The 60,948-nt window shown below is 37.2% G+C and overlaps 1 protein-coding gene across 17 annotated transcripts; it reads right to left on the bottom strand.

Annotated features, from left to right (window-relative positions):
• Positions 1 to 7,816: 7,816 nt before the first annotated feature.
• On the bottom strand, positions 7,817 to 19,030 carry LOC114267687 (uncharacterized). 17 transcript variants are annotated; one of them, XR_014362022.1, is made up of 5 exons: positions 18,591 to 19,030; positions 17,267 to 17,770; positions 17,088 to 17,166; positions 9,395 to 15,746; positions 7,817 to 8,352 (listed from the first exon to the last, which is right to left on the bottom strand). XR_014362022.1 is itself a non-coding variant. In XM_082916110.1 (5 exons), exons 1-4 carry the CDS (start codon positions 18,624 to 18,626, stop codon positions 17,104 to 17,106), a joined length of 306 nt encoding a protein of 101 aa, XP_082772236.1. In that variant the 5' UTR covers positions 18,627 to 19,028; the 3' UTR covers positions 15,176 to 15,746; positions 17,088 to 17,103. The 17 variants fall into 17 exon arrangements, 6 of the variants coding, with proteins under 6 accessions (XP_082772236.1, XP_082772238.1, XP_082772239.1 ...); XR_014362021.1 differs by lacking the exon at positions 17,088 to 17,166 and adding an exon at positions 16,024 to 16,106; XR_014362015.1 differs by lacking the exons at positions 7,817 to 8,352; positions 17,088 to 17,166 and adding an exon at positions 16,024 to 16,118 and having other exon boundaries at positions 15,176 to 15,746; positions 17,267 to 17,309; positions 17,607 to 17,770; positions 18,591 to 19,027.
• Between the last annotated feature and the right edge of the window lie 41,918 nt (positions 19,031 to 60,948).

Below are 60,948 nucleotides of genomic sequence, written 5' to 3'. Positions count from 1 at the left end.
TTTGAGCATGCGGTTGGTTGAAATGTATAATTTAATTAATTCTCTTCTCATATTTGTATAAAAATTTACATTTATGACTACATCATTATAAGTCTGATTATGAAAAAAAATTTGAGATGTCAAATATTTTCTATTTGTAAATATCTTACATATTAAAAAAGAAAAAGAAAAAAGAAAAAGAAAAAAATGTGTAGCTTTTAGATATGTTTATCAGTTTTGTTTTATGGACATAAACAATTGATATTTCAATTTAAAAAATTAAAAGTAAAAAAAAAATAGATTGGGTTTTTTTAGAGATAAAAAAGCCATCTAATTCTTATATATAATATTTAAGATGGACTATTTAATCACGGTAAAAAAATAAAAATTATATTTAGAAATTATCCTTATGGCCCTGTTTGTTTGGGTTTGTTTGGGATTATAGAGAGGGAATTGGGATTGATAGTGAGGTGGGTCTCTCTATCTTTATGTTTGTTTTGGAAGATGGAGAGGAGATTAATCCCCTTGGGGAGGGAATTTGGATGGGCCTCTAGCACTTGGTATTAGAAATAGTCCGTCATACTATTTTTTAAATTTTTTACATGTTGGGCATTTTTTTGAGCATTAATGTTTAATTTTTTTGTTAAGTAAAGATCATTGTTTTATTTTTTTTAAATTTTTTTCTCAAATTTTTATTTATTGTATGTTGAGTATTTTTTTTTGAACATTAATGTTTAATGTTTTTGTATTTTTTTATTTGTTTTTATTATTTTATATTTATTTTATATAAAAATAATTTAACAATCCCTACACCAACAACTATTATTAAAACAAACACAATTTTACTCAATCTCTTTACTATTAATCCCTTCACTTTAAATCCCCTCAATTCTATCTCTGAAAACAAACGGGGCCTATATATTATGCTATTATATACAACTATAATTGTAATAAATTAACTATAATATATATAAGGGAAAATTAGTCTAAAGTCCCTCTCCCATTTTTAGTAATGGAAGAGATCAACAATATTATTTTTTAATGTCTAAAGTCCCTCAACCCACACCTATCTATCACAGAGAAATTTGATATATCTCACTCCATATGAAATTGATTGCTCTCCAAATCTTTCTTTAGAGCAAAATCTCTCTCCATCCTCAGAAAATTGGATCTAGTAGTAAAGCTGTAGAGTTCTTGATCTCATGTTTCTGACGACGATCTCATGTTTCCGGCGATCTCATGTTTCCGGCACTGGAATCCGATGCAACAGGAACACTTACAGATCTCGATCTCATCATCATCACCCAGTGTACGTAATTCTCCTCCGCCTCGATCTCGATCTTTGATTTTCCATCTCTCTCTTCTTTGCATTCCTTGCTCTTTTGCATCCTGAACACCGACCAGAACGACGATTTCCTCCGATTAACCAGTAGCAAAGCTTTGGCGAATTGAGAGTGTCACAATCTGAGCCGAAGTTGCTGGACTTCGTTATGCTCTTGAAGTTGCAAATCACCACAGCTTGGTATGAAAAGCTAGCACGCAACACAAACAATTCATGAATTGAAGACCAAAATAGTTCAAAAGCAAAGAAAACAACCCATTTCTTAATATTTAACCATGTCTTCTTTGTTGCAGAGATTTGAGGTGCAATCTATAAGTATGATATGACTTTCTTAAAAACAGTTTATGAAAACGTCCAGCAACCAAAAACATGCCAAGAAAGTAGGGATAATTGACTTTTATTCTCCCAAGTCACGCATCCTCTCTCGACCTTGCTTTCTGGTAACACCAACAAAAAATCACACAATGATTCTCTCCAACAATTCAAAGCACCCAATCACTGTGTTACAGTGATTACCAAGGCTATGCATCCAAAGTAAATTTCTCTGGTTAGAGGGAGATTTTCTCTAGGTTTGAGTAAATTTCTCTGGGGTGAAGAAGGGAATTTCTCTGGTTTTGAAGAATTTCTCTGAGTTAAATCCAGAGAAATTCTTTGAATCTAGAGAAAATAGCCGAATTTTATTTCATGGTTGTACTCAGTGTAATTATTTTGTATATGATCTGTTTGGTATGCACATTTCTTTTTGTATCACTGCTAGTGTTGCTATTGTTGTTGTTTTGCTTCCTTTTTTTTTTTTTTTTTTTTTGAGTTAAAAACCATAGCTGTTAGTTCTTCACATAATTTGGAAATTTCTCTGGTACAGGATTTTGAATTTTCTCTGGTAAAGGATCTGAATTTTCTCTGGTTTCATAGAGAAAGGATTCTACAGACGTAAACAAATAATCACAGAGAAATTCTTGTGAATTTCTCTGGGCAATTCCCAGAATTTCTCTAGGCAAAAAAAAATTTCAAAACATAAAAAATCAAAAAAATTGAAAAAACCAGAGAAATTTCAAATTTCTCTGGACTGAAATTTCTCTGGGTTGAAATTTCTCTGAATCGAATTTTCTCTGGTTGAATTTTCTCTGGATTGAATTTTCTCTGGATTGATGTTGAGGGACCTTAGACATTATAAAAATATTGAGTGTCCTTTATGCTATAAAATCATAATACCAGAGACCTTAAAAAAAAACCCCCCTATATATAAAAAGTTACATAAGCATTCATTTTCAATTAATTGAATTATAATTAACAAACTAACAAATAACAGTAATAGTATAATGGGATAGAAAAAGGATAAAAATAAAGAACACAATGATATTTAAAATTTTAAAATTTATCTAGTTACACAAAAATCTAATATTTTAATAAAATCTTGAATTCTCAATAAATTTTCACATTTTCTATAAGATAAAATGATAATAAAAAATAAAAAATTTGATACCTATTTTTTTAACTTCAATTTTATGGTATTCATTGAAGAAAACAAAATTCGATCAAAATCTTTGACACTGAACGGACATAGATATTTCGATTGCAACCATAATCACCAATAATTATTTTCCACCATGCAAACCTGTAAACAAACATATAAACCTCACTAAAACTGAAACCAAAACCAAACCAACAGCAAAGAAAGAAAATTACACATAAAAAAAGGATTAAAAAATAAATAAATTTATGGAGAGAGAGAATGTTATCTCTAACAATTTAGTTCTCACCTAACTCAATCCATTAGCTCATCCGCCAATACCCGTGAAGTTTAGGAGTTGGGATGACTAATAAGATTATTCTTTAAATAAGACTTGAAAATTGATTAATTTGTCTCATGAAGTGATTTAAAATCTTAATAGATATACATCAAAAAATAGATAATTATATTATTAAATCATAATTCAAATTTAGATATTATTATATTTTTTTGAGATCCATATCTAAATTCTTATCTTTTTTTTTTTTTAATTTTTGTGTGGTTTCTATTTTTTTTTCATCAATTTATTTAAGATGGAGTTGTGGGTTTTTATTTTTTTTAAAATTTAATTTATTTGTGGTTTTTATTTGTTTTTAATTATTATTATTTAGATACGTTATGATGCGAGTTAAATATGTGATAAATATGTGAGTTTTATTGATTTAAAGTATAATATTGAGAGATATCTTTAAATTAGATTTGTTTAGATAGACTTTGTAGATTTTTAAAATTTAAAATTGGATATTGAGAGGCAAAAGAAATATTTTAACTGAATAAATAAAAATCAAATTTATTAATTTTATCTGTTTATATATTTGATTTTTAATTCTTTTTTGTTACATTATAATATAATATATAAGATATAGATAGATACTCATAACTTTCATGAAAAATATTATATGATTTTTTGGAGGAAAGAAAATGAATGCAAGTTTTAATATTTTTTTTTTTGAAAATTGGTGAGAGAGATTATGATGGAGAGTTTATGAAATATTTTTGTTATCTTCCTATTTGAAATCCATAAATTAATGAATAATTATTATTTATAAAATAATTAAATAAATAAAACAGCCAATAATTTTTTTAATCTATTTTATAAATTAAAAAATCAATAATTTTAGAATGAGAGTTTGGAACTCTCAAGAGGTTTCTCATTAGAAACCCTATTTTTCTTTATATAATATATATATATATATATATATTTGTTTTAGATATTTTTTTAATATACAAATTATTTTTTTTAGATTTTTTATAAAAATAATTTAACAATCTCATCACTAACCATAGTGTATGGAAAAAGTTGAAACGGGTGCTGCCATAATTATAAGAGAAGTCAAAAAAACTTGTGAGTTGGGAGAAGTTAATAAATACTGACGTTATTTTTTTTTAAATCAAAATATTAAAAAATTAATATTGAAATATTAAAATTTTCACAAGACTTGTATATTAAAAATCCCTTTTTTTCTTCTATAATATATAAGTTAGGTATGAAAGTCCGTGCCTTGCACGGCGAGTTGCACATTTCATAAGTTTTTTTTTTTTATTAAAAGTTTGATTTTTTAATTTTAAAATAGTATTTTAAAATAGTCACCAATATTGACAAATTCAAATGGATTAAAAAAAAAAATACTGCTATTTTAAAATTAAAAAAATCAAACTTTTAATAAAAAAACTTATATATATATATATATATATATTGTCTCCATTTGAATTTTGTCAACATTGGTGACTGCAAAAATCAAACCACCAATATATTTATATATATATAAACTGTTTAATTGTTTGACATTCATCTTTTTAAAGTTATTTTATTTTATCTTTTTATTTTGAATAATTTATTAATTCTGACCTATACTTTGAATGAAAGTTTTTTTTATATAATTACATAAATATTTTTAATCAATTATAAAATAGATTTTTTCCGTAATTACGTAAATATTTTTTTATCAATAATGAAACATAATTTTTTGTAATTATACAAATATTTTTAGTCAATTATAAAACATAAATATTTTATTTTTTAACAAATTACAAATACACCTATAAAATTTGTTTAAATATGAATTGGTCTTATAATACTAGAAATTACAATTATAGTTTGTTATAAATTTTAATTTAATACAATACTTAAAAAAAAAAAAATTCTCCTATGCAATAATAAATTATTAAAATTTTTTATTGAAAAAATATTTCTCATATCATTAAAAATTGTTAATTAACTTAATAATTTATTTATTAACAAAATAGTTAACTGAAAAATATTTTTCATATCATTAAAAATTATTAATTTACCTAATGATTTACTTATAAATGAAACTGTTCATTTGTTATGCAAGTATAATTTATGTATTAATAAAATTAATCATTTGCATATATATGTATTTTCTTCTGCTTCTTTATTAGTTTAGTGAATTATCTTAGTGGTTTTTGTTAGATAGAAGAATTATCTTAGTATTTGTTTCATATTTATCTGTTGAAAAAAAGTACACGCCATAATTTTTTTTTTTATAAATTCAGAAAAAATATTAAAGAATTATAAATTCATCCAAAATTGAAAAATCTAGAAATCCCCTAGATGTTGATTTGTGATTATGTATCAATTTTAAGCAGAATATAACAATCCAAATCAAACAATCAAGACAAAGAGACACAACGATTTTACGTGGAAAAAATCACAATTGGACACCTCCAACTGTGATAAAAAAACCACGGGCAACAGCCACAAAACAATCCACTAAGAAGATTTAAAGGAATTACACAGGTATACTTTCAATTACCTAGCGAATCCACGCCTAATTGAACCAACCTCTATGTGCCTCTTCCAACCCGTCTTCACCTCGGAATTGTCTTTACGATGAGCCACCCTGGAATCCACCAAAGCTTCAGGCTCGAATTCTTCAGAATCCACCGAAGAACAACTCTCTCTTTTGTAGAACACACAAAACCTTTGATGTATACTCTTTAAAACATGAGTTGAATACTCAATCAAAACATTAAAGAAAACTCACAAAGTATCCCCAGATATAAACCCTAGAACCCAAAAAGAAGATCTGGAGTAGTAATCCTAAAATCTGACCCAATACGCGAATTTATAGAATCTGTCCCGCGATCTCCGCTCGAGCGCCCAACAGCCCGCTCGAGCGACTTCAGCAAAATATGCGCGTGATATAACAGAGGTCCGCTCGAGCGCTAGAGAACCCGCTCGAGCGCGAAATCACACGTCTCAGTATTTTTACAGGCGACCAAAACTGCTGGAACCAGGGAATGTCCGCTCGAGCGGACAGGCAACTTGGAATGCATTTTTGCATTTTGCTTCGGGGGCGCTGCCCCTCGACCCCGCCGTGGCGCTGCCCCGAACCCGCCAAGGGGCGCTGCCCCCTCGACCCCCACGAGCTGACCGGGCAGCTCGATCCTCGTCATAATCAGCGAAGTGGCAATCTTGAAAGCATTAGCATCACAAACTTCTCTGAAAGGCACAATTCGGATTGGATTCGCATCTAAACACTCATAGCCTCACTGAAATAAAAAGTGCGAAAATAAATACATCTGAAAGGAGTTTTGTCAAACGGGATTGTCAAGAATAAAACCTAACAAAAATGATATGGTAATGGAATTGGAGTTTACATCATTAAAGGCATGATAAATTAAAAAATGATATATATCATATCACATAATTTTATATCATATATCTAATGAAGTATTATATTCAATTTCATAAAATAATATTCTAATTTTTAAAATATTATTAAAATATAAAACTTAAATATATTGTAATATTAGACCGTGCCTTGCATGGGTTTTGTAAACTAGTATTGATATATATTTGACAATGTTGGCAACGTTAGCATTGTTGGTTTGATTTTTCCAGCCACCAATTTGACAAATTCAAACGTAGACAATTTGTATATATTTTAATTTTTATATTAAAATTTAATTTTAAAATTTTAAAATAGTATTTGTTTGATGGAAGAAATATATATCGGAATAGACTTTATATATTTATATATCATTTTATTTTATTTATAATATTTTTTTATGAACTCTTATATTATATTTGGTTAGAAAGAGATAGAATGAAATGATTATATGTCTTTATTATGACTTTAATTATTGAAGATATTTCATTTTGACCGGCCTTACTATTTAAGCGGTTTTTTTTAAACACTCGATGATGAAAATTAGAATATTCTATTTTATAAATTTGTCAACAGAAAAATTAGATTTAAACTTTAATCCCAACTTTCATCTGTTTTGGCCAAATTGGTTTAGACTGCTATAATATATTTTATTAGTTTATTAATTTGTAAAATTTTATAATTCTATATGATTTTATGTGTTCGTACATATTTTGAGGGTTTTTATATAAACTAGTTGGCCCCCACGCGCTTCGCGCGTGGAGTCGCATCACTGTTACATCATAAACTAAAACAAAAAGTAAATACAAAAGTGGTTGGTAGAGGAAAGATGACAACAAAGCATCAACAATTAAAACTATTTAAATTGAGCAAAATGGTAAGAAGAAACATGTGACTGAGCAAAAATTTTGAAAAGAATTCATGTGTTACCCAAGAAAAGAAAATCAGAGAACTATTCCACAACTTGGCACCTTCAGAATTATGTTGGTTGCTTTCAGCTGCATATGGGTTTTAAGTAAATATATTTGTATTCATATTTTCAACAAGTCTAATGGTTATACTTTGGTTTACAAATACCATTGGGAAGATTTCATTAATTACCTGTGCTTGAACTCACTTCACATTGTGAACTTTCACAAGTATCAACTTTGTCATGATCGATATAAACCTTGAAACCTGCCAAGAGAAACTTGGCATGATGGAAACCATATGAAACCACAGCAAAAATAACCATTCAAAGTCCTATATGACAAGAACTGGCAAGTTAATTCGTTTGGGATGTTTTGATATGAAGGAATAAAATAAAATAAACCAATTTCATTGGCAATAAATGTCATAAGCACATGAACATAATAAGTTTTCTCTTATAGGCATATTGTCAAACACAATGTGTGCAAGGTATATATATTAACAAACACGGATTTAACACACAAACGTACAAATCTAATACCAACATCTGCAAACAAAAGAAATTGAAAATCATGATGTGTAATCATCTAATGTATAAACAAAACAAAAGGTTTGTAATAATGTATTACCAGGTGGTGCAATTTGGGAGTCTTCTGTTTGGGAGCTTATCTATGTACACGGTGAATAAAAAATCCTAGACGTTGAATATATAGGATTGATGATTTTGTACAATTGATTCACCGCCCCAGAATATTGGACATTGTATGTAGATGTATTCGATTAGGTCCTCATCCGTTGCAGCGGCGGAATGTCGTCCCAACTATTTCTCTACAAATGATGCACCGACTGAATGAACTTTCTAGGAGGAAGACTGGGAGGGTGTGGGATGGCCCTCACTCGATGTAGTTGAGGGAATAGACAAATTGAAACCACATGGCAGCACATTTTGGAAGACAAATAAGCATGGAAGCTGCTAACTACATACCAAATAAAAATCACCTACTCATCAAAATGGTGTCATTAGTATGAATAATTAAAAAAATATATGTTCAGATTATATGTAGAGGAAAAGGCAAACATATAGTTTTAATTTTAACAAGAAACACCATCCCTTCTCTTTTGACTCAGATAGATTCATCTCTAAAAGAGATTGTAGGAATTGGCTTCAAACTTTCCCCAACCACTTCTCATAAAAATTCTCCCAAAATATACAAAAAGGGGTGTGTGTGATTTGTTTAACTCTCTCATTACCAGTTGGTTCTCAAACCTATCCCTTTGTGCCATCAGGTAATCCTAATCTTATTCTTCAATCTTGTTCATCATATTGAGGGAACTAATATTTTTATAGATTCTTCTAATTTATATGTATACTAAAACAACATAGTATATCTCTCCATGGGTCAAAAAATGCAAGATACCTCAAATATTTTTCTATTTATTTTTAGCTATTGCGAAAAGGGATGATTTTCTATTTGTTCATTAAATTCAATAAGCTATTAGATAAATTGAAAAAAGGAAATTGAAAATGAAATCCTCTTTCTCACATATCGATGGGTAATCAATAATTGCCGCTCCTAATGTCGTAGTTTTGGCTTCTATAGAATTTTAGTTTCAAAATGCATGCCTTTGCAACTATTATGAGTTGTAGATCACCTTAAATACAATTTTCAGCATTTAAATATTAATTCCATCATTCCAGCATCAAGTGTTTATTTAAAAAAATTTAGATTAGCAGATTTGTACTTAACTTATTCAAGTAATGCAACATTGGTTATTACAACACTTGGCATATATTTGCACACACCTACATGGAATCAAACTTTTCTCAGTACCAATACGTGAACCCTTCCTCAACCTGAAATAGCCCAAGACACAACCAACATGGATGAACTGTATTTAATGTTAAAATTTAAAAGTAGTTAAGTGAATAGATTGTGATAGCATAATTACAAACATTCACATAAGACTACACGAAACAACTCTATGGCAATAGCAGAATTTTTATGTCTCGTCACCTACCAGGAATAATACCATCCATAAAACTGATAACTTGACTTGCCAATGTGTCACACACCGGCAATGCGGAAGCCTTGACAAAGGTATGCAAGTGTGTGTGGCGCTAGTTAACTCCCTTCACTAGCCCGCCAAAAAAGCTCGAAAGGTTTGCAAAGACAAGCAAACACAATATTAGTTATGTTGATGAGCCACAAGATTGGAGACAAGCCACAAAATAGCAATCAACAAACTAAAAGTGAAGTAGCAACAATTGAAAGGCTTTGCACTATGTAAAAGCGAAATGAACTTTTCATTACTCAAAAGAAGGCATTACAATAGTTGAACAATGCACTAAAAGTGCTACAAAAGTTGCCTTACCATAACCTAGGTTGGGGTACATTAAAGGCACAAGCGGTCTGGTTCAACACTTGGGTACCCCCTCCATATATATAGGTTGTTAAGCCATTTCCTATCTGGCAGGAGGAAACATCCACTATGTTTGAGGAGTCATAATGGATTTTTAATAATTCTACAAAAATAGAAAAATTACAACTCTTGGTCCCAAAACATCTTTAGTACTAAGGTATTTACATAAAAATTTACAAGGCAAAAAGATTACATTTGACCCTCTAAAAGTTGGCCTAAAGTTGTTACTTGGTGGCTAGCTTGCGTCATGTCATGTCTTGGACTATCTTGCACTATGCCTTGGGCCATAGCTTGCACTTGCACTAACAACTACTTAGGCATGTCTTTGGCTCTCCTAAAGGACACAAATGTGTGTGGCATCAAGGTGTTGACCCTTGGATGGGTGCACCTTGACAATCTCCCCCACTTGAATGGTCGACGCCCTCGACGACTTGGCCCAATAAGCATCAATCTCGTCTTGAAAAGCCGACAAGTCTGCCTCTCGTTCCCAGCTGATTTCTTCATCTCCAAGGCCTTTCCATTTCACCAAGTATTGCCTTTGTTTCTTCTTGGAAACCATTTTCACCTGATCGGCCAAGATAGATTCAATAGACCTTTTCCCTGCTTTAGCTGTGATGGTTTGGCGTTTCTGCTCATTTCGGGTTGGATCTTCCTTGTCTAGATAGTAAGGCTTCAAATAACTCACATGGAAAACCGGATGCACTTTCATCCAAGATGGAGCATATATCTTGTAAGTACACTTGCCAATTCTCTTTAGAATGGTTACCGGTCCCTCATACTTGCGCACTAGCCTTCTATCTCTTCCCCTCATAAACTTGCGTTGCTCAGGGTTGAGTTTGTGACAAGAACTTGATCCCCAGCTCTAAACTCAAGTGGCCTCCTCTTTTCATCAGTCCATTTCTTCATTTTACTTGCTGCTTTCTCAAGATAGGCACGAGTAATGTCATGGTTTCTCTTCCATTCTTTAGGAAATTGGTAAGCCCTGGGAGACTTTCCTTCATAAGGTCCATCCATTGTATGGGGCAACAGTGGCTGCTGGCCATTCACTATCTCAAAAGCACTCTTGCCCATGGAGCTACTCTTTTGAGAGTTGAGGCATAACTGTGCTACATCAACAAGTTGCACCCAATTTCGTTGATTGGCATTGACAAAGTGGCACAAATACTCATCGAGCATACAGTTGAAACGTTCCGTTTGCCAATCCATCTCCGGATGGTAGCTTAATGAAGTATTAAGTTGCGACCCAAGAAGCTTGAATAACTCCGTCCAGAAGTTGCCAACAAAGCGTGTATCTCGGTCACTAACAATACTTTTAGGCACACCCTAATACTTAACAATGTGTTTGAAGAAGAGTTGGGCAGTCTCCTCCGCTGAAACATACTTTAGGGCAGCAACAAAGGTGGCATATTTGGAGAACCGGTCCACAATAGTCAAGATAGTCCCAATATCTCCCACTTTGGGCAATCCAGTGATGAAGTCAAGTGATACACTTTCCCACGGACGCTTAGGCATGGGCAAAGGTTCAAGCAAGCCTGCTTTCTTCTTATACTCAACCTTGTCTTGCTGGCAAGTGAGACAAGTGCGGACAAAGTCTTCCACATCATCACGCATTTGGGGCCAATAATATCCTTGTTTCACCAAGGCCAATGTTCGTTCCCAACCTGGATGTCCTGCCCAAAGTGTATCATGGCACTCCCTAAGAAGTGTCTTCCTCAAATCACCAGCCCTGGGTACAAATATGCGGTTGCCTGTTGTTATTAGAAGTCTATCTTGCACCCAAAATTGGCGAGTCTTGTCTATTTTGACAAGGTTCATAAGATTCTCTGCCATAGCATTCTTGTCTAGATGAGCCTTGATTTTCTCCTTGAGGCTGGTTGAAATGGAAGTTAAAGAACATACATGATGGCACACGGCAAGCTCTGCCTTCCTGCTTAGTGCATCAGCAACATGGTTGGTGGCACCGACCTTGTATTCTAAGGCAAAATCAAACTCTGCCAACTTCTCTTGCCACCGTGCTTGTCGTGCGCTTAGCTTGGGCTATGTTAAGAAATGGCTAATTGCCGTGTTGTTAGTCTTCACAACAAATCAGGAGCCCATGATGTAGTGCCTCCAAGTCCTCAAACAATGCACTACTACAAGCAACTCTTTCTCATGAGCTAGATATCTCCGTTCAGCATCATTGAGCTTCCTACTCTCATAGGCAATTGGTTGACCATCCTGCAAAAGAACACCACCCAAAGCAAAATTAGATGCATCGGTTTGTACCTCAAATGCTTTACCTAAGTCTGGTAGAGCGAGAACAGGATCTCTTGACATAGCTTATTTCAAGGCTTGAAAGGCTTGTTGGCACTCCTCTACCCAAACATATGGCTTGCCCTTCTTTAACAACTCTGTTAATGGGGAAGCTAGTCTTGAGTAGCCTTCAATGAACTTGCGATAATAATTAGCCAATCCAAGGAATGACCGCAACTCTGAGACATTTGTAGGTGGCTGCCACTCTTGAATAGCCTTGACCTTCTCTTGGTCCATTTTGATGCATCTATGCTCAACAATGTGCCCTAGGAACTTAATCCTCTTGGGCAAAAGAACACTTCTCTAGCTTGACAAAAAGCTTGTGCTCTCTCAACTTGGTAAGGGCTTTCTGAAGATGCTCCACATGCTCTTCTAAAGTGGAGCTATAAATTACAATGTCATCCAAATATACTACCACGAACTGGTCTAGATACTCTTGAAAAACTTCATTCATCATGGTGCAGAATGTTGCTAGGGCATTGGTCAAGCCAAATGGCATGACAAGAAACTCATAAGAGCCATAACGAGTAACATAAGTAGTTTTAGGCTCGTCTCCCTCGGCAATTCTTACTTGATAGTACCCCGATCGAAGATCTAGCTTTGTGAAATACCTCACTTTGCTCAATTGATCAAATGAATCTGCAATGAGAGGAAGAGGATACTTGTTCTTGATGGTTAGCTTGTTGAGTGCCCGATAATCCACACATAAGCGAAGACTACCATCATGCTTCTTTTGAAATAAGACAGGTGCATCGAATGGGGCCTTAGATGGCCTGATGAAGCCTGCTTCCAATAACTCTGTAAGCTGCTTCTTTAACTCATTCAACTCAGGAATAGCCATTCTATATGGTGCACGAGCTGGTGGCTTTGCCCCTGGCAGCAACTCGATAGCATGATCCACACCTCGGCGTGGAGGCAACTCCTTAGGCAACTATTCAGGCATAACATCTGCAAATTGTCTTAAGACCTTCTTGATTGCGGCTGGGACAGGAGTAGGTTCAAGAGCTTCATTCAACTTCAATACAGCAACCCAAGTTTGCTCACCATGCCTAACACCCCTCTTGAGTTACATAGCTGAGACAAACTAGTCACTGTTGTTAGTGGCCATAGTAGGAATGAGACATGGCTTATCCCCCATGACACACATACTATTAGAATAAGGCATGACTGCCGTCTTTGTGCCTCTCAAGAAATCCAACCTAAGGATGGCTTGAAATTCATCCATGGGCATTGCGGTGAAATCTACTCTTCCTTCCTAAGTGCTGACCTTCAAATGAACAGATTTTGCAACCCCATAGATAGGCTGTGCTGCCGAGTTAACCACCTTGATGCGGCTGTCATCCTTCTCTAAAGATAGCCCAAGTCTTTCAAGTTCAATCCCCTCAACAAAGTTATGGGTGGCCTCGGTGTCAATCAACGCACGAAGGGGTTTCCTATTGAGTTTTACAACCACAAACATCAAACCTTTGTTGGATGACTTGTTCTTGTTCAACTTGCCTGATGATTCCCCACTATGCATGGGTTTCTTCCCTTTGCCTTCATTTCTAGACTCCACAAGTTGTTTGGGATCTGAATACTTGCCCACTTTGCCACTCTTGGCATTCTTCTTAGGCCTCCCTGTAGAAGCCTTCTTCTCCATGGCATTCATCATATGAAAGGCTCACACTCTAGAGCCAGCTGCCTTAGAACCCTTGCCACTTCGCTTAGACCGTACGTCTTCTTCCTCGCTATCATCATCACTTCGTTGAGAGACATGGTCAGACACAATTGCTAGAGCATTCAAGGCACACTTTTGTGGACATTCAGATAACCGGTGTGGCCCATTGCATAAGAAACAAGAGATAGGGCCTTTTGTTTTGCTTGTAGAGAATTGTTGAGGGGCTTTTGCCTTGTCACCATAGCTCTTCTGTTGCCATTGTCCTCCACCCGAATGGGTTTTGGACGTAGAAGTGTTAGCTCCCCCACTCTTAGGTTTGCCATAGCCTTGGGACTTTCCACCTCCCCTACTCTTGTGCGGGGAACTACTATCCCGTTGCTTAGGTTCGGCGTAGTCCGTAAGGTATTCAGCTGTTGCTTGTGCGTGGGCTAAATCTTGCACTCTTTGCCTTTGAAGTTCAACTCTGGCCCATGGCTTCAATCCCTCAAGAAAGAAGAAGAGCTTGTCTTTCTCTGACATATCTTTGATGTCTAGCATAAGCCCAGAGAATTCTTTCACATAATCTCTTATAGTGCCGGTGTGCTTGAGATCCCGCAAAGCACGCCGGGCATTATACTTAACATTTTCAAGGAAGAATTGGAGCTTAAGTTCATGCTTAAGTTGCTCCCAAGTCTCAATTGTGCATAAGCCGCGTTGCATCTCATCATGTTTAGTCCGCCACCATAACTTGGCATCACCGGACAAATACATTGTGGCCATAGAAATCCTTGTCTCCTCAGCATTGGCTTTCACAGCTTTGAAATATTGCTGCATATCAAAAAGAAAGTTGTCTAACTCCTTGGCATCTCGGGCGCCATCGTAGGCAGGGGGCTCGGGCACACGCGCCTAGTTAATTCTACGCCACCACTAGATGCATTGCCAAAGGCACGGGTAAGAACAACAACCTGGCCACTGAGGTCTTCAATCTCCAGCCTGAGTTCAGTGACAACATCCTCAAAATCATGCCCTTGAGTAGGGCCCTGAGTTTTCTCAATATCATAAACCCGTTGCTCAAGGGTGGCTAATGAAGCTGACATGGCCTCCATGTTGTCCATATGCTGCTCCAAGAGCTCAATTCTCCCCCTTTGCGTGGGTTGACGGTTGCCAGTACCCTCCATTTAGAAAGCCAATAATAAAGAAAACCAAATAGACTGGGCTCTGATACCAACTGTCACACACCGGCAATGCGGAAGCCTTGACAAAGGTATGCAAGTGTGTGTGGCGCTAGTTAACTCCCTTCACTAGCCCGCCAATAAAGCTCGAAAGGTTTGCAAAGACAAGCAAACACAATATTAGTTATGTTGATAAGCCACAAGATTGGAGACAAGCCACAAAATAGCAATTAACAAACTAAAAGTGAAGTAGCAACAATTGAAAGGCTTTGCATAATGTAAAAGCGAAATGAACTTTTCATTACTCAAAAGAAGGCATTACAATAGTTGAACAATGCACTAAAGTGCTACAAAAGTTGCCTTACCATAACCTAGGTTGGGCTACATTAAAGGCACAAGTGGTCTGGTTCAACACTTGGGTACCCCCTCCTTATATATTGGTTGTTAAGCCATTTCCTATCTAGCAGGAGAAAACATCCACTATGTTTGAGGAGTCATAATGGATTTTTAATAATTCTACAAAAATAGAAAAATTACAACTCTTGGTCCCAAAACACGTTTAATACTAAGGTATTTACATAAAAGTTTACAAGGCAAAAAGATTACATTTGACCCTCTAAAAGTTGGCCTAAAGTTGTTACTTGGTGGCTAGCTTGCTTCATGGCATGTCTTGGACTATCTTGCACTATGCCTTGGGCCATAGCTTGCACTGGCACCAACAACTACTTAGGCATGTCTTTGGCTCTCCCAAAGGGCACAAATGTGTGTGGCATCAAGGTGTTGACCCTTGGATGGGCGCACCTTGACACAATGCCAAGTGCTTAGAAGTAATGGATTTCAAACCGGCCACCTACAGTTTCATGCAGACAACACATGACTAACATACTCATTCATAATTTTTGCTTTAAAATAAATAAAATAAAATAAAAATCCAACACAAAACAGAACAAAAATAAATAGAACTATGGAGTACAGTAACATTATGTACAAGAGAATGTTTGATTTGAATACTCATCAAACAGTTAACGGGCGTTCTTTCTCTAGGATTGATGAGTATCTCAGTGTTTTAGCATCAACTAACAACTTAAGAAGCATGTATCCATCAATAACAGCCTGAAAACAAATACCTGCAAGGCACCAGTACCAAGAACAAGCAGACAAGTCCTTGTGTTGAAAAACTTCAAGATTTCAACAACATGATGCACAACTTCTGAAGACAGTGCTGGCAAATTATTATTAATATCAATGTACTCTGACAACATCTTCAGCAAAATTAAGCCATTGAAAAAAGCAAGAAACAACCCCCCAAAAAATTTGCACAATATCTAATTTAATTTGCACAATATCTATTTTGAAGGATAGATACATGTCAATATATAATTTAAGGGCTCTCCTTCCACAACTCCAAAACCACTCGAATTTGCACAAACACTTCAGCAATTATTTTTTTATCTCAACTTTTCATCAAGGCAGCTGTAGGGTTTTGGTATTGGAAAGTAGCTATTTTAGCAACTGTTTTAGTTATTGGGATCCAAGAAATTTTCCACATTGAATAAACAAAATAGTTCCAAATAACAAGTCATCTATGTTAATTACATGTGTCCCAAATTGTAAGTTTTAATCTTTTTCCACCAATTGTTAGCAGCTTGATCTTGACATCCACACGTGGAAATGGTCATAGCATGAACCTTAAGCTCAATATTTAATGAATTCAAATAAAAAATGAGTAAAGCCCATCAAAAGAAAAATAAAGTGCACATTGATTTTTCAGTTTATATCATTTCCATTCTTCACATGAAAACTATATTAGCTGAACAAGCAAAAAGAAACTACATTTCTAAGCCAAATTGTTGCGTGGAAGTTCAAAAGATGCAAGTGGATGAAAACGATTCCAATCATAAGAGAATGGGAAAATAACATAACAAGCATCAGCAACATTTGTAGAAGTAAACCCACTTCAGAGCTGAAATTAGCAAAATCACATCACAAATAGTTACAAAAAAATTTGAGTAGCCCTGGCAAAGTAGAGAAGCTTTCTAATGTGTAGGTTTAGATCCATAGAAAACAAAGTGACATACAACAAATTTTGTATAAGTTCAGTTATCCTCTAGATCATCATATCTTCTAAGTTAACATCATTGAGATTCAGTTATGAGAACAAATAAGATTAATTTAAGTAACTAACAATAACCTGTTTAAAGTGGGCCTCATAACCAATAGGAAGGTGGAATAAATGGATGGACTAAACTGGTAGAAGAAACTAATAATACCTACAACCAAAAATACAAAAGTAAAAGAAAAACAGAAATTTTAAAAATTATGATATCTAACAATCTTTGTACTTTTCTAAGATGGAATCGATCTAATTACCTCGCTAAGGTGATCTCCAATCTTGAGCCAGTGGTGAAAGTTCCTACAATGAATGATGCGTTGTTTAGCTCTAACAAATAAAAATTAAAAAAAAAAAAACATTGTTGGACATAAAAATAGACTCCAAGAAACTTGGTTACATGGAGTACAAGAAGGCATAATTTTTCAAGTTAGGTTGACAGTGATAAATAGAAGCGAAATACCATGACATTGTTCTATGAGCAAGAACGGCTTGTTAGTCTAATCATTTGCGGGATGAACATGTTAAGAAGAGAATTTTGAGATACTACAATGACTAACAAATATATCAAAGAACATTAAAATGGTTAATATGTGTCACTTTGAATCTATATTATCCTTCAATGTCCTCTTAAATGTTTCCCAAGTGCAAAATAGAGCTCCATCAGAAGGTTCTTCAAAAAGTGATCCTTGAATGTCTTCATTTTCATGCTTTTCCTGAAGTAGACATACGAAATATGTAGAAAGCAAGATCCACAAAGGGTGCTGTAATGGATTAAGAAGCATTAGGAATAATAATAAATCAGAATTGACAAATATGTGGCAAATACAAGAGCTTGGCAAAGAGTAAATTTAAAGCATTTATTTGACCTTCGAAATAGAATTCAGAATGAAGTTAGCATAACAGTGGATTAGCTCAATCTCTAATACCCTACCAAAGAATGAAAAAGAAAAAATAGCTCCTTAAATATATTAGGGTCATAACAAAAAAAGCAATGAGGAATAGAGTGAAATAAGAAGGTCCATTAGTTCATGCCATAAATAGATTGTAGCACTGGTTTATTTAAACATTTGTTCTTTCTAGTTCTTGCAAGTTTTTAAATTTAAATTGTCATTTATTCACCAAACAAGAGGAAGGAAACATATGCATGTAGGCAAACAAGCAATCATATTGTGAAATCATATTATTAATTAGAGTGGTAAAAAAATATTCCAGGCAGGGAGAACAAACTAATAAAAAAGCAAGGTTGTCATCATCAATCAATGAAAGTATGTTATTATTGGGTCGGGCATATTATCAAACACATGGTGAGCAGAAGATAAAATTATAACAGAACAACAAAACAAAGACAGCACATAGTATCAGCCAAATATTAAATTGAATTGGGGCAACAGAACAAGGAAATCACATACATACTGTCAAACAAAGCACCCTAAAAAATCTAAGATCTTTCACCAAGAACCCAATGTCATATGATCGAGCACATGGTGGACACACAATTAAACAGTTGTGAGGATCAAGAATAGAGCCCCAAATAGACAAATTAGGAATAATTTCATAATAGACAAAAGGAAGAAGACACACCTCAGTTTTTTCAGGTTGTTCCAGCTCATAGAACATACACCAATCCAGTATGTATGGCCATAAATATACTGAAGGTTCTGTTTCGGTGATGAGTTTGAAAATCCACTCAACTCTTGAAGATTTTCCACCGTTCCACCGATTGCACCACTCAACTCCTGAAGAGAGCTTATTGCTTGTGTCATGAGCTTATCCCTTCTTGAAGGTTCCTGCTGCTTGTGATGTTCCTGAAACGGTGATAGCGGTGTCTGCGTTTTGTGCAAGATTCAAGAAGGGAGAGATGGTGGCCTTTGATTGGTTGGTCAATCGATTGTAGATGTTGTGGCTACTATCATTGTTAAGGAACGATCGAGAGAGGCATAGCTGACAAGGAAGGGTGAGTTGTAATTATGATTTGAATAGAAGGGAGATGTTAGTAAATGGACTGGTAGATGCTTTATAACCAAGCACCAACGTTACACTACGTTACACCACAGTTATATCCTTTTTATATATGTTATAGATTAGTATAAATAATATATTTTAAATATTTTATCTTATATTAAAATAAATTAAATAATAAATAATATATATATATAGATTAGTATAAATAATATATTTTAAATATTTTATATTATATTAAAATAAATTAAATAATAAATAATATATATATATATATATAAATTTTTGGAGTTGGTTGCCACCTCAAAGACTGAGGCACAACATCATATCATATATATCTTATATATGTTATTAGAAATAATATTTTTTTCATGCTTACGTGATACATTATAATGGATTTATTTTATTTTTTCTTGAAAGTCTCGTCAATGTGTATTTTTTTAATTACATTTAGAATTCTACAGAAACCCAAACCTAATTTAAATTATACTAATTTTATCTATTTTATATGGATTCTATTTCATAAATATTTTTTTTCATATATTTTTCATCATAAATTGAGATAATTTATTTATTTTATTTATTTATTTATTTATTTTTCTTCTTTCTTATTTTCCCATGCATTATTCTATACACAATACCAATTCTATATTATTCTATATTATCGATTTGTCGTTTAAATTTTATAGTGATTCTATACATGAAATTATACTTCATTTCCTATATTATTTTAAAAAACCACAACTTACATGAAGAAAAACCTACAAAACAATTATATTCTCAAGGAACCTCTAAAATTTGGATTTACTGCTTGAATTACTTTTTCAATTATTGAACAGTAAATTCTTTTATATTTTGACATTATATTATAGACGATTAATCACTTTATACACTAAGATGTATTTATCGTTATTGTTTTATTATTTTTTCCTTTTGAGTTTAGATATAACGATTATGGTTTAGACCCGACCCATTTATTACTTTGGATCCGGATTTTCTTGTTTTAAATTGTAACGCCCTCAAAATAATACATATAAACCCACATTCTTGACATGCATCGGCATAAGAGAATAAAGCATATTTCCATTCATCAGAGTGTTTAGTACAAAAGTATTACATGTTGACAACAAAAAATAAATGCCCTACAGGCTTACAACTTTCCAAGTCAACACTTGGGTTCAACAAAAGAAGAGTTCTAACTCTTTATACAAATAAGCCCTTGGCCTGAATTTACATGTAATACGCAAAAATACAACAACAAAAGTTCTTCCGTCTCTAAGCCTCCCAAGCTACGTCCTTGGAGGTGGCATATCACCTGGACTTGAAAATGATGTCCCATATAGGGTGAGCCAATGCCCAGTAGAGATATACTAAACCAGATATAAGCAATAACTAAAACATTAGCATAAGATAAATGGCTAACACTTGTGAACCAACTTACAACCCAATACAGTTCCATGACAATTATGTACATGTTTCAGTCCACTATCTTTTACTTAACCAATTCAATTCATAAACATGGCTCAGAACCGGGCCAAACACTTAGATGAGATAACAACTCATATAACAACACTTCCAATAACCACAATTCAATGAGACAACGGCTCATATAAAAAACACTTCACTACTTTAATTAATACACATATTCGCTGTATTAATGGAGTCCATCCCCTATCTCCTTCCAAACAGATTTGAGAGTCCATCCCTTATCTCCTCTCAAACCATGGAGTACATCCCCTATCTCCTCCCAAACAATATACATATACAATGTATTTAAACACCCATCATATACAATGATCAATCAATACACATATTCGATGTATTATTCCAATCGTCATATTCAATGACATATTCCAGATGATTAGTTTCAGTTTTCCCTAATCAACATACAGTGTCTACAACAATCAAGACTATCCTCCACCGATAGCCCAAAGCAGTTTTTCTAAATAGATAATAAATGCATCAACAGATATAATAACAACATTTTCATAGGTGAGTGATTAATTAATCCAACTACACCATTCAATCTCATAATTCCCCAATTTCATGAATTTCAACTCAATTTCATATTTCCACAAATTAATTATTCAAATTAATTATTCAGCACAATTAGGGCATTTTCCCCATTTTCTCAAATATTGACCCTAAGACCAAATTCCACCAATTTGACTCACAAACTCATATTCCCAAAGTCTTATATGCACATGGAGCTTCAAAACACAAAACCTCTCTTTATATAATTACGAATCAAACCCTAACTTTCCCAAAATTACCAAACAACACCACTTAATCAAAATGACTAAAATTTATGTCAAAACTCATAAGATGGAGTAGGGTATCCCTTCCTCGAAATGAAGAGACCAAATAGAGAAGATGAAGAAAACCCAAAGTGCTCCAAATCCCCCACTTTTCAGATTAAAGTGAAGCCCTCGCGACCCTCTATCTTTCTTACAAAGATATTAGGATAGAAACACTCTAGAAGTAGATGAAACCCTAGAGAGAAGGTGTGTGTAGAGAGAGAGGGAGCCGGATCTAGGGTTTGAGAGAAAAAGGAGATGAAAAGTGTGTAAAAACCAGCTGCTGCCAACTGATATATTCGAGGCTTGCTCGAGCGAAGGATTGGTCACTCGAGCGACTAGACACAAAGAAACCTCACTCGAGCCAACAATTCGAAGCTTCAGGTCTGCAACCCAAAAGCACGCTCGAGCGAAGAAATCCAAAACATACAGCTTGCTCACTCTAGTGAAGGAAAGTTCGCTCAAGCCAACAATTCGAAGCTTCAGGTCTGCAACCCAGAAGCACGCTCGAGCGAAGAAACCCAAAACATACAGCTTGCTCACTCGAGTGAAGGAAAGTTCGCTCAAGCCAAGAAATGCAACCTTCAGGTCAAAAAGAGACGCAGACGCAAGCTCGAGCACAAGACTTCTCATTCGAGCCACCAGACACAACACCTAACTCTCGCTCGAGTGAAGGAACCCTGGCTCGAGCGAAGGAACTAAAGCACAGAGCTCGCTCGAGCGACAAAAGTCTCGCTCAAGCGAAGACACCAAAATCTGGGCAGTAACCATTTATTCCCAATCACAACCAACTTGCTACAAACCTGCCCAACACATCCTAAAACTCAAATACGAGGAATTAAAGGACGGAAAAGGAACATATACAATAACAGATATCCACGGAACCTAGTCCAGAATACAACAACCAAAGGAGGGAAAACCGGGATCGCTATATAAATGGTTGTTCATGTTCTTATTCATCTTATTCCTTGTTAAATTTGGTTGTTGGAGTGTCGTTGTTTCATTTGGAACCGGTTGAGAGTTAGTTTTCCAAACGAGTTACTGCTTAGAATTTGACTTGTTCGCTCGAGCAAACTTTCTTGCGCTCTAAAGGTCTTTGAGATCTCCAAGTAATTTTGCCGGCCTGCAAAACTTCTAGGAGTGTGGTGCTCTTCGCTTGAGCGGTGTTTCTTGCGTTTGAGTGGTCTTCGCTCAAGTGATTAGCCTCTGTCTGCAAAACTTCTAGGAGGGTGCTATTGTGCGCTCGAGCTTATTGTGTCTAGTCGCTCGAGCGGTCTGTGCATATACAAGTCTGTAAAAGTCACTTTTTGGATCACTTTTTCATCTCTCTCTATCTCTCTAAATATTTCAAAAAAAAAAAAACCTAAATCCACACACTCTCTCTCTAGAACTCATCTTCAAGTCTCAAATATACCATCATTCGTCGATTTCTACACCATTGTCCTTTGGGAAAAAGATAGAGCTTGCCTAGAGCTTCCTTTTGATCAAAGCAAAGTTCATTTTCGTCTTCATTGAAGTTTCAACCTTACTTTTTCTTGTCTTCTAACTTGAGGTAGGTGTTCTTCGACCTTTTATATGGTTTTTAACTTAATTATTTGTCTTTCTAAAAAATATTGTGATTTGGGAATTTTTGGATAAAACTTAGGGTTTGCTTCTCAAATTAAAAGAAGGGTTTTTAAATGAGTTCTCGAAAATGGTTGTGGAGTTGTAAATGTTGTTGAGTTATGTTGAAATGGTGAATTTCTATACTTAAAATCAATTTTTTAAGAAAAGGGGATTTTGCCCTAAAATCATAGATGTTTGATTTTGTAAAAGGAAATGGAAATGATGTTGGATTTTGAAAGAATGGAAGGGGTGGTTATATTGATGATGATGGTGGAGTTGGATATGTATTATTACTCCTATCTCGGAATTTATGAAATTATATCTTTATTGGGATATTATCTGTTTTGAATAGAAATATCTGTTTTGAGTTATCTGTGGATGATAACTATGATTGTTGTAGAAATTGCATAAGGATTAGGTGAACTGAAACTAATCTCTCATACACATTGCATTGGGAATTGTTGCATACTTAACATTGAAATGAATTTATTTTGAGAAAAAATGGATAAAAATCTTGGTGGATCTAGGTAGGGACGCGGTTGTGGTATTATGTTGGCTTGTGTGTCCTTAGTGAAAGTCCAGAAACTCGCATGGTTAGGTGTCGATCCGTCCGGTTAGTCCAGAAACCCGTGTAGTGCTTGTATAGCTTACTGGCAGACGTGTACCTAGAGATTCCCAGTGATTGTATCCACTGCCCTATTTTTTGTTATAAAGGAAATGTTTTCATGAATTGAGATATAATCTGGCATTGCATGATTTTAGAAAGAAATGTAAAATGTTTTGGTACATGACATTGCATATGCATTTACCTTATAGTTTTGTTAAGATTCATATATTGTGTTAGAATATCTCTATTGGGCTTTGGCTCACCCTATGTGGAAAATCATTTTCAGGTGTTAATGATATGCCTTCGTCAACGACATAGCTTGGGAGGACTTGGAGCCAAGAGCTTCTCTTTTTGTTATTTGTTGCAAATATTTTATACAAACCTAGGGCTTTAACTGTATTGAGTTAAAACTCACTTTTGTTGTACCCAAGTATCATCTTGGAAAGTTGTAGCCATTAGGGTATTAAATTATCTATTTAACTTTCATTTTATATCGTTTGCTTGTAACACATGCTACATATTCAAGGTTAGAGCTTATGAATGTATGATTGCATGTGTCATCTTTTGTAAAAGGGAATCATATGAATGGAAGGATATTAATTTCGAAATGCATTGTTAGTTATTTAATAAATGTTGTGGGATGAATTATTGTTATTATTTCGGGGCGTTAAATTAGATGTTGTTATGTGATTCTTTCTTGATTAGCTGTTGTTGAATTTTTTTTCATATAGTTGATATTTTAATTTAATTAAGAGTGTTTATTTTACAATCTGTCGCACGCCCGGGGGTTACTCGAGCGCGCTAAACAGTTCGGACCCTCGATTTCTTTGATCTAGTTTCATGAGTGTAATATGAAACATAGATGAGAGTCCAGATCCGACAAATTTTATGGAAAATCCATTTTTTACAAATTCTTTGCCAGAAATGGACTAAATCACTAGATCTCAGAGTCGTCACCTTATCTTTTGGAAAAACTAGGAAACCTGTGACTCGTGCCAAGGCCATTGTTCATCATAACCAAAGATGTCTCGGTTTGGAACCTTAGGTATGAGGGAGGAATGTAATTAATTGAGCACTCTTACTCACTCAATCAAAAAATTGGCCTCTACTAACCATGATATGAGGTTTATTGACATTATATGTTCATATTCCAATTATTAATAATCCTAAAAATTACTATGTGAAGTAAACAAGTATAGACTATGTCATTCATTTTGAAACTATTTGATTTCATGTATTTTGAAAGATAGTTTTTGAAAATGTGCACTCAAGGGGAATTAAGCTCCTAAGCATGAAATCAACATTATTTCAAATTAAACGACACAACATTCATTCACCGGTAATCATAGAGTTATATCGACTAAGCAAATAGCTGCATAGTAAGATACTAGATGTAACAACCCCGACCTGTGATTAGTTGTTAAATCATGATTAAGGATGCCTAATAAGTAGTTAAGAGGAAATCATGTGTTAATTGCATGAATTATATGTTATTTGCATTTGTATTTGTTTATCGTAGAAGTATCTGTTTGTGTTTCCGTTTTGTTTTGTGAATTGAAGGCCTTAGCGGCATCTGATCACAAAATTGACTGGATTTATCTATTATTTGGAATTTTTAGAATTTTGTGGTAGGTTTAATTGAAATTCGATTTGGAACAAATTAATTAGAATAAATAATGCCCATTTGATTAGTTTAAGCCAAGTTTAATTAAGTCTCCTTAACTAAGCCTATATAAGGCTAATATGAATCCTTTAGTTCATTTTTGGCACCTTCATTTCATTATCTTGAAGCTCCAAACGTGAGGGAGAGTGAGACGAGTGAGATTAGAGTCAATTTGGAGAAGAATTAACCTCAAGGTAAGGGAATTGCTACTAATTGAGGGATTGAGCTTGGAGACTCAAGAATCAAGCCTTTTGAGGCTAAATTGGAAAGCCTAGGTATGAATCCAAACTTTAAGTTATATGATTGTGACATCAAGAACATGAATTCAAGAGAATTGAGTTGAGTAATGCATAATTTGAACTTAAACGGTTGAAGATGAGAGTAGATCATGCATACATGTGCATTCCATGGTACTTTGAAGTTGAGTTCAAGCAATTCTCCCATGCATGTCATATTTTTAACTTAATTCTGAGACTTCATCATGTTTTCTATCAAATTACCTTGTTTGAGCATGATTTGAAAGGTTTAAGTTTGAAGAGATTACATGCATGTGTATATCATGAGTTTCAAGCTTGATTTTTGCACAATGGGCTTGCTTTTGGGTGTTGATTTTGCGAAACAATTTTGAATTCACCATGTTTTACAAGTTTACACAAGTTTCCTTAAGTTTTTGGCCCCAAAGAACTGGATTTGCATCTTTGAGTTGAGTTTTGAAGCTTGGAAGCAAATCTGGGAATTTCAGAATTCTACTTCTCCGCTTGAGTGACAGAACCTACGCTCGAGCGACCACTATTTTTTTTGCACCTCCGCTCGAGCAACCAAAAGTTGGCTTGCAGCATAAAATGCATGCTCCCAGAAGTTTACAAGTTTTGCAGATCGCTCGAGCGACCAGAGTTGCGCTCGAACGAAGACCTCAGTCACACGATCGAGTTATCGTCGAGAGGCTATTGAAAAAAAAAATCAAGCAACCAGTACTTTTGTAGAGTTTACAGACCGCTCGAAAGACCACCCTTATTTCTGAACCTCCACTTGAGCAAAGGAAGTTGAGCTTAAGCGAAGCTCCTGTTTTCAACAAATCTGACTAAGTGCTTTCTAGTGTATTTTGGCATCCTCATTGCATCATAGGCATTCCTAAGCCTAATTAAGACATAATAATGAGGATAAGACTTAGAAACACACTAAGAATGAAACGCAATAAGTTAAGTATTATCAGGGTGTGTGTTTCAATATGTGTATCTGTTATGTTTGTGTGGGTCATGCGCCATAAGCTATTTGATTTGTCTGCTCTATCTGTCTGTTTCTGAAGCCATCAGTGAGTAATAACTTAGTAAGGTTATGTTCAACTTTATTTATTTTTTGTATGATGCAATAAGATCTATTTTATGAAATGTTATATTCTGTACAATAAATGATTGTCCAATTTCTAACATGTATTTGTGGCATTCTTAGCACATGGCCCTTGCCCGGGGGTAATAATACCGTGGTCTCATGGCCTTTGCTCGGGGGTAATAATACCATGGTCTCATGGCCCTCGTCTGGAGATAACAATACCGTGGATTAAGTATGTTATCTGTTTCCGGTACCAGAAGTTCCTTTATGGAACTGGTCAAGTATGACCCGTAATGCTCTATATCTGATCTGTTAGCGCTAATGGGTGTACCACATATAATCCTCTGTGAAATTGAATAAGAACATGCTTTTGAACTCTGATTAAGAATATGAATCTGTTTCTGCTTTCTGAATTTGATACGGGACATCATTCATTTAACCCTTTACTCTGTTATTATTCACTGGGCTTCCGCTGATTATTTATATTATGTATGTAGGTGACCAGGCACGTGACCAGACCCAGAGTTGATGACTTGGAGTTTGGGTTTTGTCATCCAACCTATGTGTCTCCCGAGGAGGTTCCCTTTTGAGACCTGATCAAGTTTATATGAAACAAGTTTTTGAGACTTCGTATTTTCTTATGTTTTGTCTGGACATGTTTTTGAAATTCTGTATATGTGGATTTTGGTAATGTATAACTGATGTAAATATGATGTTTTTTTTTTTATTTTTTTTATATAATTAAGTTTTAAATTTTTTGTCCCATGTATGTCAGTACAACTCTATAGACAATGTATGTTTATATTGGCTTTCGCTAGCCCCTTATAATTTTATTATTCTGTTTAGAGGCCTTGGGTAATCCCAGGATTACAGGCCGGTTACGACGCTAAACCTATAGGGGCGGGTTTGGGTCGTGACAGAGTGCTATTAGAGCACAAGTTATACCACACACATGAGTCCATATGAGCTATAGGATGTTCTAGAAAAGGATTAGGGACATTTCATCTGCATGTATGGGTGTGTGTGTGTTAATCTCTGTAACTATGAAAACTGAATTTGAATATGAACATATGAACTTGACAAAAATGAATTGGAACTAATTACTCCGAACATTGTAAAAAGAATTATTTGCCTATGTTTATTGGTACTCTATTTGCCTATAGGAAATGTAGAATACAAGAAGTAATGATGCAACTGAATCTTCTGAGACTCGCATGAACCGAATGGAAAGAATGCTTGAAGCTTTGACAGAAGCAATAGTGTAACAACAAAGACAACAACCATTGCCTCCTCCGTCACCTCCAGTCCAAGCAATACCGGTGAACACTGACATCATCAGTTTGACTCAGAAATTCAATAGGATGAAACCATCGACTTTCTTGGGTGGAATTGAACCTTTAAAGGCAGAAATGTGGATGCTGAAAACTAAGAAGTTATTTGAGGTCTTTCCATGTACCGAGACTCAAAAAGTTTTGTTGGACACTTACACTTTAAAGGACGAAGCCCGATGTTGGTAGATGCTTGTCCGTGAAAGTAGTGGGACTTTGACTTAGGATCAATTCAAATAAATCTTTTATGAAAAATACTTCCCTCAGTGTTTCCGAAATAGGAAGGTGTCTGAATTCCAAGAACTCAAACAAGGCAGTAGGTCAGTGGCCGAATATGGGGCCAAGTTTACCGAATTAACCCGTTTTACTCCTCACATGGTGGATACAGACTATAAAAAGGCTCAAAAATTTGAAAGAGGACTGGATCTTGATGTGTTTGATCGAGTAGGTGTCTTAAAATTACCCAAATATGCTGATGTGTTGGATAGGGCTCTAATCCCTGAAGCCAACTTAGCCGCAAAGAAACAAATGAAAGCTCCAACAATTGAGTGGTGTGGTAAAATATATGGATTTAGTTTTAAAAAGGGTCGTTCAGTTACTACAAATAAGAAGCAAAACACAGTATCCTCCAATAGTTCAAGCCAAAGTAGTAGATCTATGCCAGTTTGTTCTAAATGCCGGAGAAAGCATAAAGGCACGTGTTACCGTGCATCTGGTGCTTATTTTCCTATCAAATCTTTACATAATGCAGACAAGTTGGCCAATTTGTATGTATATGAGATTGTGAAATTGCATGGAGTTCTAGTTTCCATAGTATCTGACAGAGATCCCAAGTTTACTTCGAGATTCTGGTAGAGTTAACAATAGACTTTGGGAATTGAACTAAGACTAAGTAGTGCTTACCACCCACAGACGGACGGCTAATCAGAAAGAACAATACAGACTCTAGAGGATATGCTCAGAATGTGCGCCTTAGATTTTCAAGGCAATTGGGAGACCTAGTTACCATTGGCCGAGTTTGTGTATAGCAACAGCTACCATTCGAGTATCTGTATGGCTCCTTATAAAGCTTTGTATGGTAGAAAATTTCGTTCTCCAATCTGTTGGGCCAAGGTAGGTGACAGACCTTTATTGGGACTGGAACTTGTGCAAGAAATGACTGAAAACATGAAATTAATTCACCAGAGACTGAAAACTGCCCAAAGACGCTAAAAGAATTATGCGGATATTCGAAGAAGAGACCGAGAATATAAAGTCGGGGATCATGTGTTTGTCAAAGTAACTCTTATGAAAGGGCAAATGTGGTTTGGAGTGAAAGGTAAATTGGCACTGAGATATATTGGGCCATATGAAATCCTTGAAAAGATCAATGCAGTGACGTATCGGGTAGCTTTGCCATTGGTCATGGAACATATGCATAATGTTTTTCATGTCTCAATGCTTCAGGATTATCTATGAGATTCATTACATGTCATTGAACCAACACATGTGCTCTTAAAGGATGACTACAAATACGAAGAGTGGCCAATTTAGATTGTGAACCTCAGAATCAAAAGATTGAGGAACAAAGAAATACCATTAGTGAAAGTTCATTGGCAAAACCACGGAGGGACTTATGCAACTTGGCAGACTGAAGAAGGTATGATGAAGAGATACCCTGATTTATTCCCTCTAGATCTGATATTCTTTCAAAACGAAGGAAATTCGAGTTTGGAGGACCAAACTCTTTAAGAGGGGAAGATTGTAACAACCCTAACATGTGATTAGCTGTTAAACCATTATTAAGGATGCCTAATAAGTAGTTAAGAGGAAATCATGTGTTAATTGCATGAATTATATATTATTTGCATCTGTCTATCGTAGAAGTATCTGTTTGTGTTTCCGTTATGTTCTCTGAATTGAAGGCCTTATCAGCATCTGATCACGAAATTGACTAGATTTATGTGTTATTTGGAATTTTTAGAATTTTGTGGTAGGTTTAATTGAAATTTGATTTGGAACAAATTAATTAGAATAAATAATGCATATTTGATTAGTTTAAGCCAAGTTTAATTAAGTTTCCTTAACTAAACCTATATAAGGCTAATATGAATCCATTAGTTCATTTTTGGCACCTTTATTTCATTATCTTGAAGTTCCAAACGTGAAGGAGAGTGAGAAGACTGAGATTAGAGTCAATTTGGAGAGGAATTAACCTCAGGGTAAGGGAATTGCTACTAATTGAGGGATTGAGCTTGGAGACTCAAGAATCAAGCCTTTTGAGGCTAAATTGGAAAGCCTAGGTATGAATCCAACCTTTAAGTTATATGATTGTGACATCAAGAACATGAATTCAAGAGAATTGAGTTGAGTAATGCATAATTTGAACTTAAACGGTTGAAGATGAGAGTAGATCATGCATGCATGTGCATTCCATGGTACTTTGAAGTTGAGTTCAAGCAATTCTCCCATGCATGTCATATTTTTAACTTAATTATGAGACTTCATCATGTTTTCTATCAAATTACCTTGTTTGAGCATGATTTGAAAGGTTTATGCTTGAAGAGATTAAATGCATGCGTATATCATGAGTTTCAAGCTTGATTTTTGCACAATTGGTATAGCGATCCCGGTTTTCTCTCCATTGGTTGTTGTATTCCGGACTCGGTTCCGTAGATGTCGGTTGTTGTATATGTTTCTTTTCCGTCCTTTAATTCCTTGTATATGAGTTTTAAGATGTGTTGGGCAGGTTTGTAATAAGTTAGTTATGTTTAGAAATAAATGGTTGCTGCCCAGATTTTGGTGTCTTCGCTTGAGCAAAGATTTTGTCGCTCGAGCGAGCTCTATGTTTTAGTTCCTTCGCTCGAGCCAGGGTTCCGTCGCTCGAGCGAGAGTTGGGTGGTGTGTCTGCTGGCTCGAGCGAGAAGTCTTGCGCTCGAGCTTACATCTCCGTCTAGTTTGGACCTGAAGGTTGCATTTCTTGGCTCGAGCGAGCGAGGACTATGTTTTGGGTTTCTTCACTCGAGCGAGCTTTTCTTCACTTGAGCGTGCTTCTGGGTTGCAGACCTGAAGCTTTGAATTATTGGCTCGAGCGAGGCTTTCTACGCTCGAGTGAGGTTTCTTTGTGTCTAGTCGCTCGAGCGACCACTCCTTCGCTCTAGCGAAGATTGAATATATTAGTTGGCAGTAGCGGGTTACACTTCACTTTTTCATCATCTCTTTTACACAAACCCTAGCCCCGACTGCTCCTCTCTCTACACACTCTCTCTCTCTAAGATTTCATCTACTTCTAGAGTGTTTTTACCCTAATCTCTTTGTAAGAAACATAGAGGGTGGCGTGGGCTTCACTTTAATCTGAAAAATCGTGGATTTGGAGCACTTCGAGTTTTCTTCATCTTCTCCATTTGGTCTCTTCTCTTGAGGTAGGGATAACCTACTCCTCTTTATGAGTTTTGACATAAATTTTAGTCATTTTGATTAGATGGTGTTGTTTGATAATTTTGGGAAAGTTATGGTTTGATTTGAGATTATGGTTTGAGTTTTGACATAACTGCTTTGGGCTATCGGTGGAGGATGATCTTGATTGTTGTAGACACTGTATGTTGATTAGGGAAAACTGAAACTAATCAAATGTGTTATGTCATTGAATATGACGGTTGAAGTGCCACATTGAATATGTGCCTGGATTGATCATTGTATATGATGAACTGTTTAAATACATTGCATATGTATATTGCTTGGGAGGAGATAGGGGATGTACTCCAGGGTTTGAGAGAAGATAGGGGATGTACTCTTAAACCTGTTTGGGAAGAGATAGGGGATGGACTCCATTGATAATTGAAGTATGGAAGTGTTTTAATATGAGTTGTAGGCTCATTTAAATTGTTCGCTAGATAATGAGCCATGTTTATATATTCGAACTGGATGAATAAAGGAAAGTGAAATGGAACATGTACGTATTTGTCATGGAATTGGGATGTGTTGTAAGTTGATTCACATGTGTTAATCATTTAACTAATGCTAATGTTTTAGATATTTCTCATGTGTGGTTTAGTATATCTCTACTGGGCTTTGGCTCACCCTATATGGGACATCATTTTCAGGTTTAGGTGGTCTGCCACCTCCAAGGACGTAGCTTGGGAGGCTTTGAGGCTGATAGCTCTTTTTTGTTATTCTCTTTTGGTATTACATGTAAATTCAAGCCAAGGGCTTAATGCGTATTTGAGTTAGCACTCTCTTTTTGTAACCAAGTGTTGGCTTGGAAAGTTGTAAGCCCGTGGGGCATTTACTTTTGTTGTCAACATGTAATACTTTTGTAATGAATACTCTGATAAATGGAAATTTGCCTTATTCACGTATGTCTATGGATATCTTGAATGTTGAGTTTATGTATTATTTTGAGGGTGTTACAATTGGCTTGCTTTTGGGCATTGATTTTGCGAAACAATTTTGAATTCACCATGTTTTACAAGTTTACACAAGTTTCCTTAAGTTTTTGGCCCCAAAGAACTTGATTTGTAGCTTTGAGTTGAGCTTTGAAGCTTGAAAGCAAATCTGAAAATTCCAGAATTTTGCTTCTTCGCTCGACCAACAGAACCTACACTCGAGTGACCACTTTTTGTTTTGTACCTCCACTCGAGCGACCAAAAGTTGGCTCGAGCGTAAAATGCATGCTCCTAGAAGTTTACAAGTTTTGTAGACCACTCGAGCGACCAGAGTTGCGCTCGGGCGAAGACCTCAGTCACACACTTGAGTGACCGTCGAGCGGCCGTCAAGTGGAAAAATCAAGCAACCAGTATTTTTACAGAGTTTACAGACTGCTCGAGTGACCAAAGGTGCACTCGAGTGACCACCCTTATTTTTGAACCTCCACTCGAGCGAAGCCCCTGTTTTCAGCAAATTTGAGTAAGTTTTTTCTAGTGCATTTTGGCATCCTTATTGTATCCTAGGCATTCCTAAGCCCTAATTAAGACATAATAATGAGGATAAGACTTAGAAGCACACTAAGAACGAAACGCAATAAGTTAAGTATTATCCGGGTGTGTGTTTCAATATGTGTATCTGTTATGTTTGTGCGCCGTAAGCTATTTGATTTGTCTGCTCTGTCTATCTGCTTTTGGGGCCATCAGTGAGTAATAACTTAGTAAAGTTATGTTCAACTTTATTTATTTTCTGATTGATGCCCGGGGGTAACAATACCGTGGTTTTTGAGCGCAAGGCCCATGCCCTGGGGTAATAATACTGTGGTCTCATGGCCCTTGCTCAGAGGGAACAATACTGTGGCCTAAGTATGTTATCTGTGCCCTGTAGCGGAGGTTCCTTTATGGAACTTGTCAAGTATGCCCCGTAATGCTCTGTATCTGATTTGCTAGCGCTAATGGGTGTACCATGTATGATCCTCTGTGAAATTGAATAAGCACATGCTTCTGAACTCTGATAAAGAATATGAATCTATTTCTGCTTTCTGAATCTGATATGGGACATCATTCATTTAACTCTTTACACTGTTATTATTCACTGGACTTCTGCTCATTATTTATATTATGTATGTAGGTGACCAGGCACGTGACCAGGGCCAGAGTTAATAACCTGGAGTTTGGGTTTTGTCACCCAGCCTTTGTGCCTCCCGAGGAGGTTCCTTTTTTAGACCTGATCAAGTTTATATGAAATAAGTTTTTAAGACTTCGTCTTTTCTTATGTTTTTCTTGGACATGTTTTGTAAATTCTGTATATGTGGATTTTGGTGACGTATAACTAATGCAAATATGACGTTTCTTTTATCTAATTAAGTTTTAAAATTTATGTCCCATGTATGTCAGTACAGCTCTATAGACGATGTATGTTATACTTGCTTCCGCTAGCCCCTTATAATTTTGTTATTCTGTTCAGAGGCCTGAGCTAATCCTAGGATTATTGGCCGGTTACGGCGCTAAACCTATAGGGCGAGTTTGGGTTGTGACACTAGACATAATAAGAAAAACACATAAAAGTGGGATGCTAAATCATAAACACTTACATGATGTTTACTGGTGTCCAGCGAAAAGTTAAAAAACAAAGTTAGAAAAATATGCATGATCCTAGATGCAAGATTGTCACACCTCGAAATAATAATAATAACCTATCTCACAATATTCCTTACAATTGATCAATAACATCATATTCTATAGTTCATGATTATACAAAAGATGACATGTGCACATGAATTGAAATAAAAGGCTATACAGATAAGTTAATGCCTTAATGGCTACATCTTTCCAAGTCCATGCTTGGGTACAACAAAATGAGTTCAACTCAATACAATTAAAACCCAAGGCTTGTACAAAATAATTATATCAAATAAACAAAGCGAAGCTCTTGGCTCCAAGTCCTCCCAAGCTATGTCCTTGGTGGAGGCATATCATAGCACATGAATGTTGTTTTCCACATAGGGTGAGCCAAAGCCTAGTAGAAATACTTTAACACAATATATAAATCTTAACGAAGTCATAAGGTGAATGCATGCAATGCCATTTGTCAAACATTTTACATTTCCATCACAAAACCATGCAATGCTAGATTATATATCAATTCATGAAAATAACCTTTTATATTAGAAAATAGGGCAATGGATACAAAACATTGGGAATCTCTAGGTATGTGTTTGCCAGTAGATTACAAAAGTACTACCAAAGCCACTTCACCGGCCACTAGCCAGAAGGAAGGCATTCTAACTGCGTGGCTTTTTGGACTTTCACCAAGGACACAAAGGCCAACTTAATTAACCACAACCACACTCTCTAACTAGATTCACCAAAGTATTCATCCATTTTTCTCAAAACAATATATTTTCAATATTTAAGTATGCAACAATGCTTAATGCAAGATGTATGAGTAATTAGTTTCAATTCACATAATCCTCATGCAATTTCTACAACAATCAAAGCTATCCTTCACCGATAGCCCAAAACAAATATCTCTACTTAAAAGATAATTTCCAACAAAAAATATAATCTCATAATTTCCAAGATGGGAGTGATATTACATATCCAACTCCACCATCATCATCAACATATACATTTATTCCATTCTTTCAAAACCCACATCAATTTTCATTTTTCCTTCACAAGCCAAATAGCCATAGTTTTAGAACAAAACCCTTTTTCTTTCCAAAATAAATTTTGAGTGATGAAATCCACAATTTTAACATATCTCAACCATAAACACATCCCCATTATCTTTCTCAGGAACCTATTTGAAAACTCCTCTTTTACATTTAAAAACCAAACCCTAGGTTTACCCAAAATCCTTATATCACTAGATTGTCTCAATAAGCAAATAACTAAGGTAAAAATCATACCAAAGGTTGAAGAAATCCCTACCTCAAGGTTAGAAAACAAGAGAGAGCAAGGGTTAAAGTTTGGGGGAGCCGAAAACGATAACCCCCCGCCTCGATTAGAACGAAGCCCACGATGTGCTCTACCTTTTTCTCCAAAGAGCTATGGTGGAGAAATAAATGGATTGGGAGTATTTGGGACTAGGAGTCAAGAACTAGAGAGAAACAGTGAAGAACCTAGGGTTTTGAAATGTTTAGAGATAGAGAGAGAGGAATGAAAAAGTGATCCAAAAGTCCATTCTCCTGAACTGATATACGCGCATACCGCTCGAGCGACCAAAACACCACACGAGCGACAGACATAATAAGTGACACCAATCGAGAGACCAAAGTCACCACTCGAGTGCACAATAATCCCCTCCCAAAAGTTCAGACCTGCAAAAGATCGCTCGAGCACAAGAAACACTGCTGAAGTGAAGATACTCTACTTCCAAAAGTTTTACAGACTGTAAAGAATTGCTTGAACGCAAGAAGGACCTCTCGAGTGAATAAGCAAAAATCTAGGCATCAACTCTTTTGAAAAACTCCCTTCCAACCTGTTTCAAACACAACAACAATACCCAAACAACCAAACTCCACAAGAAATAAAATGTATAAGGATATGAACAACCATTAAAGACAAGAAATCTTGGATAAAAAATAATAAATGGCTTGGGTCTAAATTGAGATTGTTATAAAAATTCTAATGCAATACATACATAACAATGTGACTGAAGATTCAGCTGCTAATATATGACATGTGAATAATCTCAAGACATGAGGTAGCACACAAAATCACATAAGAATTAATTAAACCCACGGATGCAAATGAACTGAATCTAAATGCAAGAAAGATGGATACAAAGTATGGATATGATGAAAAAAGAACATATGATGCTATTTATAGAAATGAAAAACAAGCAAATGAAAGGGATAGAAGGAAGTGGGGGTGAGAAATTATTACAATACTGAATAATTACAATACCGAATAAAAGATGTGCGATTGGGAGATTATTACAACACAAATCGAATCTAACAAATCATACGAATATAATAAAAATAAAAATAAAAATAAAAAATATTATTCATTCGCTGGTTACTATTCATCCGACAAAACACTATTCATCCGTTGGACATTGTTTTACTCGCTGCTGGGTGACTGTTCTGTTTCGCCTGGGAAAATACATTTGGTCGGATCACTATTCATCCGGCGGTCACTATTCATCGACCAGGCACTATTCATCTTGCCGGTTACTATTCCTTCGATGGTCATTATTCACTTTCCGATTACTATTCATCCGACGGGGTCACATCTCTAACCAATTAGGTGGTTTTGACCGATCATTTAAAGCAGTAAATTACAGCAGGTTATGTAGGTGATGAAACACTGACCATTCAAAGCGGTAAATTACAATAGTTTATGTAAAGTAGTAAATTACAACAAATATGTGGGTGGTCTAGCCTTCCTTTTTAAACGGTAAAACAATTATAAAAAAATAGTAAATTACAACAGATATGTAGGTGGTACAGCCTTCTCTTTAAAGCGATAAAAAATAGTAATGAAAAGCAATAAAGGAAGTGTTTAAACAAGTTATATCACATTTTAAATTAAATGAAAGTTTACAAAAATTCACCATTTGTAACGCCTTGACATTGCACCACCATTCATAATGCTAATACAAGAGCGTCATGACCAACGATAATAATTCGAAACATTAAATAATCTGTTGTGCATATCAACGCTATCTCTTCTCCCTTAAACTGTTCATATGTTACATCATTGTTTAAACACGGTATCAAAAGAATAAATTATTCAAGGCATAAGACAGGATACAAACAAAATGTCCTATGGGCTTACATCTTTTCAAGGACTTTCCTAGAGTACACAAAAGATAGAGTTTTAACTCCGCACAGAAGTAGCCCTAGGCTTCATCACATAGCACAAGAAAGAGCCTCTGCTCTCCCATCCACAAGTACTTCTCAATGTTACCATCCCCTGAAAGGTTGTTAGTTTTGGGGTGAGCAATATCCCAGTAGGAAATACCATTAACAAATTATATAATTAATTGAGATACATATGATCATGCAATGCAATAGATGAGAAAATCCATGTCCTTTCCTTTGTAAAACTAGGGAGATCAAATTAAACAATGTTCATATCAAATTTATTTCCTTTCAAAATCATGGGGTGTAAATACGCTATGACATCCAGATATAAGAGCCACAAACTACAAGTACAAAAATATATACATATAAGTATATAGAATATACAATCCCATATTTGACGACTCCAAAAAAAGCGAGACGTTGGGCAACTATGACCTCATTCCTCCACATTTGCTAACTCTAGAAACAGCAGGCTCGTGGACATCCAAAATCATGTTTTTCACATTTGCTAACTCTAAAAATGGTAGGCTCATGGACACCCTAAAACCTTTCCCACATTTGTCCAGCAGTATGCACAAGACAGGGTAATTGGGCACCTTGACTCCACACGCGGGTACCAACATACATAACACAACTCAAACTAAGACCCTGACTCCCAACCCAGACTCATACACTATTTACCCCCTTCCAATATGTTCCAAACATTGACAATTCCAAGACAAGGTATAATTAATGAATGCATGTGATATATGAATTTACAAATCTCAACTTCCCTAAAGTGCTTTCAATTCACAATAATTGTACAATTTAAACATTTCCAATTAAGGTAGTTCCTCAAGTCATGTAACACCCCGATATTTACACCACGATACGCTACCAACCCAATATAAGAACAATAAGCAAAGGGATACAATTCAACAATTGGGATCTATCACATTCTCATAAATTTCTTGTGAAGCTCAAAGTAATAAAATTTCAATACACGGTAATATAAAAATATCCATGTTAATTGCCACAAGGGCTTACACCTTTCAAGACTAAAAGTCTTGATTCAAACAAATAAAATTCCTAACTCTACAACAAGTTCAATGGCTGAAGGCCAACACCATCAAAGAAGCTTCGGCGCTTCACATTGAATTTCATTCGCCTTTCGACACTATCATGGCATACCTTCAATACCTGGATTTTTAGAATATCCAGCCCATAAAAAGGGAGTGAGCTTTGATGCTCAGTAGGAAATAAACTTAACAACAAATAAGCATGCTCAAAGTGATTATGTTTGTGCAATATCATGCCATGCATACAACTTATTCTTATTAGAAAACCAATCTGTAACATGATAAATTCGTATTTCAAGTTTTGACCCAATTCATTAACCATTGAGTTAACCATGAACCAACATTTTATAATTAATTTCCACATCACGTGTCACAAACACTCCCCACATTTACTGGCCACCAAGCACAATAGGGCAAGTGGGCACCTCTTACTTTTAGAAAACCTCCACATTTATCGGCCACCAAGCACGAAGGGGCAATTGGACGCCCATTTCATTTTTAAAACATCTCCACATTTTCCGGCCACCGAGCATGGAGGGACAATTGGACACCCATCAATCATTGTAACTTTTCCCCCACATTTACCGGCCTACAAGCACGAAAGGGCAATTGGGCACCTTTGCCAACATACCGATAACATCCCCACATTTTTCGGCCTACAAGCACGGAAGATGGGGAGATTGTAGTATTGTAGTGGCTCGGATTCTAATACGTATCGGATTGGTGTAAGTTGGTGCTCGTCATCTTAAAACTTGTCTAGTTGTTGGACTCTTGGTATTGATGGGTTGACTAATGAACCTTAAATATAATAATTGAGGACCCTTGGGTGATGTTTGAAACCTTAATTGAAGCCTTAACAAGATATTTAGACGAGATTAGATCAAAAGCCCCAAATTTGGATTTTTATTTTTGACCAGCCTTCACTCTTTTGACCTTTTCTCTTTCCATACTTTGAATTTGGATGTGAGGCTAGAACCATTGGAAATTTTGTTTTCGGGGTTTCGATTTGGACACAAAAACCACCTAAAACGGAGTCCGAATGAGAGAGTTATGCTTGTTTCAATTTTGAGTTTCTGTGCTGAAAGCATGCTCGCTCGAGCGAGATTTTCTTCGATCGAGCGAATAGTGCGTTTTTCAGAACCTGAGAGCTTCTTTTCGACGCTCGAGCCAAGCTTCCTTCGCTCGAGTGACCAAGTCGCTAACAGACATTATAAAGTGACATTTTGGCCCAAGAACTTTACCTTTTCATCCTCTCTTCTTCTCCCCTCCTCCATGTCCGAAAATCTAGCTCCCAAAACCTTGATTTCGTCCATTCTTACCAACAATCCACCATGGATTTTACATCAACGATGAAGAACAAATGAAGATCAACATTTTCAACCGATTGGATTTTGGAATTTCGAAGTGATGCTCTTGATCTAGCTTCTTTGCTTTCATTCTTGAGGTAGGGAGTTCTCTTAGCCTTGAATGTTTATGATTCAAAGTGATTTTGTTGGCATTTTGGGACTTCGTGGACATTTTGGGATTTTGAGTTGATTATGTGTTAGAAACATTAATGGCTTGTTGTTTATTCACAAATGGGGTTTTTACTCAAATTTTCACAGGATGTTGAATGTTTTTAGCATATTGATAAATAGTAATTGATGATTTGAGGATGTAACTAAGAAAAGAGGAAAACCCCCAATTTTCTAGGAAAACCCCCAATTTGAAATGTTGAGTAAAAAGGGGATTTCGAACTAATTGATAGTTTTATATTAAAATTGACATTAATATGGTATTGGAATACACGGGAACTATGAAATGGGTAAATCCTAATAATTTGATGAAACTAGTGTAGGGATAGAAGTGGTGGATTAAATCATTTTGGAACATTGGCTTGGGAGTTTAATGGAAATGAGATAACTTACTTAAGTAACGTTTATAAGTGGAATTTGAGTTGTTTTGAGTCAATATTCACATGATGTTGGAACAATGGAGAATTTGGAATTGATGTTGCTATATGAGATGATTATGGAAATTGTTGAGATTGCCTTGTGATGTTTCATGTTAATTATTTTTGTAATAATGATTTGAACCTTAGGCAAACTGTGATATTGGCAAACCCATTTGCATTGCATCGCATCGTATCTTCATGGCTTTGGGGCCAAGTGTGTTGAGTTAATTAAAATGGGTTATTTTGAAATGTGTTGTGTGTGTTGAGGTGCCCAATTGCCCTTCCGTGCTTGTAGGCCGGAAAATGTAGGGATGTTATCGGTATGTTGGTAAAGGTGCCCAATTGCCCTTCTGTGCTTGTAGGCCGGTAAATGTGGGGGAAAAGTTACAATGATTGATGGGTGTCCAATTGCCCCTCCATGCTCGGTGGCCGAAAAATGTAGAGATGTTTTAAAAATGAAATGGGTGTCCAATTGCCCCTCCATGCTCGGTGGCCGGAAAATGTGGAGATGTTTTAAAAATGAAATGGATGTCCAATTGCCCCTCCGTGCTTGGTGGCCGGTAAATGTGGAGGTTTTCTAAAAGTAAGAGGTGCCCACTTGCCCTACTGTGCTTGGTGGCTAGTAAATATGGGGACTGTTTGTGACATGTGATATGGAAATTAATTATAGTTAACTCAATGGTTAATGAATTAGGTCAAAACTTGAAATACGAATTTAGCATGGTACAGATTGGTTTTCTAATAAGAATAAGTTGTATGCATGGTGTGTGGGTAATTTTCTTACCACACTGCCCGCCTAGTAATCAGCTGGAGAGTACCGGCAGAATAGATGGCTCCAGTAACCTGTAACAGAAAGAAAGGGCTCCGGCGGTGGCTCTTCCACCCAGGGGCACTCTGACGATCAAGTCAGTATATCTCTCAAAGATAATCAAGTGCTAAACTCACAAGCTTGAGTATAAAACTGTGTACCTTAGACCCATGGGGGTGCCTCTCTTTTATAGTTAACTCAATCCAAGTCCTACTAGAAGCATGACTTCTATAGACTTCAATTCAGTGCTTACTTAGGATTTCTCAAGAGATAAAGATAAACTCCCTCAGAGCTTTATCCTTATCTTAGCAGATGTCTTCTCTTTTCTCTAGGACTCTTGGCCCTTATCCATTTATCTCGGATTCCGATATCTTCGGAGATAACATCGGCCTAGCTGAAATGACCTCGGCACAACGACCAAGACACGTGGCACCTCGGCTGACACGTCGGCGTCACCTTGCCACGTGTTGGTACTTAGAAAATATATCCCCACAACTGCCCCTAGGTTCTATTACCTCGGCATCCTGAGGTGATGGAACCTACATCGATATTTCTTTCTGCATAGTGGCTCAAAAACTGTTTGGCCGAAATAATTTATTTTCAAGCTGATGTGTTCTCTTTGGAGAACAAGAATTCAAATGAACTCCATCACGCGCATGAGCTGTCATGCACATCTAACTGTACCTTTCACGTGCTTTGTCTTTATTGGCCCGTGTCTGTGACGCACCTAAAAGCTGTCTTTCACTCGTCTGCGCCGTCTGACGTGTGCGTTGCTCCAGGCGTAATAAATGCCCTGCTTTTGCCGCCGTTTCAAGTTTTTTGATAAAACTTTTCTTTCTATCTTCTTTTCCTTACTTTATGCATTCGAATTTCTGGTTTTTTTCTCTCTCTAAACTTTCTGAAATCCACCATTATTCTAACTCCAAGCTCTACAACTGTCTTCATTCCTCCATTTCAGCGAAGCGTTTGCCGTTCTGCGGTGTCTGCAATCGTTGCCCTATCTCGGCGGCTTTTATTCCGGCTCCATTTGTTCTGGTAAGATTCCGTTTCTTTTATTCTCAATTTCTTCTATGCGCTTTTGTTTACCTACTGCCACTTTTGTTTTGTTCATACCTTGGATTGTTCATCTGGATGTGTTCATTCATGATTTCACTTATCTCTTGAACACTTGTACTATTTCAACACTTCCTTGCCATGGTTCTTGATCTTTTACTTCTGTACCTCTTTCGCTTTTGAGAATCATACCTTTGTTCTTGATTCTGAAACGTCATTCTTTGTTTCTTGTTTTCTGTTTTTCCTTTCCAGATCTGTGCCTTTGATCTTGTTCTTCATAGTTCTAAGGCTTGGGATTTGTTTGTAGAACGTTTAATTTAGGGAAAACTGAAACAAACCGTATCACTACTTACCTAGGTTGTTGCCGAGGTTCCAATAACTTTTTTAAGAACACATTCTTTCTGAGACCTAGCCCTCTGACCTTAGGCCGATGTTATGGGTATGTGGAGACATCGGGTAAATACCTCAACAAAACTCGAATACTTTAGGCAGGAGTTCTCCATCCCAGCCGATGTTCACCTTAGGCTAGCTGGGGATGGTGATTCCATCATGCCCACAGATCATACGATGCCCTTTCCTATTGTAGCCTTTACTGAATGTGGACTCCGGCTTCCACTCAATCCCCTCTTTCGCGAGGTTCTCCACTTCTATAGGCTGAACCCTATGCAACTTACCATCAACTCTTATCGAGTGATTAATGGTATCAGAGCCCTGGCTAGGCAAGAGAACATTAGAATCACCCTTGCCGATATCCAATTTTGTTATACCATATGCCCCCTTAACCTGAAGGAAAGAGGTTATGTCTACTACCTCAAGCCGAGGTCCACCGAGTTCAAAATTGTAGCCGACCTCCCGGATTCCAACAAGGGAGCCGGGGATGACTTTGTCATTGCTTCGGGAAATTGGGAATTTGGCCCAGACGAAGATGTTCACCTCTACCCTCTTCCTCGAACAATTAAAGAGGGAAAGGGTAAGAGTCCAGCATTAATACTTAGTTATTTCTTTTCCAAGTCTTCAAAACTTTATCTGTTTCTAATGATTGTTTGCTTGTCCTGCAGATCTTCATCAACCACCAAAAAACTTTCACCAATCGTTCTTCCCAGGAAAAGATTTAAAGAAGCTCCTTGATCTTCCAATCCATAAGCGCAAGGCTCCCTTGCTACTAAATTTTATCCCGACATACAAATCTACACTTCCCGACGTCCCAAAAAGGAAGAAAAAGAGTCTTTCTCCACCTTCTGCCATTACTCCTTCCATTGCTTCCATATCACGAGCAAACGAAGGATCCACTTCTGGCCCAGTCGATCTGCCATCTACTTCAGCCCCATACTTGATCCCAATACCAGAAAGAAAACGTCGGCGACGCCTTGTCAAAACTGCCGAAATGGGTCGCGCAAAGCCAATTGCCCAAAATCTCTTAGTCGACCTTCCGACTGATGCTGATGTTGTACCAACCCAACCAATGCCCCCACCGAAGCCAAGAAGAATCAAGAAGGCCCAACCTAAGGCCAAGGCAACTGAGGTCGAGGCTGAGGATGCCCTGCCCATCTCCAAGCTAGCTGAAAGCAGCAAATCCCAACCCTCTGCTGGGAAGAGGTACGCAGAGACCCAGCCAACAGAATCTTCAAAGTCAAAGAGGCCGAGGTCCTCCTCTGCAACGACTTCAAAATCCAAAGTGCCAAACGTCCCCTGGACGCCCGAGATTACCCTGGAGGACAAGCCGGTCATGGCTACTGATAGTGCCGACGACATTAATGTCGGCGTTGCCCTTAGTACAGCTCTTTTTCTCCCAGGTGATCTGGAAAAGAATACTGGAATGAGTGAGTATGAAAATTATGCTTTCATGCTTCAACACTGTGTTCAAGTAAGTGTCTTCACTTGGTAACCTGTCTTTCCTTATTTGTTTGTAAAACTTCTGTAATAACTTCTTGCTTTTGTGTTCTTTCAGGCTGTTCAGCATGCCCACTCCTTCTCCATGCAATCTTTTGAGAATAGGGAGAAGTTAACTGACTTGCAGAAGGAGTATTCTGCACTCCAGAAGATCAACAAGGGTCTTCAAGCAAAAATGAAGAAATTGGAAGACCAGGCCAAGGCTGCCACTAAAGCCCAAACTTTGGCCGAAGAAAAGGCCGAGGCTGCTGAAGCTATAAAGAAAGTTGCCGAAGCGCAGAAAAATGAAGCCGAGGACAAGGCGACCCAAGCCGAGAAGGAACTTCAGGAGGCCTTGGCCACGAAAAAGGCTGAAATCAAAGAAGCTGATGAAAAGGCTTATGCGCAGGGCATGGCCGACGTCACTGAGGAGTACAAGCTTCAAGTCAGGCAAGCATGCAATAGGGGATTTTCCCTTGGTTGGATGTCTCTGCTAAAAAGACCTGATCTCCCTGCTGACTCGCCTTTCCGTAATGCCGACGCTATTTCTCTCCCATTTCCTCCTCTTCCACCAAGTCAAGCCGAAGAAGAATCTGGGTCTGAGCCTGAGGATGAAGATGATCATGATGCTGAGGCCTTGATGAAGAAACCCAAGGGTGATGCTGGGGTCAAGTCTTCTTCTCAAATTGAGCCCATCCTAGATTTAACCCAAGATGAGGAGATTGAGGAGGTACCCAAGGAAGTTGATATTGGGATGTTATCTTCCGACCTCTTTCTGGCTGAAAGGAGTCCTTCTAAAACACTTGCTGAGATCGATGCCGAGCTGGCTACAGAAAAGGCTGCCGAAGTATTTCCTCAAGAATCTGCCGAGGTAATTCTTCAAGAATCGGACGAGGTCCAGACCCAAATCTTTTCTGAAGCCGAAAAATCATAATCTTCCCTGTCTTTTGTACTTGTTTTCTTTTGTGGACAATATAAGTTTCTTTGTATGGTCGAAGTGCCTTTCTTTGTATGTAACTGAAATTGTTTTTTTTATGGATGCTTCAATCTTTTAATTCCTCTTTGATTTGCTTCTGTATGGTTGTATGCCTTCTATATTTTGCCACCTTTGTGCAATCTCCTCGGAGTTACACACCTCGGGTACATCGATTATCCAACTTTACTTCGGCAAGATACAGACCTGAAAGCTCTTGATAAATTCCAACATGTGTTTAGCATATACTATTCAATATTAACTCTGCAAATTTCTTCTCAAGTTTCAATAAGTATGTAAACAGTGATCTCGGTCTAACCTACTTGTAAATTGCTACAAATTTCAACAAGTGTTAACATATACCGTAAACTGTTCGCAAGTTATAACAAGTGTTAAATAATGGTCTACTTGTAAATTGCTGTAAATTTCAACAAGTGTTTGAACAATATACTTAGCTTTTACTTCAATCTGCAAATTGCTGTAAATTTCAACGGATGATCACATGCCGGCTTAACATTATCTTGTAAATTGCTACAAATTTCAACAAGTGTTAAGCATCTTCTTTGGTTGGATCAACTTGTAGATTGCTATAAGTTGCAAACTATAACCTCGGCTTTACTTCGACTTGTAAATTGCTGCAAATGTTAACAAGTGCAGAGAAACAGTAATCTCGGCTTATTTTCAACTTGTAAATTGCTACAAATTTCAACAAGTGAAGATAAGGAATCAGCTTAATTCCAACTTGTAAATTGCTACAAATTTCAACAAGTGAATTAAGGAATTAGCTTGACTCCAACTTGTAAATTGCTACAAATTTCAACAAGTGAAGACAAGGAATCAGCTTGACTCCAACTTGTAAATTGCTACAAATTTCAACAAGTGAAGACAAGGAATCAGCTTAATTCCAACTTGTAAATTGCTACAAATTTCAACAAGTGAATTAAGGAATCAGCTTGACTCCAACTTGTAAATTGCTACAAATTTCAACAAGTGAAGACAAGGAATCATCTCGGCTTAACTTCGGTTAAGCATTATCCCGGTCTAATTTCAATTTTAAACATTATCTTGGTTTTACCAACTTGTAAATTGCTACAAATTTCAACAAGTGGTAAATGCATTCTTCTTCTTTCTGCCCCCAATGTGAACATGAGTTCTACTTGGGTTCTCATTATTTAATTCATGTATCGCTATGTAATTTTATCAGTCATATGTGTTGAAAGAATTCTTGAAAAAACTTTATTAAAGACATCGGCAAAAAATACTGCACATCTAATGATAGAAGAATTTCAAATTACAAGTGTTCCAAGGTCTTGGCAGTGCTTTTCCCTCGTTATCTTCAAGCCGATAAGCTCCATTGCCTAATACCGAAGTAATTCTGTAGGGTCCTTCCCAGTTTGGGCCAAGCTTGCCCTCTCTGGGATCCTTTTTGTTGTTGCCGACGACTTTTCTCAAGACTAGGTCGCCGACTTGAAAATCTCTTGGATTGACCTTTTTGTTGTAAGCTCTAGCAAGCTGTTACTGGTATATTGCTAGCTGAATTGCAGCCTTTTCTCTTCGTTCTTCCAAAAGGTCCAGATCTCGGGCTAAGACTATGTCGTTAGTGCCATTCTCTACTCCTTGGGTCCTGATCCCAGGGATGCCGATCTCCAATGGGATGACAGCTTCTGTGCCATAAGCCATGGCAAAGGGGGATTCTCCTGTTGATATTCTCGGCGTAGTCCGATATGCCCAAAGCACGTTGGGCAACTCGTCTACCCACTTTCCTTTTGCTGCCTGCAGTCTCTTCTTTATTCCATCCAAAATTACTTTGTTGGATGCTTCTGCTTGACCATTACTTTGGGGAAAACTTGGTGTTGAAAAGTAGTTCTTGATCTTGAATTTGGCACAAAAGTTCTTGATGAATTTGCTGTCAAACTGTGTTCCGTTGTCGGCAACTATTGCTCTTGGAATGCCAAATCTGATGATGATGTTTCTCCATATAAAGTTCTTGACGTCCATATCTCGGATTTTGGCAAGAGGTTCTGCCTCTATCCATTTGGTAAAGTAATCTATTGCCACTAGCAAGTATTTTCTCTGCCCAGTTGCCTGGGGAGGTTTCCCAACTAGATCCATGCCCCATTGGGCAAACGGCCAAGGGCTGGACACTGGGTTTAGGTCAGTAACTGGCTGATGTATCAAAGGAGCGAACCTTTGGCATTGTTCACACTTCTTCCCGTAGGCTTCAGCATCCTTTTGCATGTAGGGCCACCAATACCCCTGGGTAATCGCCTTGTGGGCTAATGATTTTCCCCCAGCATGGCTTCCACAAATTCCTTCATGAATTTCATATAGGAAATCTTCAACCTGCAAAGGGTGTACGCACCTTAAAAGGGGTCCAGTGAAGGATCTTCTGTAAAGATGTCCATCTTCTGTCAAACAAAATCTTGCGGATTTCAATCTGACTTTATGTGCCTTCTTACGATCTTCTGGCAACTTTCCTTCTTTCAGGAATGCAATAATTGCATCCATCCAGCTTGGCCCCATGTCCACACACATTGCTTGTTGCTTTGTGCTTTCTGGTTCTATGCTCGGGCCTGACATATAGTCGATCATAATTGTTCTTGTTTTTCCAGTCTGTATTGAACTTGCCAGGTAGGCCAACGCGTCGGTGTGGGTGTTGTCATCTCGGCTGACTTGCAGTAGTCGACAGTTCTGAAAAAGGGCTGCCAATCTGATGACCTCTTTTGCATATGCCGACATCCTTTCGTCCCTGGCTACAAATTCTCCTGTTGACTGGTTAACAATAAGTTGTGAATCACAAAAAACAATTACCTCATCTGCTTCTGCTGCTGCTGCCAATTTTAGCCCTGCAATTAATGTTTCGTACTCCGCTTCATTGTTTGAGGCCTTAAACCCCAAACGGATGGACTGCTCTATTATTTCTCCATCTGGAGCTATCAGCAGTACTCCTGCCCCCGCTCCTTGACGGTTTGAACTTCCATCGACGAACAGTCTGAATGAATCGCCGATGTAGATGCTGCAGGGTCTGAGTTTTTCCTTCCTTTGCTCTTTTGCCTTCGACTGGGCTTCCCCTTGCTTGCTGGGATACTGCTCATCTCGGCTCAACGGAGCCCGATGTTCGATGGTTTCAGGTGTGAATTCTGCCACGAAGTCGGCCAAAACTTGGCCCTTTATTGCTGTTCTTGGCCTGAACTCCAGGTCATATTGGCCCAAGGCCACTGCCCATCTTGCTATCCTTCCTGTTAAGTCTTCTTGTTGTAACAAGGACTTCAGTGGGTGCTCTGTTAGGACCACAATCTTGTGCACCTGAAAATAATGGTTCAACTTCTTTGAAGCCATTACTAAGGCCAGCATTAATTTCTCCAGTGGTAGATACCTTGTTTCTGTGCTGGCCAAGGTTTTGCTTACATAGTAAATCGCCTTTTGTTCCCCTTTTTCTTCTCGGATTAGTACTGCACTTACTGCGTGTTCTGACACTGCCAAGTACAAAAACAGTTCTTCCCCTGGTTCCAGATTGGAAAGAACCGGAGTTGTGGTCAAGTACTTCTTTAGGTCGGTTAGAGCGGCATCACATTCTTCTGTCCATAGATAGTCCGTGGCTTTTTTCACCAAGTTGAAGAAGGGTCTGCATTTATCTGAGCTTTTGCTGATGAATCTGTTTAGGGCTGCGGCCCTTCCAGTAAGCATCTGAACCTGTTTCACCAATGTCGGGCTCTGCAGCTCTAGGATGGCCTTGATTTGGTCTGGGCTCGCCTCAATGCCCTTTCTCGTTACCAGATACCCTAAAAACTTGCCTGATCCAACTCCAAACGCGCATTTTGATGCGTTGAGTCGGAGCCGGTATGTTTTGAGTATATCAAAGACCTCTTTTAGGTCGGCAAGATGACCCTTAGATTCTTTGGTCTTCACGACCATGTCATCAATGTAGACTTCTACCGTTTTGCCAATCAGGTGCTTGAACATTTTTGTTACTAACCTTTGGTAAGTTGCTCCTGCGTTCTTCAACCCGAAAGGCATTACCTTGTAACAGTACAAGCCTTTAGGGGTGATGAACGCAGTTTTCTCTTCGTCTGGTGGGTACATGGCAATCTGGTGGTAGCCCCTGTATGCATCCAAAAAAACTCATCCTTTCGTGCCTTGAAGTTGCATGTACTAGCTGGTCAATCTTGGGCAGAGGAAAGCTGTCTTTGGGGCAGGCTTTGTTGAGGCTGGTAAAGTCTACACAGACTCTCCATTTACCGTTCTTCTTTGTCACTACTACTGTGTTGGACAGCCATGTCGGATAGTGAATTTCTCGGATGGCCCTGGCCTCCAGAAGTTTGTCTACTTCTTCTTCTACTGCTTCGACGTGCATCAATGTCGGTCTTCTGGCTCGTTGAATCACAGGTTTTACCGACCTGTCGACATTCAGTCTGTGGCATGTGACCTCGGGGTCAATGCCAGGCATTTCATAAGGTGTCCAGGCGAACACTTCAATGTTGGCTCTCAAAAAATCTTCCAGTTCCTTTTCCTCTTCTTCGGCTAAACTTGACCCGAGAAGAAAGAAACGTTCTTCGTTGCCCTCCTGGACTAGGATTTTCTTTAGTGTCTCTTCACTCTTTTCGGTTGGCTCCTTGCCGACATCATCTAGGACCTCCATGTCCTCGTCTTCAATCTTTGCCTCTTTTGGCTTTCGAATGTTGCAAGTGGACTTTGTTGCTGCCATGGAGCAACTTTTTGCTTGCAGTTGATCTCCTCTGATTTCTTCAATTTCATGCTCTGTGGGGAACCGTAGTACTTGATGCAATGTTGAGGGAACTGCCCACATTGCATGCAACCATGGTCTTCCCAAGATGATGTTATATGGTGAGGGTGTGTCAATTACCATAAATTCTGTTTTGATCTTCTTAGTACCAACTTGTACTTCCACGCTTACTGCGCCCAGTGGCCATGTCGGCGTTCCATTGAAGCCGACCATAGGGTCGCTGGATTGTTCCAGGTCGTCAGGATGAAGGCCTAGCTCCTTGTAACATCTGACGTACATTATGTCACAAGAGCTGCCTTGATCTATTAGGATGCGTTTTACTTGGCATTCCCCAACCTGGAGGGATACTACCAAGGCATCATTATGCGGATGCTGGACCATCTCTAGGTCGGCTTCAGTGAAGGTTATCATGGGTCCTTGGCTTTCTTCATGCCGAGGTCTTTTTTCCCCGATTTGGTAGACATGCTGTAAATGCCTTACCCTCTGGGTTTCTCCTCTGACTTCGTTCTCATTGACCCTTGAGTGGATCACATTAACCACCCTTGGTCCTCCTGCCTGTGGTTGCTGTGCTGGAGGTGGTGGAGCTGCTGGTGCTTGAGGCAGTCTTGCCTGTTCTTCTCTTGTCTTGGCTTCATCAATAAGGTCCCTCAGATGGCCTTGTCTTACCAAGTCTTCTAAGTGTGCTTTTAGGGCTCTGCAACCCTGAGTTGGTTGCCCTTCTTCATTGTGGTAAGCACAACGCCTACCACCGTTTCTTCCCATGAACTCCCCTGGTGTTCTTACTGGAGTTCTGAAATAGGGTTGGTTTCGTATTTGGTCCAAGACCTTATGGATAGGGATTCGGAACACCGTTGTCACTGCCTGTTTGGTCGGTCCGTTGTTTCCTCGGCCTCGCTTCGGCGAGCCGTTTCCTTTTTCCTGCTTTATCTTTTTGTTTCCCGATGTATCTTCTTCGGCTCTGGCGTACTTCTCAATTCTTGCCATGAGTTCTTCCATGCTTTTTGGCAGTGTTTTTGCCAAAGACTTCTGTAGTGGGCAGTCATCTTTGAGGCCGTTCTTGAAAGATACGACCGCCACTTCTTGGTTGCATTCGGGTATTCGATTGAACACCTCGTAGTATCTTTTCGCGTAGGCCCTAAGGCCTTCTTCCTTGGTGATTCTTAAAGCCATCAGGGCGTCGACCCTCAGGGGCTGTAGTTTGTTCGTCACAAATCTGGCCACAAACATCTCGGCCAGGCCTTCCCATGTCTTCACGCTTCCCTTTGGCAGCTTATGGAACCAATCGGATGCAATTTCCCCAAAAGATGAGGGAAACACTTTGCAGAGCAATGGCTCGTTCCAACTGTATGACGCCATTGAGTTCAGGTATAGTCCAACATGAAAGTTGGGGTCTGACTTACCATCATAAATTTGGAACCTCGGCATACTAAATCTCTTTGGTGCTTCAAATTTGTCAAGTTCCACCGAGAATGGTGTTCTTGGCTTAACTTTGGAAGTCACCTCGGCTTCGATATTCTGCTGCCTCCTTTTGAAGTAGTCCCTCAAGTCTTCCTTACTCCTACCTGGGGCTCGGCTATCTCTGGACTTTAATCTTTTTGGCACACTGCTTTCGGCCTCGTGGTGGGTCTGTTTCGATCTTTCTCCATGGGTTGTGTCAAAGTAGAGTGCTTGCCTTTGAACATGAATATGTTATTTGGGTCCTGGATCCTTCATGCGTTGTGTCCTTTGGGACTCTTCTTGCCTTGGTTCCTCTCGTCCGACTTCCCTGGAACGTCGGTGTGAGTGGCTTCCACTCCTGGTGTGCTGAGGGGCTTCGGGGATTACTTTTCTCCCTCCCTTCTGGGTATTAATTGCTGGCATCGACGTATCTTGCAGCGGGTATGGTGGCTGCATAACATTGTTTTGCATCATGAAGTTGACCACTGACTGTAGGTCTGCCAGTTTGTTTGCCAAGTCTTTTACTTCCTCATCCCTTCGTAGGCACCTATCCCTCCAAACCTGAAGGTTATCTTCGTTGTAGTACTTACTTTGGTATGTCCTTTTTGAAGCGTCGCCCTCCTGGCCGATGTCTTTTTCTCCGTGGCCCTGGTCATGATTTTCTGTACTGCGGTTGTCTCCTTCAACATCAAGGTCGATTGGTCTACCACTCCCAGCAGGAGTTTCGCCCCCAATGTTTTCTCCTTGTCCGTTACTGGCCATCTATTCTTCTAAGATTCCCACAGACGGCGCCAAAATTGTGTGGGTAATTTTCTTACCACACTACCCGCCTAGTAATCAGCTGGAGAGTACCGGCAGAATAGATGGCTCCAGTAACCTGTAACAGAAAGAAAGGGCTCCGGCGGTGGCTCTTCCACCCGGGGGCACTCCGACGATCAAGTTAGTATATCTCTCAATGATAATCAAGTGCTAAACTCACAAGCTTGAGTATAAAACTGCGTACCTTAGACCCATGGGGGTGCCTCTCTTTTATAGTTCCAAGTCCTACTAGAAGCATGACTTCTATAGACTTCAATTCAGTGCTTACTTAGGATTTCTCAAGAGATAAAGATAAACTCCCTCAGAGCTTTATCCTTATCTTAGCAGATGTCTTCTTTTTTCTCTAGGACTCTTGCCCCTTATCCATTTATCTTGGATTCCGATATCTTCGGAGATAACATCGGCCTAGCTGAAATGACCTCGGCACAACGACCAAGACACGTGGCACCTCGGCTGACACGTCGGCGTCACCATGCCACGTGTTGGTACTTAGAAAATATATCCCCACACATGGCATGATATTGCACGAATATAATCACTTTGAGCATGTTTATTTGTTGTTAAGTTTATTTCTTACTGAGCATCAAAGCTCACTCCCTTTTTATGGGCTGGATATTCTAAAAATCCAGGTATTGAAGGTTTGCCATGATAGTGTCGAAAGGCGAATGGAATTCAATGTGGAGCGCCGAAGCTTCTTTGACGGTGTTGGCCTTCAGCCATTGAACTTGTTGTAGAGTTAGGAATTTTATTTGTTTGAATCAAGACTTTTAGTCTTGAAAGGTGTAAGCCCTTGTGGCAATTAAGATAGATACTTTTATATTACCGTGTATTGAAATTTTATTACTTTGAGCTTGACAGGAAATTTATGAGAATGTGATAGATCCCAATTGTTGAATTGTATCCCTTTGCTTATTGTTCTTATATTGGGTTGGTAGCGTATCGTGGTGTAAATATCGGGGAATTACAAGTCATACCCATCATCATCTCAAGATAATGTGAGAAATTCCCAACATTTCATGTTTCAACATAATAATCAAATCAATACATCCAATTTCATGATTGGGAGGCCAATTGAACCAAACTCCCTTTGTTGAACAAATTTGAAAACTAGGGTTTTAAGAAATTTGGGCCTTTTTCCTATTAAAACATGTAATGGTCAATTCTCATCACGCATAACCTAATCATCAACACCAAACACAAATCGTTCAAGAAATTTATAAGGAATGACCCCCGCTTTTGAACCAAAATCCACTAGATAACACACCAAGTCTCATACCTTTAAATATCCATATAACTATAATGAAAATACCATATATACATCCCAAATCAAAGATATAAGAAGTACCCCTACCTCAAGATTAAAGGTAAAAGGTGAAAACCCAACTCCAAACTTCAAAAGATGAGAAAACAATCGGTAGAGCTTTTGATCTAGACTTGTTCTTCAACCACCTTTGAAGATCTAAGGTGGATATTGGTAGAAATCAAGAGAAATCAAATGTTTAGGGGCTAGGGTTTCGGAAATGGGTAAGAGAGAGAGAAAATATATGGAAAAAGTATAAGATAGGATGTTTGGATCGACTTTTAAGTATGTCGTTCCGAACAGACTGCTCGAGTGAACCTTCCATCGCTCGAGCAAAGTGCAAAATATAAGGAGATCGCTCGAGCGAACTTTTCATCGCTCAAACAGTAAACGCATGGTCTCAAAAGTTTTGCAGAGTTACAGTTAAAATACTGGGAACCCCAATTCTATGCTCGAGCGACCACTTAATCGCTTGAGCGGTCTCACCTACAAACAGGTAAGATACTGGGAGCTCCACATCTCCGCTCAAGCGACTTCTTTACCGCTCGAGTGGTCTTCCACAAAGATTGTTATAATTCACCTTTCAAGAAAATGATGAATTTTTTTATTTCCAAACTTTCTTTTAATCACCCTCAAGGTTGTAAAATGTGTTCTCAATTCTTAGTTCAAAATTTGAAATTTCAACTTTAGTGGTGTTGTTTTTTGGGATGGTGTATTGGTGAAATGGCAATAAAGAGAATGAAAAGAAAGGTTTGGCTCAAAAAAAAAAAAAAAAAAAAAAAAAAAAAAAAAAAAAACTAAAACCTTTTTTCCCTTTCCTCTTTTCAAAATGTTTTTTTTTTCTTTTTCTTCTTTTTTTTTTTCTTTCTTTTCTTTCTTTTTTTTTATGATTCTTTTTTCTCCTTTTTTTTTTCTCCTTTCATTTTCTTCCCCCTCCCTGCCTCTATTTATAGAGGCTAAAAAACACAAAGAAACAAAAATAATTGCGGTGGAAGGCTGATGACGTCAAAAGACGCATAGTGCACTTTATAATATAATAATATCTAAAAAGTATGATTTACATAAATATATGTATAAATACCTAAAAAAATATAAAAATATACGAAAACATGTAAAATTATAAAATGAAAAAATAAATAGACTAATAAAATATATTTTAACATGCCAAATATATAACATAAGTTAATCAAAGCGGGTCTAAACACAAAATAAAAAAAAAATAAAAAAAATAAACGGTGGGAGGGGAGGTTGATTTTCAAAGGGTGCATAGTAATTTTATAATATAATAATATCTAAAATAAATTAATTACATTAATATATGTATAGATGCTCAAAATATTATAAAAACACATAAAAATATGTAAAATTATAAAATAATAAAAATAAATGGACTAATAAAATATATTTTAACGGGCCAAATATAATTTGGCCAAAACGAGTTTAAAACAAATTAGCCAAAACAAGTGTAGGTTGGGATTAAATCTTAACTTCGATTTTTTGCTGAGAAATTCATAAAATAGCATATTTCAATTTTCATCATCGGGTATTTAGAAGAAAACGCCCAAGTCTTAGGGCCGGTCAAAATAAAGAGTCTACACAATCTTATAATTATATATATATATATCATATAAAATCATTACATGATAATCCAACTAAAACATATTTATATTTAATTTTTTAAATAAATTTTATAAATTTTTTATTTCTACATATTTTTATTTTCAAATGAATATAAAAGAAAATTAAATAATTAGAATTACTTTTAATTTTATGTTTCTAATTTTTCTTCTAATTTAACTATTCTTTTCAAAATCAAAATGAGCATTTATTTTATTATTTGACAATTTAATATATATCATATAAAATTATTATATGATAATTATACTTTTATAATACGATAGAACTAAAATTATCAAAATACACAAATAATTAACTAAAATTAATATATATATATATATAAGTATTCATGTAATAATTTTATAGAACAATAGCACCAATATTATCAAAATAATTAATTAAAATCATGCTTTAATTTTAATTTTAATTTTAAATTAAAATTTTTCTTTATAACACACACTGTACCATCAAATATTATTTACAAAAATGTGCATTGCACAGGTTAACTTCTAATATATATTATTATATTATAATATCTTATATATTATTATTATATGATATATGTTTGTTTGTTTGTGGGGGAGGAGGAGAGGTTCAAGAAAAAAAGAAAAAAGGAGGCTCAAAGAGAAAAAAAGGGCCGGAGAGCTCAACGAGTGCTCAAAGAAAAGAGAAAGGAAAAAAAGAAGGAATAAATTGTTTTCAAAACTAACTTGAGTGAAATGAATTGATTTTTAAAAATCAAAGTGATTTTTAATCAACTTTTCTTATCCACTAATATATACCACCCAAAACCACATTAAAGTTAAAACTTGAAACATCTCGCTGAGATTTCAAAACATATTTCATAATCGTGAGGGTATGAAGAAGAGAGTTTGATAATCCAAAAATTCATCTTTTTCTCCAAAGGTGAATTTTTGAAAATTTCTCATTTATTTTTTTTGTCTATTTCTCCTATTTTAAATACGTGATATTTAGGCTTTGGAAGTGGAATGCTTAACCTCTGTTCTTTAGATTTTGTTTTAGAAAATGTGTTTTAAATATGTGATATTTAGGTTGTGAAAGTGAAAGGCTTAGCCTCTCTTCCTTAGCTTTTGTTTTAGAATATCTGTTTTAAATATGTGATATTTAGGTTGTGGAAGTGGAAGGCTGAGCCTCCGTTCCTTAGATTCCTTTTTCAAAAAATGTGATATGTTATATTTAGGTTGCGAAAGTGGAAGGCTATCCTATTTTTCTTAGAATTTAGCATATAATTTTGATATTTTTCTCATTACTTAGATCAACTATGGACTTGTATAGAGGGTTGTGGTTCTACCCTATACTTTTCTTTGCAAGTATTTGGGTTGTTTATATGTAAAAGATAAAAATAAAAATAAAAATAAATAAATAAATAATGTAATATATATATATATATATATATATATATATAAATTTAACAATTGTTTGATGTAGGAGGAGATGAGGGGTGATTTGGTTGCTTGGTTTTATTTGAGGGGAACGTAACACAAGGCATGGCTTTGGCAGAGTGGGTAAAGTGTTGTGGTAACCCCTTAGTCAGGAGTTCAAAACCCCTCAGCTGCTGTTGGCTTTTTTGGCTTTCAAAGGTTAATTATGTAAATTTAAGTGTGTCAATAAGGATCAATAAGTCCTTACAAAAAGTTTAATTGCCAACCAATTATCAGATGATTGTGTTGAAGTTCTTTTAGTCTCAATGAAAAGGACTTTCACTGGTGGCTTTGCTTAGAAGAAATTTATAAAAAATAATAGGTTCAAAGCAGTTCAGAAACTGAATTTCATTAAGTAAATGAGAACTTACAATGAACTTACAATGACCCAGCTTCGAAGAGGTTCATAGCAACAAACTATTTGAAACTACTCCTAAGAAATGAAGTGCAGTACATGAATTGAAGTTACAGGAATTAATGAACTGAAAATGTAAAAACTGGAAAGAAAATATAAAGTAAATAACCGATTTTCTGGATCTAAGTCTAGCCCTTCTTTTGTTGGCCTTCTCTTCTATTTATACTCTCCAATGGTAACCATCGAAGTGGGTTACTCAATCGTTAAAATGCCCTTCCACGATCACTAGCCATGGCCTTGAACAGTTAGCTTCCACTACGCCATTCTTTGCAGTTAGGCTTCCCTTCTGAATTTAAATTTGAATTTGAATTTGAATTGTGAGTAACCGTTGGGCCATGTCATCTTACGCCTTCTAACTGCTTCAATGCTACGCAGATCCATTATTACCAATATGAACTGCTAGGTGCCTGTCGTTGACTGGAGACTTGCATTGATTCCCCAAATTACTCTTTACGAGACACGTGTTAAGTTGCGATTGGTTGATACAAAATATATAGCCAACATTATCCCCCACACTAATATACCCAATACTTGGTGCTATTAGTGGATCAGTGCACTTTGCCCATGTCCAAGGATGTGCATGGACTTTGTTTATTTTGGAAGTATAACCGTTTTCGAGCAATGAAGCACTGACCTTCATTAAATTCTTCCTTGCGCTTTGAACCTCCACTATCTGCGTAAACGAAAGGACCGATACCCCTCTGATGGCTAACCAAACCATCTCTTTTATTGATCAAGCATATGAAGAGTTCTTGAACAATGGTGATCAATCTCGAAAGAACCTTCATGCATTTATTGGGCACATTTATCCACCTCAATTTATACAGGTTATGGACACCTTCGCAAAATACGAACCCTTGGACCAAGAACTTGCAAAAATGGATCTCGGAAGCTCTTCTTTTACTCAGAAACCTTATGCATGGGACAAAGTTGCCTCCTCTTCTTCTGAGAATACTGGCTGGTGTACTTGGCCAACACCTACTCAACCTCAAACAAGGGAGCAGATCCACCATAGATTTTCTGAATTTGATGACCCCACTGCAATTTATCCCTCTATGCATAGTTCTGTAGTTTATCCATATGTTCCCTTCGACCGCCTTTGCAGCCTCGAAGACAACTTGCTCTCGACATGGTATACTTCTACCTTGCCAACTAGAATAGTGTGAAAGACCCTGCATCCCCTTGAAGCTTTGGGAATCAACCCCTCACTCTTAGCCAAGAAAGCAAAACTTTGCTCCTCTGACAGGCTAGAGTGTGTGAACAAGCCCTAGTTTCCTCCTTCATTTGGATAGGACCCAACTGCTCATTCTCTGTCTCTCAATCCTAATTGGATTGAGGAATTGAAGCTCACTCTCTTCGAAAGCCATCATTTTGCTCCCTACCAGGCTCCAGTTCCTCCAACTGCTTATTTGCAGTATAGAGCCTAGACTTTGCTTGCTACTTTCTCCCATTTATCCTTCGAAGTCCTTCGATATGGCATTCCTCACAAGAACCTTTTATGGGCTTGTGATATTATCTCTCGAAGCCACATTCTCAACCTTATATCCCAGGCAAAGCTTCACACTTTCCTGGATCAACTCCCTCTACTGCTCAACTGGCACAAAAATGCTTTTGCTAGTAGTGAGTACTGAAGGAGATCACTACTGCTCGCATTCAAACCCAGTGTAAGGCAAAGAATCTTCTTGAAGAGTATGATGATTGTAAGTATCTGGATTTAGAGTATGGAGAAAATGCCACTATGGGTGATGCACATGGGAGATGAGAGATGGATGAAGTGGAGAGAGCTCTCAAGCAAACAGGGTTCAAAATGAAGGTTGAACAACTCTTCTTTCAAATAAGGGCTCATCAATTAGATAAACCAAATTTAGATAGGATAGAAGAAAGGCTAGAAAAAAAATATGTATTTATTGAATTTTGCTGGACAGAGTTTCATGATCTTGTGACTTTGTCCATTTCTTACTTTTATGAATTTGAGAATGCAACCAAGTAGGTTTTCCCAATGTAAATGTTTCATCAATAAAATTGGGTTTTCATATTCCAATTGTATGGTTAATATGACCTCATTTCTTACTTTGTTCTCATAATCTGTGTAAATAATAGCTTCGAATTAACCAATTTTGCTTTGAAGCCTAGTTTAAGTGTTTTCGAAGCACGGGGTTTCTTCTGCAAAATGACAATATTTGTCTTCGAAGGGATTTGTTCTAGCAGAAAATTCAAGAAAGTACTTTCATGTGTTGGTAAGTCCTTTGGTCTTTCAAATTTCTGCATTGCTTGACCAAGTATTGGCTTCGTAGTGCTTACTTATTTGAAATCTAAAAAATCAGGCAAGAACCATATTCTAATCATAGAATACTACAAAGATTCCTTCAAAGGAACTTGCCTTTTATGGAAAGCCTAAGAGAATACCCTCAAAACCTTCGAAGTAAACAAACCCCAGCTATACTTGAGTTTAAGGTATAAAACTAGCTTCGAAGCCAACTACCTGCTTTCGAAACCAAGCTGAGTATTTGAAAAACTGGCTTCGAAGCCAACTATATGTTTTCGAAGCCAAGCTAAGTATTTGAAATGTGTTTCTCTCCTTCATAAGATATCCTTATACCGTTTTGAAGGTAGCTCTCTTTCTTGTATTTTCAGGAGTTTTAAAATAAAATCCTTAATCACACATGGGTCAAAACTTGGGTCTATTTGACCTGTTATGTTAAATGGGTAATTTTGAATAGAAAGGTTTAAAAACCCCATCTTTTCGCGCTTTTACCTATTCACTTGTCCAAAATTTCCCTTTCACTCATTTTGCTCTCGACTTCAGCTTCCTACCCTTCCCATACTCACTTTCTTCACCCTCCTTTCAACTTTTCACTAATGGTTTCTTCTTCCTTGAAAGTACCAGTTATTGAATGCATGAGCCCATCTGTGGCTTTGAGGAGGTGCCTCAATGATGAGATAGACAAATACAAGGCTGATGAACCAAGCACCATCGATGGGCGCATCTTCGTCCCTCGTCACTATGCTCAAGGAGAACACATCCATAGACCTATCTTTGGAGAAGCCCCTGCCCTGCTCCCTGCTCCGTATTCTTGTTTAGAGGATCACTGCCTTCTTTATGAGGGGGGCCTTGACTAGGGGAGCTAGAGGATGAACCGACTTCATTGCTGCTAGCCCACATTAAGGATAAAATAAGAGGAATGGTACGACGTAGTTGTCCCTACCAGAGAATGAGACTTGCAAGAGCTCTGTATCCTCGATGCTCTTCATCTCTCTAAGTTCATTATCCCTGGAGACCCTTTTTTTATTCTTGCTGCTCTTCGTTTTTGAAACTTAGTTTTAATTTTTTCCAATTCTGATGTGTTATGATGGCTTCCACTGTCCTTGATATCTTCCATCTCTTAGGGCTCTCACTAATTGTTGATCCCTTCATTCCTAATTACCCAAACCCTCTAATCAGTTTCACCATTCCATTTTTGAACTCTTCTTTCAGTGATTTTGTAAAGACTGAGAATAAGAAGGAAGGTCCTGTGAGTGACCGAGAGTTCTTTTCATTTATTCTATATTGGTTATGTAAATTCCTTTTTTGTACCTCATCTCAGCGGATCATGCTTGAGTTTGCCCCTCTTGCCAAAGGCTCTTGCTTCGAAGAAGAAGATAGCCTTGGCTCCTTATGTTTTAGGCCATGTTTATAGGGCCTATTCCCAATTTTGTGAGAAACCTCTGTACATTAATCAAGGAGGCCCACTCTGGGTATTGCAACTTTGGCTTTTTGCATATTTCACTGATTTACACTCCAGGTGTTTGAGATTCTTAGTGTAAGACCCCACTACTTATGGAGAAAAATATGCCAGGGTTTCCCTCTACCCCTCGAGCTTCGCTTATTACCTCACTTTCTTCTATCAACTCCTTATTTCTCCTCTTTCCACCTTCTTTTGCCCCTTCGAAGCTAACATAGGGGTAGCCTGGCTGAGGAATTTCTTGGTTGATAAGAAATGCTCTAGGCCTTCACACAAAGATATGTGGGCCTCCATTCTGCTTCCAAGGGAGCTATTTATTGGCACTTTGAACCCTCGAGCTTATAAGTGCATCTCTGAGGCTTATTGCCCTTCCCAATTTACTAGGCAATTTGGGCTTACTCAGGGGATGCTTGTCCCTCTCTGCAGCCTCTCTAATTCAGATCTTGTAACCAGAGAGCTAAAGGTGCCCAAAACCTAGTTTGATGAAGCAACCCTCAAACTGATAATAGACTTTGATGAATTTAAATTCTTTTCCTTCATTCTACAAGGCAATGCACTAAAGAGACATCAAAATTGGTGGACAGCCAATATAGAGGTGCACTTGGCCATTTCCCCCAAGGATCTATTGGAAGGGCTAGATGTTTCCTCTCAAGTCAAACCCAAGGAAACTGGAATCATCATCACCTCCTCTACTGCTCCTACTACCTCATCTCCTCATCTTAGAGTCACCAGGGCTACCTTGAA

The sequence above is a fragment of the Camellia sinensis genome, chromosome 2 (genome assembly GCF_055761805.1).
Source record: "Camellia sinensis isolate YWXY chromosome 2, ASM5576180v1, whole genome shotgun sequence".
Classification (NCBI taxonomy): domain Eukaryota; kingdom Viridiplantae; phylum Streptophyta; class Magnoliopsida; order Ericales; family Theaceae; genus Camellia; species Camellia sinensis.
Note: the sequence above shows the minus strand (reverse complement) of the source record. Positions and strands in the feature narration are given on the sequence as shown.

Excerpts from the sequence above, each read along its gene's own strand:
- LOC114267687 (XM_082916109.1), bottom strand. The coding sequence starts at position 18,626 with ATGTTCTATGAGCTGGAACAACCTGAAAAAACTGAG. Across the intron at positions 17,771-18,590 it reads AACAACCTGAAAAAACTGAG|CACCCTTTGTGGATCTTGCT; the intron begins GTGTGTCTTCTT and ends AATCCATTACAG. Across the intron at positions 17,310-17,606 it reads AAGGATAATATAGATTCAAA|GAACTTTCACCACTGGCTCA; the intron begins GTGACACATATT and ends CATTCATTGTAG.